The sequence below is a fragment of the Halichoerus grypus genome, chromosome X (assembly GCF_964656455.1).
Source record: "Halichoerus grypus chromosome X, mHalGry1.hap1.1, whole genome shotgun sequence".
Lineage (NCBI taxonomy): Eukaryota > Metazoa > Chordata > Mammalia > Carnivora > Phocidae > Halichoerus > Halichoerus grypus.
The window spans coordinates 93,410,157-93,482,245 of NC_135727.1; the positions used below are offsets into that span (position 1 = coordinate 93,410,157).

The following is a 72,089-nucleotide window of genomic DNA, read 5'->3' on the forward strand; positions in this document are numbered from 1 at the left end:
AATATATAAAGAACTCTCACAACTCCAGAATTCAAAACAAACACAACTGAACATTTCCCTGAGGAGGACAGACTGTGAGCTTATAAGCATATGTTTAACCATCGGAAAACTGCCATTAGCCTGCTCTTCCTGCCAATCCTTAACAAAACTCCCTGATTCTCCTGAGACCATCCCTGGCCCCCTCTTATCTGCCTTCTCCCCCCCTCTCCTATCCCAAGTCTGCCTTCCCTGGTTTGGTCCTCATATAGCCTCTCCATCCCTAAATTAGCACTCCCTTCCACTCCACTCTGTGGGCCTTATCTTGCTGTCAGGAGGATTCAGTTGTGGGACAGTAAACGCCACCAAGTCAGGCTGGCCATGGAGAAAGGAGGCAGGGTGCTGAAGGGAAGGGGGACTGGCAGGTGGTGGGAGGGGGATAGAGGAACAGACAGAGCTGGGTACAGGCAGAAGAATCTTTCTGGTGCTCCCTCGTCACATCAGAGGCCACCAGACTTTTTCCCCAGCCTGCTCAGATCTGCGAGAGGAGCTAAAACATGGACTAACTTGAGTTTTTCTACTCCCAAAACAGCCAACAGTTTTCGCCATTCAAATCAGTGTTAAATGCGCCACTTAATGGCCAGCTGACTGACTTCGAGTTATTTCACAGCCAAATAGAATCAAAGTGGGGCTGGGATGGCTAGTCAAGGGGGGGGGGGGCCTAAGTATCCACCGCAGAGGGGGGAAATTGGTGTGTGTGTGTGTGTGTGTGTGTGAGATGCGTGTAGTGTGTGTGTGTGTGTGTGTGCGCACGCGTGATCCATAGGGACAGATGTGCCCAGAACTCAAACAGTGGAGGGTGGAGGCCTTCAGGATCCTTTGAAACTCCCAGGTGGAATCCAGGTTGGACACACATCCTGAATGGACCTTTCCTGCCCAGCCAGGATATCCTGTGTTTGTTGAAAGGACCGCACAGGGAAGCCCTGACCATTGTCCTTCCCAAAATCTGCCAGTCAGCCCTTCCCCAGCCCGAGGCAGCCGCCCCAGACAGAGGAAGAGTAACTCTGGAAACGGTGTTATCAGCATCCTCCATGGACTTCCTCACCTCCTCCCCTGCCCTGTTAGCCCCAAGCTCCTTAGCATCCTCAAACAGAAATTGGGGAAGCTGGGATGGGGTCAGCGCCCTGAAGCCAGCCCCCTCTCTTTTGCCAAGACCCACCTCTGTGCAGCCCTGAGTGGGCAGCTGAAGCCTGCAGCGGGGAATCCTGAGCAGGAGATGGAGCCCCAGCTGGGGCCTAAGGCTGCCGGCCTTGGCCCAGGCCGGCCCGTGCTGCTGCTGTGGGTCTCAGCCCTGAGCTGTTCTCTTTCCTCGCTGGCTTCTCCCTCTCCTTCTCTGGTGCCCCGAAGCAGAACCAGCTACAATTTTGGAAGGACTTTCCTCGGTCTTGATAAATGCAATGCCTGCATCGGGACATCAATTTGCAAGAAGTTCTTTAAAGAAGAAATAAGGTCAGAATCTCCATTAGATAACTCGGAGGGGCAAACTCCTGTTCCCTTCATGTGATGATGTCCAGGAGTTTGTTGAAAATGAGTCAGGATGCAGTTTCTGGGTGGGAGCTGAAGCAAAGTCAAGTCATCATGGCGGCAATGGGTTGACGTTGGGCGGGGGGTTGGGGGGGTGGGTAAGGTATGAAGCTGAATTCTAGCCCTAAATGCTAAAGCCAAAGTTTTCTTTTGAAGTGGGAGCTTAAAGTGTTCTTTTCTATGAATGGAGTAGCCCGGGATTATTGAGTTTACCAAGTTCATTTCTCATAAAAAGAGGGAAATAAAATTAATAGGAGGCCTACCATGTGACGGACCTTTTAAAGCTTATTTTTATTTGCTCTGCATCACCATCCCAGAATGTTAATGTTTTGCACTCATTACTCAGAGAGTGACCATAGCAAGATTAAATGACTTGCCCAAGGTCACTCCCTAGTAAGTGGCAGATCTGGGATTTAAACCAGGGCACTTTGCTCCAAAGTTTCGGAACCAATTTTCCAATGCAGAGGAAAACCCAAGTTTAGTAAATGGTGATGCATTTGGATCTCACCAAGGATGGTATCACACTCTGGAGTTCACGCCTGTCAGCACATAGTCAATGAGTCTTGACCACAGCCAAGACCCAGCAAGGGGGGCTAATGACATCACTGTAACTCTTGGTCATTGCCCTTGAGGGGCTCAGGAGGAGGGAGCCATGTTACAAATAACAATAATAAGACGTGGCCTGAAATGTACAGGACCTCCGGGAGCTCCAAGGAGGGGAATACTAATTCCAAATGGGGGCTGGAGAAGGCATTCAGAGCAAGGCCTTTAAAGGATGAGCTGAAATTTAGGAGAAGGGCTTAAGGTAGAAGGACAAGCTAAAGCAATGGCCCGGAGTGTGGCTCCGGAGAGGCGAGAAGCACTTAGAGGCAGGAGCATGGGACCTATGTGGAGGCGTGGCAGAAGGAGGCCATTGGAAGAGGCAGATGGGCCAGGGGCCTTGAATGCCATGCCAAGGAATTGGGACCTTCTCCTGTGGGCCAGCGGTTCCCCACCTCTTTGATACTAAAGACCCTTTGTAATAGGCCTTTCTCTGCAGCCCTCCCCCAGGGACCTATCTGAGGCATGTAAAATTTAGTGACCAAAAAACAACATTAATTTACAATAATTTGATTTCCAATCTGTATTAACCGAAGACATTTGATTATTCAACTAAGTTACTAAACAAATATAATGAATAGAAAATATCAATCAAAAATGTGGAACTTTTGCGAGATGATAGATATCATATTGATGTAGACTTTCCCCCTTAGGCTTTTTTTTTAAGGCATTTCAAATGGTGAAAAGTTGAAAGACCTTCCCAACCGGGGAAGCTCTATTGCAGGCAACGGTGAAGGAGTTTAGTGGGGTAGAGACAAGATGAGACTTGTGTTTTGGAAGGATCTCCTGGAAAGAAATGTGCGTCTGCCTTCGGCTCAGGTCATGATCCCAGGGTCCTGGGATCGGGCCCCGCATCGGGCTCCCTGCTCAGCAGGAAGCCAGCTTCTCCCTCTGCCCCTCCCCCTGCCACCCTGCTCGTGCTCTCTCTCTCAAATAAATAAATAATTTTTTAAAAAATAAAAAAAATAATAATTACAAAAAGAAAGCAGTGTGCAGGATGGACTGGTTGACGCTGGCAGGGGCAGCCAGACCAGTTCTCCTAGTCCAGGAGAAAGGTCAGTGGGAACAAAGCAGGGCAGGAAGGATGCCAGGGGGTGGGTTCAGCTAGAGAAGTCATTTTGTTGACCAACTCAGTGTGACAGAAAGTAAAGATGGAAATGTTGAAAGCGAACACAAGATTTCCATCCCGTCTAAGAAATGGGATGGAGAGGACCAAGAACATGAGTAAAGTGGGGCTGATTCCTCGGAGAAAGGAGGCGGGGAGAATACAGACAGATTTTCCGACAGGAGGGAGGGCCTTTATGGGATTCAACTGAAGGAGAGTCCCAGGTTCATATCCTCCTCGAGGTAACTGAACAAGAGTATATGAATCGTACAGTTGACTCTTTGCCAAGTGGCAATAAATGAAGTTTTTCTCACCAGGCAGGTATTGGTCAAATTCAGGAAGCATTTCCCCAAATAGGTTTGTGTTCCATTCAAGTTCAGGATATTACCTCAGCTCCCTCAGAATTTATGTTCCATGTGCGCCCGAAAGGGATGTGTGCAGAGACAAGCGGGAAAGCATCAGGTGGGGTGGGTTGGAGTTTAGGGCTCTCCATGTTGAGAATGCACATTCTTCAAGCGCAAAGCCCCAGAGAGAGGCAGTGAGTGGGTCTGGGGACGCGGACTTGTTGATAGTTCTTTACAGCGTAAGCAACTGTTTCCTTATTTTAAAAGTAATAGCTGTTTATTTTAGAATTTTCAAGAAATACTGAAGAAAGCACAAAATGAAAATCATGTATAATTCCTCCACGGAGGGATCACCCCTTAGTTAACATATCCTTGCCACCTTTTTTCTAAGTATGGATTTAAAATTTTTTTCAGCAAAAATGTGATCAGACTATGTACACTTTTCTGTAAACTTTTGTTTAACAGTATGTCAGGAACACCTTTCCACATTATTAACTGTTCTTCGACGTCAGCCATAGAAACATTTTTCTAGACATGTCTCCTCTGGCAAGGAAAACAAAAGTAAAATTAAACTCTTGGGACTGCACCAAAAAAAAAATCTTCACATAGCAAAGGAAACCATCAACAAAACAAACAAACAAACAAACAAACCCACCAAATGGGAGAAGATATTTGCAAATGATACATCCACAATTTGATTTTTAATGGCTTTGTGGTATTCAACCGCATCAGTCAACCATAATTTATTTAACTAATCCACTGCTGTGAGACAACTAGTTTTTTTTTCTCTTTTCAATATTATAAACAGTGTTATGTTGAACATCCCTGCTGCTCGATTTTTGTGCACATCAATCAAAAACTCCTATGACAAATTCCCAGAAGTGGAAATTTCTGGGTCACAAAATATAGCGCATTTTTAGGAGACTTTATATATGTATATATCTCCAAATGGAGACTTCTACCTATGGAGCTCACTTCTTGCATGCTCACAAATATTTAATATTACTACTATTTTTAGTTTGTATGTCTTCTGAGTTGAGCCTTTTTTTCAGGCTTACTGGCCATTTCTTTCTTTCTTTTTTGGGGGGGGCTTTGTATAATTCTTTTATTTATTTTTTAATTTATTTCTTTTTTTATTTAAATTCAATTAGCCAACATATAGTACTGACCATTTCTATTCCTTTTTTGTTTGCTAAATTGTCTACAAGTTCATATCCTTTGCCTCTCTTTCTAAGAGTGTTTGTTCGTCTTGTTCATCTCCAAATATTTTCTCACTTTTGCAAATGACTATGATAATACCTTAGGAAAAAGCTCACCCCGAACTCTCAGCTGTTTGGCTGACATGCTATAACCAGGCAAGCGTTAGCATTCCAGGCCAGGGCCTCAGTAAGAACTGGACAAAAACTTGTTTGTTTGGCAGCAGAGAGTGAGCCTGGGAAGCTGAAGACACGTCATTGGTAGATGACTGTCATCTTTCCTTATCTTCTCTTTGGCAAGAACGCTGATGATAAATCTAATGCTTCCCATACCCAACCGTTAACCTTTGAACATTTCAATGTTCTCAGTACCAGTTTTCCCATGCGTTCCGTTTGGACTTTCAAATCCTGAATGAAAAAAAAACTTAAGGGAAGCCAGAAAACAAGAGGAAACCTGATTGACATAGTCTTCCCGCTGAAAACATACCTATCTGTGAAATCCTAAGCAATCACGCCAGCTGGTGCGATCTAGCAGGAACTGATTGATCAGGATTCATGTATGTGCAGATCAGGTTGGGGAGAAAGGTGGAGATGGAGGACTTAGCAGGAGTATTTCTGATCAGAATTGCTCCTAGAGATTCCTGGGCTCTCACCAAGGCAGGTGCTTTCCCTGCTTTCCCTCCCCTTCCTTACTGTACTCACTTGGCCTTACATCCCTACCCCCCACTCCCAGAGTCTTAAAGAAAGTTTAAAAACTTCTAACTGAGTAGTGGAGGGCTCGCAGTATTTTTAAAATAAGTAAATCATTAGGCTTGTTTTTGCCTTCTCTTCTCCCTTGCTCTTGTCTGTCTCTTTCATCTCGGAAGATGATAGCAATTATTGCTTTAACTCACTTCCTCGAATCAATTCAGAGGTCTCGGGAGCTGCGGGGCCCCAGAGCTTATGGCAAAAGCATCCGTGTACATGTTCCGTCATCCACACATGCGCCCATCTGTCCATTTACCCATTCATTCAGGCGTCCATCTGTGCATCGTTCCACCCAACCATCCCTCTGCAGCCAGCCAGCCAGCCAGCCCTCCATGTATCCCTCCACTCACTTATCATCCATCTATACATCCAAATACCCGTCCATCCATCCATTCATCCATCCATCCATCCATCCATCCATCCAACTAAAATGCATTGGGCACTAACTTGGCGCCCAGCCGTCTGCTAGGCACTGAGCGACCAAGTTGAAGGAAGCCCAGTTCTAGCCCTGCAGGAGTTTATTCTCCATTGGGAAGATAGTGGTGGCACTGGGAAAATGGAAGAAAGTATCTCAGACAAAGGGATGGGCACATGACCAGGTGAGTGGAGGCTCAGGGGCCCAAAACGATGTGGCTTAGCCAGGGATGATCAGTGGTTTGGTGAGAACAAAGCAAGGTTGTAGGGGGAGTAGAAGGAGATGGGCCCAGAAAGAAAGCTGTGAAGTGCTCTAAGTAGTGTGAGCTGTGTCCTAAGAGCTTTTGGGAAGACGCTGGATGTTTTAAGGGTTCTGGGCAAAGCTGAGGGATGGAGAAAAGGAAAGGGAGGCAAGAAATATTTAGGAAGGCATGTCTACAGACTTAGTGTTTGACGGGTTGTAAGCATGAGGAGCATGCAAGAGGAAAGTGTTTTATTGTCATTGCAACACTGTCGCTCTGCCCCACGCCACCACGCTGTCCTCCATGTTGAGGGGCTCGGTTGGATTAGACCACATGACCTTGTTGCTTGCTTCCAGCTCTGAAACTATGATACTGCTAGATACAACCCCTAATAATGTTACCTACCAATCTGTTCCCACAAAGTCATACAAAGGATGACAGGGGACCAGGCCAGGGCAAAGCACTTGAGATTGCAAGCTCTGGGGCCTTGAATGCCGCTTCCTCCAATTTCTGGTTGTACGACTTTGGACAAATTACTTAACTTCTTTGTGCCTCAGTTTCCTCATCTGCATGGTTAAGAACAGTACTGACTTCGCAGGTTTGCTGCCAGGTTTAACTGAATTACTACTCACGAAGCATTTAGCACAGTGACTGGTGTGTTTACGTGTTTCATACATGCGTGTTGCTACGATCGATGTCTAAGAGAACCACCTATCATAAATCCTCAGTCACAGGCCTTTCAGGGGGTTGAACCCTCAGGAGCAAGAGCAGCTGCAGGGAACAAGCAGACAGGCTTGCCTCGGGGCCCTCTGCCCTTCCTTATCCTCTTAGAGGGGAGGACCATTCCCAATGGTTGTCCTGAAAATGCCGGTGAAATTGATTCACTGCTCGTTTACAACGTTTCATTTTTTTTATTTTTTATTTTTATTTTTTTTCAAGATTTTATTTTATTTTTCATTTTTTATTTTTTTAGATTTTATTTATTTATTTGACAGAGAGAGACACAGCGAGAGAGGGAACACAAGTGAGGGAGAGGGAGAAGCAGGCTCCCCGCTGAGCATGGAGCCCGATGCCGGGCTCGATCCCAGGACCCCGGGATCATGACCTGAGTCGAAGGCAGACGCTCAACCGACTGAGCCACCCAGGTGCCCCAAGATTTTATTTATTTATTTGAGGGAGAGAGCATGAGCTGAGGAGAGGCAGAAGGAGAGGGAGAAGCAGGTTCCCCACTGAGCAGGGAGCCCAATGTGGGACTCGATCCCAGGACCCAGGGATCATGACCTGAGACAAAGGCAGACGTTTAACTGACTGAACCACCCAGGCGCCCCACAATGTTTCACCTTTTTAAGTAGATTTGTGGCAATGTTCTTGAACAGAATTCTTTGGGTCTACTTCCACTGCAGTTTGGACGGCACTACTACATTATGGAAGGTGCTAAGTAACAGGTTCTGCTGGAGCACCTTCTTTGAGAAGCTTGCAGTCTCTTAGGGTGAAGCTGCGTCATGTAAGTGAGAAAACAAAGCAGTGTAGAGTTTGGGGCCAATCAAAATGCTAATTCCCCCAAAAGTCATGATCATGAGGCTGTCCAATAATGCCCAATAATAAGTTCCAGATTCTGACTTGAATTAAATATAGAACACATCTCAGAAGCTTAATTTTATTAATCATGAAAGTAAATGTTACCTTCCTAATTTTTCCTACATAAATCAGAAGAAGATTTCACATTCTCCCCTAATGGGAATGTTGGCATGTGGCCAGAAGAATGACCAGAGAAAAGGTCAAGGTGGGGCCTAGGAAACTAGCAAAGGGGTCCTAGGGAAGGATTAAGGACCAACCAGGCTTTTGTGTGGCATTACACACGTCTTGGATCCCAGATGGCTTTGAACTTGGTGACCATTTTCCAGCCACTGTTCCCTGTGACTTGCTTGGTACGGATGGCTTAAATCTTTGGATTGAAGGCAAAATTGATGGGGCCACTAAGGGTGGGATATGCAGAGGTAGTGCTCCTCTGAGTGCAGGCCCAGAAGCCTCTTCACCAACTATGGTTCCAAGACCCAGCCATTAGTCAGAGGGTGGGCTGTTTCTAGAACCAGTGTTGGGAAGGGGAAAGATCATGGGCTCTGCTGACAGATGGCCCTGGGTCTGCACGTCTGCTTGGCAATGTACTGTCTGAACTTGGGTGAGGTCCTTAGGCTCTATAAGCCTCAGTTTCCCCATCTGTAAAGTGGGGATGGGGTATCAGGAGAATCTAAGGCACCAGCATGTGTAAAGCTGCCGTCTTTACATGGAGAAGTTCAAAAAGCCATGGCTAGTCCTTCTGCGTCAGCTGCCTGAAGAGGATAAAGCATGTGTCTGGCGTGTATCTAGCTCACCTTTTCTGACATCACATATTTATATCCCTGAGTTTGAGGAAACAAAAGTAGTATTCTCGCAGGAAGAGTGGAGTGCCCCAGTCAAAGGAGGAGAAATGGATCAGACAGGATGTTGTCGCCTGTCTCCCTGTCCCCAGGTTCTGCTGGCTCTGACAATATAGCTAGTCCCTCCTTGGCCCCCGCTTCATCCCTCCAGCTCCAAGCAGATCCTAAAAGGGCTCTTCTGGGGGCACCTGGGTGGCTCGGTCGGTGAAGCGTCTGCCTTCGGCTCAGGTCATGATCCCAGGGTCCTGGGATGGAGCCCCGCGTCGGGCTCCCTGCTCAGCAGGGAGTTTGTTTCTCCCTCTCCCACTGCCTGCAGCTCCCCCTGCTTGTGCTCTCTCTCTTTCTCTCTCTCTCTAATAAATAAATTTTTTAAATTTTTAGAAAAATATATTAAAAAATAAAATAAATAAAAGGGCTCTTCTTCCAGGTTTGACAGCTGGCTGGCCTCCCCCCTTGGACTACCTCCCGACTACTTGCCTTCTTACCCTGCAAATTACTCAGATGATTCCAAAACCTGGCGCCCCGTGGAGGTCTCCAGGCTGGTCAGCAAACAGCAAAGTGACATCTCAGACAGGAGAATCTGCGCCTCTGCAGCAGCCCCGAAGACCTGCAGCATCGAGCGCGTCCTGCGGAAAACCAGGAGGTTCCAGAAATGGCTGCAGGCCAAGCGCCTCACCCCGGACCTGGTGCAGGTGAGTGTGCTGGTCGTGAGGCAGGAGACAAGGGGCCAAGCGGGAGGGAGGCATCTACTCTCATCTCACATCTCCATGTGGGGAAAAGGAGTCATGGTCTGAAGTGGGACCAAACCCATGTCACGAAGCAGAGTGGCTTGTGACAAGACGGTAACTAGACAGGTTTAGTTATAGTGACCCTTCCCATTGGCATCCTCCACTCTCGCTGATGTGACCCTCCGCAACTATTTGGGAAACAGTTTCTGGCTGCTACCTCTGGTCTGAAGAACTGATGGGATGACCCTTAGCAACCCTCCCCCCGGCCAGGGTTTAGCTCACCTACAAGCTTCTCGGGGGACCTTTGCCAACTTCCAGACTGTGCCCTTTCTTGAAAGCTCTCCTAGACACCCTGTTTCACCATCCAGAGAGCCCACTTTGGACATCAGCTTCCTCGTCCATTTCCCACCAGAAAGAAGAACCAAACCTGAGTCATGACAGAAGTAGGCTCTGATAATACAGCTCCCTCTTCCCATCTGAGAGCTCCCACTCACTTCCCCCAGTAGGCTACCTCCAGGACTTCAGCACATTGCTGGCGCCCTCATACCCTGCCTTGGTCCCCCCTCCTGCACTATCATCCCCGGGATCCTGCTTCCTCACCCAAACCAGCACAACCTTGTACCTCCCCACACACCCTGCTGGGTCCCTGATGGCAGAAGATGCCCCCTCAGAGGACTGAGGAGTGTCTCACCTTCAGCCAAGATGGGAAAGAAGAGGCTCACCCCAACCTCCCTGCCATGACAAGGCTGGAGGGCTCGAACTGGCCCCCTTGGGGGGATGCCGAGGCCACCTCTTGCACTCCCCAGGCCACAAGCCCCCTTCACGTGGACACCTGAGGCTGCTCGAGGGACTTCTGAAGCACTCAGACCTTCCCTTGGCCTCTTCAAGAGGAGGGGCACCAAGCAAAGAAGAACCACTGGTCCCTGGATATCTCATCTGTGTCACAAGACCATGTGGCTTTGCCCTTGGGTTGTGTGGACACTGCTTTACAATCAGGAGCAATCAAGCTGTGGGAAACATGGCTGCCATCTGACATCGCGCTTCCCAATGGGAGCCTTTTGTACTCTACACTTTATGAATCTCACTGCCGTGGGGTGGGGAGAGAAGGACCCAGAGGAAGTCAAGCCATGCCCAGGCCAGGGAGGTGGCGGGATCCAACATCCGGGTCTTGGAGTTTGTGCAGGAGACAGCAAGCAGAGGCTCAGGTGAGAAGAACCCCGTGCGGGGCTGCTCAACACTGAGCAGAACCCGACAACAGAGGACAGATAACAAAGCCCCCACCGTGGTCCACACCATCAGTATAATCGCCCTGCGCCTCTCCTTCTGCACTCGCAGACAGACCCTCCACGCCCTGGCCTGGGTACCTGCCACTTGCCAATTGCAGGCTGGCCACAGCAAGTACTGAGCCACAGGAAGGACCAATGTGAGACCTTTCCCGCTTTGCCTCAACTATGTGCTCAGGAACAAGTGGAAGTCCCCCAGGAAAAGCAAAACAAGATCCACAGGGAATCGTTTCAGAACCCCCTTGAAAATCCCGTCACCTCTTCCGGCCCCCATCATTGACGGGTTCCATGCCGAAGGACACAGTTCTCCTAAGGCACTGCTTCCAGACTTACCTCCACTTGGGACCTGCACAACACACCAAAGGACAGCCAGGTGCTCAGGATACACTTGAGATCCCACGGAAAGTGGCCAGACCGATGAACTAAGGAAAGCTCCCTCTTTCCCTCAGCTTCTAGAGATTTCCATAATAACAACCCAGTGGGGATTATCCCATGCCCCCACCCCGACCCCGGCAAGTCCAAAGCACCCCGCCCAGGACATCTAGTATCACCTACCATGATGAGTGTAGACACTGTGGTGTAGACAAAAGATCTCTGGAGTCTGGAAACTGTCTGAGCCCTGGCTTTGCCACTCAAACCTGGGGCCAAACGAGAAGGAGCAGAGACCCAGGAAGAGCAAAGAGCTGCCGCTTCCCGTGCCTCTGGTCAATAGGCTTCAACACTGTGCTTTATCTTGGGGACACGAAAATGAATCTGACACAAGCCCCACCTCCAGGAGCAGGTGGCCCCCCGGCGAGGACAGGTAAGAACACAAACCACCACAAAGCAATATAATGGATGATATGAGGACACTCAGTAAGGGAACAGAGGACAAACTATTGACTTGGGTCCACTCACCAACCAGGTGACGTGGCATTTAAGCGCAGGACTTCCCCACTCTGCCCCCACATCCCTCCTCCCAAAGCGGGTTGAGGGGAGGCCTGGTGGATGATCTCAAAGAGCCTCCCAGCTCTGACATTCTTTGACTTGAGATGACTCTGCTTCACTTATTATTTAACAATCCTGATGAATGACTACTATCAGCAGGTACTCTGCTGCATGCCTTGATTTCCTATTTCTTTTTATTATTATTATTTTATTTGTTCATTTGAGGGAGAGAGAGAGAGCATGAACAGAGGGGAGAGGCAGAAGCAGACTCCCCGCTGAAGGGGGAGCCCGATGATGCGGGACTCGATCTCAGGATCCGGAGATCATGACCTGAGCCGAAAGCAGATGCTTAACCGACTGAGCCCCCCAGGCGTCCCTTGATTTCTTCCTTCTCAAAGGGCAGCAAATAGTGCCTTCTCTATCCGATTCATTCATCCTAATGAGCTTTACATATGCTTTAGAAAAAGTCCATCGCCATAGAAATACATGGCAACATTATTGTACTGAGAGGATCCCTTTCTTCAGTGTGTTGTGCTAAAATTTGCTCGACCAAATTTGTCCTCTCACCTTAACATGTGGCCAAACAAACTTTCCTTCTTTCTGACAAAAACACATCCATTAACAACACCCCGTTAAGACACATCCAAAGCCACACCCATTTTCACTTCTCTGCTAACTCGTCTTTTCATCCCCACCCACCAGAGATTTTTCCTTTCCTTTTTTAAATTTAAATTCAATTAACCAATGTATATTACATGATTATTTTCCTTTCCTTATAAAAAAAAACAGAAAAATATCAGCAGCCATTTTATAAATGCTGAACAAACCCCATTTTTCCTCCATCCACCAGAGCTCAAGGTTATTGGCACCCCATTGGGCCCCACCTCCTCCCTCTCCTGTCCTCCTTTCCAGAGACCCTTTCGCCTTAGGATCCCACAGAATGCCCTAGGTGTTCTGCACCCTTTTCCTCCCAGGCCCCATTCAGGCAGCACCCAAACTGCCACACTTTTCTTCTTAGCAAAACTCACCTCCCAGATGGTTTAAAATGGATCCATCATCACCAAAGGTGGGGGTGAAGGAAACTCACTCATTTGCCCAAGACAGTCGAAAATGAGTCTTCAGACAAAAACTCGTATGTGAATGCTCACAGCAGGACTAATCACAAGAGCCAAAAGGCGGAAACAACCCACATATCCATCAACTGAGGAATGAATAAACGAAACATGTTATAGCCACATGATGGAATATTATTTGACCATAAAAAAGAATCAAGGACTGATACCTGCTACAACACGGATGAACCTTCAAAACATTACACTAAGAGAAAGAAGCCAGATGCAAAAGGACAAATATTGGAGGATTCCATGTATAGGAAATGTCCAGAATGGGCAGATCCATAGAGACAGAAAGCAGATTAGCGGTTGCCAGGAGCTGAGGGGGAGAATTAGGAGTGAATGTTTCATGGGCACAGGGTGTCTTTTGAGGGTGATGGGAAAATTCTGGAGTTAGAGTGATGATATTTGTACAACCTTGTGAGTATACTAAAAGCCATTGAATTATACACCTTAAAATGGAGAGAATGGTACACTTTATGTTATGCGAATTTCACCTCAACTAAAAACAAAAAGGAAGAATAAGCCCCATAGAAACTTCACCAATCCTGTGACTTCATTCCCTTGGAGTCCCAAGAGGTGATGGGCAGCTAATCCAATAATTTAATTCATGCCAGGATGTTAACAGCTAATAGCATTTCACTGTTAGCTCTCCAAGAAACCATTTGTGTGTAAAACCGATATGGTAATACTCGTACTTGTCCATCCCATGACTATCTCACACCTTCCTAAAACATCCCTGCATCCTTCCCCCTGCCCACAAAATTCAGATGTGTCCCCAGAATCCTTCTCGATGATCTGAGCAAGCAGCCTGTTTCAGAGTGACCATTCATCCCAGATTTGGCCGAACAGCTCTGCCGGCCCCAGGAATTCTGTCGACCATGACTTGAGTGGGTGTTCCCTGATTTTCTCAAAAGCCACTTTCCAACCGGGATCTAGGCCAGGGCCCTCCAGAGTGTGTATCTGTGTGTGTGTATGCCGGTGCGTGTTTGGGAAAGGAAAAGGGGCCGCAGGGAGCCCACAGGTTTGCTCAGAGAACTGACAAGGAAGAGAAGAGAAACAGTCAAACAAATAAAAGAAAATTGAAGGCAGGGGGGATGTGACAGGTGCAGGGCCCTCCGAACCTCGATTGTGAGTTCTGCTTATGAATAAATAAAGTCAACTTGGATGAAAAGCCCCAGGGGTCACCATTAGAGGCTGAGCCGGGGAGTCCGTGGCTCCCCACTCCTGCAGGGCCAAGCACGGCTTTGTATTAAGGACACTCTCTTGAGCCACAGGCGGTACACTGCAGCAAGAGGGTGAAGCAACACAGAGTGAGTGTGTGTGTGTGTGTGTGTGTGTGTGTGTGACTTATGCTAATAAAACCGTGACTTTTCTCCTTCTAAAAACTGCATTGTTCTGATGGGAATATCCCACAGCCTAAATTACTAGCCCACAGATAGAACCACAGCCAAGAACACCACCCAGTTTATCATGACGTGCCTGTTCGAAAAACCACAAAGAAGGCTTCCTCTGCTATTATGCCAAGTGCAAAGAGGCAACCACCCTCAGCAGTGCGTGGCTAATCGGAGGAAAACACATATCCCCCGTTGTGTCCCCCTCCCATCCCCTCAACTACCGGCTGCTTCTGACATTGTTCTAAACACAGACCCTGTTTCCCCCCCGCCAGTGGGAACGGATTCCGTGGCCGCCGAGCCTTTTCTCCCACTAGATGGCAGTATAGTGTTCAGGCGGCTTCGTCCAACACAAGGATGGCGGGCGATTTTACTTCCTCGGTCTTGGTTGGTTGTTTAAAGAGATAGAATTAGGGGCAGTAAGCAAATTCAGCAAAATGCGTCTTAACCATTTAATCAGAATATGGTTTTAGAGGTAAATACTACAATAAAATTCATTTGTGCTTAAAGTTAATTCAAAAACGGTTAAGAGGGCTTTGCTGGACCTAGGCAAGGCCCTAGGAGGGGATAAGGGTGTCGAGACAAGGTCCCTGCACTCTGGGAGACGATGCTCCGCTGGGGCGGGGACCCACTGTGATACGAGACGGGTTATGATAACGTGTTTGAATAAAGATGAAAATCTTGTATTAGAGTCGCAGCTAGTTTTCAGACCATAAAGATTTTAATCTCTCACAGGCTACCAGGTCAAGGACCCTTCCAAAAAGTTACATATGCTGTTGTTGTTGTTTTTTTTTTAAATAACATGACCAGATTGGTGCTAGAAAAAGAAAAACAGCTGATCGGTGGCCATACCATTTTCGTACTGATCTCATACGGGAGTCAAAGATGATGAGTATTAATGGAAAAGGAAATATAAGCTACTAAAAGTGCCTGGCCAGTCCCACCATAGGTCAATATTCCCAGAACATCAGCACACACCCTCTGGCTGACCCGTCTCAGGAGAGCAGAGGCCCTTCCGAGGTACACTGTGGTCATGAGACCCTGCTCCCCATGACCCTTGGGAAGTAGTCAATGGTGCTTTTTTTGTCGCCCATGGGAGTTCCAGGAGCCAACTGGGGAGAGATTACGGCATGGATCTGAGCTCCACCCGGCCCACTTTCTCCTTCCAGTCACGGAACTGTTGACAGTTGAAACAACTAAGGCTTTGGATCATGGCATTTGTTGAGAGTTACAAGCCCTGAGACGTCATCACCTTGGCATTTGTGGCCACCACGTTATTTGGAATGGGCTAGAGACTAACCTATTCATTTCCAGGCCTCCATTTTATCATAGGCTCATAGAAAAGGGACTAACAGATCACTCAGCCTGTCTGCTCAACTGAGTCCTAAATTACTCCTGATGGAACTCGTGAGTGAAAAGAAGATAGTGAAAGGTGTTCCCCACCTTGACACAAACAAGTTGGGCAATCGAAGAGAGGCAAGAGAAGACTCAGGGAAGGTAGACGTGAGATGAGTCACCAGGGGTTCCTTTCCCAAAGAGCTCAAAAGCAGAATAGAGGCAGTCCACAGTCAAGGCAAAACTGAAGGCTGGAAAAACATCAAGATGTTTGCAGGCTCTGCCTTCACGGGGCTCTCAGCTTTCCTTGAACTTGGGTGTTAGCCAACCAAACCCGTTCTTAAATAAATCAAGCCATCCTTTGTTCTTGCCATGATTTCTTCCTCTGCTATCTCAATACCCCTATTTTGATATATGCTGGAACAAATTCTTTTTTTTTTTTTAAAGATTTTATTTATTTATTTGAGAGAGAGAGAGAGTGAGAGAGAGAGTGCAAGAGGGGGTAGGGTTAGAGGGAGAAGCAGACTCCCCGCCGAGCAGAGAGCCTGATGTGGGACTTGATCCCGGGACTCCAGGATCATGACCTGAGCCGAAGGCAGTCGCTTAACCAACTGAGCCACCCAGGCGCCCTGGAACAAATTCTTTTGCTTGGCTCAGAGGCCTGAGAATTGGCTGTGCCTCTACATATGTCCACATAATATGAAGTAAACAGAGGTGAAACTATATAACCTATAACAGATATCTATAAAGACATTCACTCGAAAAAATTAATGACGAAACTAATTGATAAGTTGGTTGTGTTCTAAAAACAGTTTATTCGGCCACAAAACCTCTCAATAAATTTTAAAAAGTAGAAATAACATGGACCACTTTCTCTGATTAAAAGGCAAGAGCAGGGGCACCTGGGTGGCTCAGATGGTTAAGTGTCTGCCTTCAGCTCAGCTCATGATCTCAGGGTCCTGGGATCGAGTCTGCTTCTCCCTCTGCCTCTCCCCGTGCTTGTGCTCTCTCTGTCTCTGTCTCTCAAATGAATAAATAAAATCTTTAAAAAAATAATAAAATAAATAAAAGGCAATAGCATCAGACATTAACAATAATAAAAAGGAGGAGAAAAAAGAACCCTACCAAATCTGGAATTTTAAAACATTATCTACAAACATTCTTATATATGTCAGTTGGTGAACATGAGTATACTTATGGAAGTAAAACTGCTGGATGATGGCACATACATAGGGACTCATTTAGTAGATACTACCAGTTTTCCAAAGTGGTTGTACTGATTTCCTCTTATAAGCAATGGAAGAGAGAGTTCCATTGTTCCACATCTCCATCGACACTTGATATTGTGAGTTTTTCATTTTTGTCATCTTGGTGGGTGTCTAGCAGTATCTCATTGTGTGGTTTGAAGTTGTATTTTTCTCATAACTAATAATATAGAGACCCTTTCCGCATATTTTTTCACTGTTTTGATTTCGTCTTTTGTAAAACCCTGGGGTTAAGTTGTCCCTTTTTTATTGGGTCATCTGCCTTTCTTACTGATTCCTGAAATTTACATTTATATTCTAAAATACGAGCTCTTTGTTGGATATATGTATTACAAATATCTTCTCCCACTCCACAGCTGGCCTTTCTGCTCTCTTAATAAGTATCCTTTGATGAAATGAAATTCTTCATTTCAAGGTAGTCCAATTTATTCACTGCTTATTTTAAGGTTAATGCTTTTAGCATCCTGATTATCCCATGGTCATAAAAGTATTCCCCTGTTTACTTCTAGAAGCTTCCATGAGTTATCTCTCATATATAGCTCACTAATCATATGTCCTGCTGTGCCCAGTTTGGTATCAAATCCAGTCAATAAGTTCTTAATTTCAGATATTGCATTTTGTATTTCTAATGTCATGTGGGTTTTTTTAAATAAATTCTAATTCTCTGTTGAAATTCTCTCCTCTTTATCAATTTTGTCTGTCTTTTCCTCTTTTCTCTTAAAATCTTAATCATAGTTGCTTTGAATTCCATACTTGCTAACTCTGGATTATCTCTGCTTCTCCTTCTGCTTCTGCTGGTTGTTTTCCTTTTTCTTGATTGCCAATTGGTTTTTCTTGCTTCTTCACATTTTTTGGCAATTTTTTTATTGTATGCTGGGTTTTAAGGATAATACATTGTAGAGGTTCTGATTTATATTATCTTCTTTCAAAGACTGTTGACTTTTGTTCTAGCAGCCAATTACATTGCTCCCAGATCACCAAAATCCAGGGTTTCTCAATCCCAGAGCTATGGACATTTGGGGCCAGATTATTCTTTGTTGGGAGGATGAAGGCGACGCTGTCCTGTGCATCGTAAGATGTTTAGCAGCATCCTTGGCCCCCACCCACTAGATGCCAATAGCATCACAACATCCAGTCGGGACAACCCAAAATGTTTCCAGATGTTGCAAAACAACTCGGAGGGAGCAAAATTGCCCCCCCCCCCCAGTTGAGAATCACTGCCTTAATCATGTTGAGGCTGGGGTTAGACTTTGTTCGTGTAGATCTTCTTCAGTGTTGCTCTTGCTCCTGGGACATGGTCCTTGCTGGTAGGACATGATCCTTACTACTGGAGTGTGGACTTCCTGAGGTCCAATTCAAAGCCCAGGGTGCTAAGATGTCTGGCTCAAACTCCAGCCTCCATCTTGCCGGAAGTATGCAGCCTCTGAAATCTCTGTTCAGGGATACAGCCTTCTGTGGTTCTGTGCTATGCCTGGAGACCCACCTGCTCATATGCAGCTTAGGAGTTGGCCAGAGACCTGGCAGGAACTTTTACACGTATTTGGGGGGCTCCTTCTCTATGGCTTTCTCCTTGATAAGACCCTACCCCCAAATCCCAGCGACTCTGGAAGCCCCAAACTGTTTTCTTTACCCAGCAAGACAGCACGGCAGCTTGGAAAATGCCCTCAGGGCAAAAGATAGCGTGACTATGGAGCTTGGTTCATGTGTATTCTTTTTCTCAAGAACCATGGACCTGGGGTGCCTGGGTGGCTCAGTCGGTGAAGCGTCTGCCTTCCGCTCAGGTCGTGATCCTGGGGTCCTGGGATCGAGTCCCATGCCGGGCTCCCTGCTCAGCGGGGAGTCTGCTTCTCCCTCTGTCCCTCCCCTCTGCTCATGTGCTCACTCGCTCTCTCTCTCTCTCTCCCTTTCTCTCTCACACAAAAATAAATAAAATATTTATTAAATATTTAAAAAAAGGAACCAAGCCTAGCATGGGAGTCGGAGGAGAACCCGACTTAATAACACACTTACAGCAGATCAGAATACATGGCATTGGTTTTCGTTCTTTTGGCTTTTGCCAAAGCAGACAGGGTGCTGCTTGAGGGCAGGGACTGCTTCTTAGTCATCTATGTCTTCCCTCATCCATGTCTGCCATGGAGTAGACACCTCACAAATGTTTGGGAGATGAAGGAGTGATAGAATGAGCGAATGGATGGGACATCATTCACCACTCACTGTTCATGGCTTCCGGGTGACTCTCAATCCCCACCAGGGCTGACTCCCTGGGCTAACTCCAGAGGCCATGGGATTTCAGAGTCTCCGAAAGTCCTGACTTTCCCCAAGAGAACATCTTTACTGGCTTGACTCAGTATCATGGTTTCTACTCTTTGGAATAGGACTCTTGATACCAGAAATGTCTAACGGATTCAAGTGAGGAGGGATGGTGACATGGTAATCCATTAACACTCTCCAAGGCTTGATCTCAACACCGTTATCTTGGAAAAGAGACAACTAAGGCATTTTGACCCAGGGCAGCAAGGGAGAAGTTGATGGGGAGCCTCTTGCTCAGGAGAATAAAAAGTGGTTCCTCCAGGGGGTCCCCTGATAAGTTGGGCCAAGCACTTTTGAGGACTGTACTTCAAAGGGAAGGTGAGACACCAAAAGATCAATTGGCCTTCCATCACTGTTTCTCCTAGGGTCCGCAGTGCCTCCCTACCAAGAGGTTCCAGGAAGGTCAGTGGTCCAGGGTGACCATGCATCTAGGGCCCCCAAAATGGCACTGGATGTGGTGGAGACCTGCACACCATCCTTGAGATTCAGCAGGTGCTCGTTTACAAGCGGCACTTTCCAGTTCTGGGGACAAGACAGCGGATAACACGTATGCTTTTGGTAGGGAAGGGAGTTCCGAAAACATAAGTGACTTTTTTGCTTTAACCAACAGATATAGCTACCTTCTAGTATTTTGAGATCAGCTTCTTCTTTTCAGCCTAAAATGACTGTCCTTTCCTAGGGTTCTGGGTCTAAGGGACTCTGTATGTGAAGCTACCTGATTTTTATATGGCCAGATGGCTAGAGTGATGTGTGAACAGTCACGGGGCTCACCCCGTTCTTAACACTCATTGTTCTTGGGTCCATCTGATCTTTCTGTCCTCCCTGAAGTCCTGCCCTTGGCCCAGTGGCCAATCATCTACGGCCTCCCCTTTTAGTTGTCTGTTTAAACTTAATACCTCAAGTGCTTGCGGCCCTGGAGGCCATCAGATTGCCTGAGCATATTTTCCCACAGGAGGTCCCCGTGACAGATCCCCTTCCCTCTCCCTACACCTCTTGCACAGGGAGCTCTTCCAACCAAGTCCTTCTACACAGCACCCTCAGCACTTCCCCGCCCATTGGAAGGGGGCAGGGCACCACTTCTGGCATGCTTCAGAGAGCCCTGTCACCTGTATCCCTTGGCCCCACCTCTGCTTTCCCAGACACATCCTCAGCCCAGCCACCTGCCACCACCCTCCTCACCCCCCAAAACCAGGTCTTTCCCTTCCCGTTCAATTTTTAAATTTTTTTTTTTTTAAGATTTTTATTTATTTATTTGAGAGAGATAGAGACCATGCATGAGTGAAGGGAGAGGCAGAGGGAGAAACAGACTCCCCGCTCAACAGGGAGCCTGATGCGGAACTTGATCCCAGGACCCTGGGATCATGACCTGAGCCGAGGGCAGACGCTTCACCAACTGAGCCACCCAGGCACCCCTAAATTTTATTTTTAATCATCAAGGTAACATATATTCATTATAAAAATGTTTAAAGTATATATATTTTAAAATCCATAGGGAAGTGGGGGGGGAAATCACTTAGAACCCACCCCCCAGAGGCAACCACTGTGAACACATTGGAGTTCTTCCTTCTTGTCTTTTTTCTAGTCATATTAACTTAATTACAAAGAAGTCGAAGAAGTTGAATAAGTTGAAAAATGATAAGAATAATCTTTAAATATATGGAAAATGCAATATATGGAATGTTGCACGTTCTTCTGTAACAATATGGTATCACATACTCTCGCTTGTATTAATGAAGAGAAAAGTCGCCATGAGACACACAAAGAAAGACCAAGATGTTGGGGTGGCTTTGTAACGTGTCACCTTGGCCTGGCTGACTGGAATTTCCCAGAATTCCCCTCCCTGTTAGTTTCCATTTCCAGTGGGCTACAGAAAGATTTCACTGGGAGTTTTGGAAGGCAGAAGGGAAACCGTGACCACTTTGTAGCTCACACACAGTGTCCCCTCTACTGGCTCCCCTTGCTGGGGTGAGGTCAGTTGTGTGAGGTCAAATCCCTGTTTTTTAAAAAAGAAGAGAAAACAACCTAGTGTTTCTGCTTCTCTGACTGAACCCTGAGGGATAGGGTTGGTACAACCTCGACAGAAGCAGAAGCCTGGCAGCCCCTCCCCCAAGCAAGCACAAGGCTAGTTGGAAGCTTTTCCTGACAATCGGGGTTCTGTCTGAGCTTCCTGGACCACAGGACCTTTGCACAGCAGAAGCCACTGAGTTCCTACAGAAGTTTCTGCAAGCTTGCACGCACAAGTGAGTTGTCAGAAGCACTTGGCGTCCTGTCTTCTGATTTAAAAAGAAAGGTGGGGGTGGGGAACCCAGCAGCCCATAAAACGAAATGGCCCAGTGGAGAATTATGACCAGCCTTGGCATACCTGAATCAAAATGACAGACCATGAAATAATGTGTTTTCGTCTGCATCAGCTGCCCTGTCCGTCCCAACTATCAGCTGAATTGCCTGCCACAAAGATTATTTCATCTGCCACAGTGGAAAATCGTTGAGCAGCTCACAAATTCCACAGTGGCAAAGCCTGGGGCCCCAGAGTGGGGGAAGATGGAGGATGAGAGGGAAGAGAGAAAGAGAGACTCCAATGGGAGGACGAAACTAGCCACCACTCCCATAGGCAGGGTCATCCAAGATATTGGCTACCCATGGAAGAGGGGGCCACGACTGCCACCGAGCGAGCCTCTGGCTGCCGAAGGTTTGACAGCAAGGAGCATAGGGAGGCAAGGAAAGGAGGAGGCCTGACCACAGCCTCTGCACCACAGATACCAGGAGGGACACTGTGGGGAATTCAGCGACAGGGGTTACCTACAACACCACAAATGACGCACGTCTTCTAAAAGGAAACAATTGCTTGTAACTTATTCAGGGATCAGAAGTTGCAGGGATCAGAAACCACCTCGGAACAATTAAAGTGAAAAGGAGGGGTTCGTTGTGCCAGAAATACATCCATCGGGACCTCATGGAAACTAGGAAGTTCCAAGGCGCCTACTCAACCCATCTCTGCCTCCGGGGCCACATTGTTTCTCATCTCTGTTTTCTTTTGGTTGTCTGCTCCATCACCTTCTCGGCAAACTGGATCTCCCTATGTGGTCATGTTCCCTGCTCCTCCCCAACGTGACAGGACATTACCGTTCCCAGACCCACCACCGGCCGCTTGGCTCAGCCTCCCAGGAGCTGGGGGTTGGAGCAGACACCCAAAGTAAGTGCGCTCTGGCACATCCATCTATCTGTGACCAAGGATGTGCTTGCTAAGGACCTCCCGGGTGCCCACCCAGGACTGGGAGCTGAGGAGGTTACAGAAGTGTTGGTGTCCAGCGTGCCTGTCCACGAGCACGTGAGAACTGAGGCACGACGGGGCCTGAGGACCAGACTCCAGGAGAAGGAAGAAAATGAGGGCTTGCTTAGGTCAGGAAAGCCGCTTAGAGGACTTGTGATCTGACCTGGGAGGGGAAGGATGGGCTGGGGGAAATGTCCCTGGCAGATCTTCCAGAGAATAAAAGAAACTCGTGCCGGGCAAAGATGCGGAATAAGGTGTGAATGGGGAAAGTAGTTAAGTGTCAAGTCCAAGATCACGGTGTGCGTCCACAGCAGTGGGTGGCATTGCAACAGCAGGACTGGGAGGCAGCAAGTGTTGACGTTCATTCTGTAGGACAGCGGTTCTCAACCTTGAGTCTGCATCAGAATCTTCTGGAAGGCTCGTTAACACAGGCATAGCTGGGCCCCAGCTCCGGAGGTTCTGATGCAGCAGGTCTGGCGCAGGGACCGAGAATTTGCGTTTCTAAAAGACAAGTGACTTGAGGACAGGGGATCTTTCCACAAATGGGTCAAAAAGTAGTAGGTAGGGTGCATGGACAAGGGTCCATAGTGGGGTCGGGGAGGCTGGGTAGCAAAAGTAAGGCAGGGCCATACACACACAACAGCAGCTGGGGAAGAAAGTAGCCGGGGGCGGGGGGGGAGTGAAGGGCAGGGTAGGGCACATCCAAGGGGTACAGCAACCACTACAGGCCAGACGATGCCCAGGGTTCCTGGGGAAGCGAGGACGCCTGGCACCCAGGTCCTGCCCATGAGGCCCGGGACTACGGGGGAGAGAAAACCAACAGAATCCCTGCCCGAGGACGGGATGTCACCCAGAGTCGGAGGCCCTGTTTTACATGGAAACCAGAGCTCTGTCAGAGGCTGGCCGTCCTGTGCCAGGGAAACATTCTGCAGCCCGCGCCCTGCCCCGTGCCACCAAACCTGTTTCGTTTTTTCAATTGAATGTTGTGTTCACGTCAACACAACCTTCCGGGGGAGGTTATCCACTCGGAGGGGATCCAAAGCAAACTCCAAATTCTGCACCTGCTCTCGGCTCATTTTCGGTCTCTGCTTCTACTCTTCCAAGCCCAACTCGCCATCAGTGACTGACCTGTAAGGAACCAGAGTTGACAAGCCCAGGCAAACAGTAGCAGAGAGAAACTTCCTAAGGGGGGAGGGGGTCGATGACAAATCCACCGTATCATGGATGATGAGGGCACCAGCTACTGTACCAAGTTCCCTCCCTTCTCCAGTGCCAGTAACAGTGGCTGAGGATGCACTGTGCCTGTAAAGGGACGTGACTGAGAATGATGAGGACATTTTTAGATGTCAAAACTTTTTATTATTTATTTATTTATTTATTTTTAAAGTAGGTTCCACGTGGGCCCAGCGAGGACCCCAGCGCGGGGCTTGAACTCCCGCCCCTGAGATCAAGACCTGAGCTGAGATCAAGAGTCGGACGCTTAACTGACTTGAGCCACCCAGGCGCCCCTAGATGTCTAAACTTTTTGAATCATCCAAACGGTTTCTCTCCAATAGTCGCTGTGGCGGCCAGCACTTGCAGAACGAAAAGTTAACAAACCAAGAACCTTCGCGTGGTGTCCGGGTTCCAGATGAGAAAAACAATCAGAAAGCATCTCAGTAAAAGTGGGGGGGGGGGATTCTGTCTACTGGAGTAGGAAAGAACTGTGAGCTATTTCTCATAATAACAAAAACCAAATAGGTTTTCCTGGTTTTGAATACAATGCAGCTTGAGGAAACATTCTGTAACTTTCGGCTTCATTACCCAGAACAACCGGTACAGTGAATCATCATTGTCTTAATTACGACACACTGATTAACACTGATACATAATTAACCTAAACCCTGAGTCGCAAGCATATTTAACAACCAAATCATGTAAAAGGTGTTCGGGTGTGTAACCAGAAAGTCAACTCAGAGGTTTATTAGCACTCGAACTTTCTCTTTTTTCTCCCTGGGTGCTAGGAGAGCTTGGTAACAGTAAATTCACTAAGAGTAAAAACTCATTTGTTGGCGATTTCCCTCAGCCCTCCAAATTGAGCCAGTCAGGGCAATCTTTTTGCTGGAAAAGCTGACTTCCCATCTTTTTTTTTTTTTTTTTTTTTTCCTGGTATCACTGCATCCCCACATATAACGATGGTAGCCTCTGGGGGCGGTAACAGGAACTCTTAGTCACTTTCACACCGTACAGTTCCATATCGTTTGAATGTCTGACAATGAACGTGCACGGGATGGCTGACTTTGGAAGCCTCCTTCCTCCCAGTGCGTGGAAAAAAGTGCCCCGGTGACATTCTATATAGACAGTGCGGGCACTGTCTGAGGCCTAATCCACTGATGGGGAAGATGGTGGTGACCCTAGAAAAGGTTAAAAGGGGAAATAAATGGGGGCGCCTGGGTGGCTCAGTCGGTGAAGCGTGTGCCTTCGGCTCAGGTCGTGATCTCAGGGTCCTGGGATCGAGCCCCGCATCGGGCTCCCTGCTCAGCGGGGAGTCTGCTTCTCCCTCTCTCTCTGCCCTCCCACCCCTCCCTCGTGCTCTCTCTCTCGCTCATGAATAAATAAAATCTTAAAAGGTGGGGTGAGGAATAAGTAAATAAATTAATTAATTTTTAAAAAGGGGGTAAAATGACTTGAGTTAGCACATCTGCTGTCTTTAGCATGTGTGTCATAATTTGTGAACATGAAATAATGTCCGTTTGCCTTATTTTTATGTTCTGTAAAGCCTTAGAAGAACAGATTCTGAGAAGTGAAAACTAATTCTCATTTCAACGTGAAGCTCTCCACTGGTCAGTTGACCATGTCCTTGGAAAGAGAGGTCAGAGTCCTGAATCCAGCTGTGCCTTTAGCCATCTTTATGACCTCCGATCGCTGACTTCCAATCTTTAAAAAGGAAAGCCATCCTTCTTGCCTTAGATTTTCTTCCTGAGAGTAGTTAGTGTTCTTTCTTCTACACATTTGTTTCCATCAGAGCAAGTGTTCAGATATGTTCAGTCATGGTAAATCTTTGTCTTCCGAGTCATATTTGCTTTTGGGAAACAGCCCAAAGTCATCCAGACCCAGGTGGGACGATTAATATGGGAAATGAGCTTGGGGCTAGGATGGCTATAAGGCACACACCATCTTCCTGAGTCCTCCTGCCATTCCTGTGAGGTAGAAGAGGCGCCATAATCTCCTCTTACAGAGAAGGAGACTGAGTCTCAGTCGGGCCAAGATTCCAATCCAAACCCATTGCCCTTCCCTCGTGCCTCAGTGAGGACGCTTTTCTGTGGGTTGGTGGGCTGCTTGGCTTCCCCGGGGGCAAGGAGCAAAGATTCAGCGAACCCACTCTCTGGAAAAGGAGTTTGTGGTAAGGCCATCCCTGGCCTAAAACTGGGTCTGGAAGCTCGTGGGACCTGAGGCAACTCACATCCAGCAGCCATGCATCTAGCACTTCAGCCAGTGTCTCGTGGGCTCCCAATCACCCTGGCTCATGGCACCCATGCTTCTTTCCACAGCTCTGCCCCATTCCCCCCTTTCTCAGATGGATCCCAAATCTAAATTCCAAAAGGAAGTCAGAAAAATTGGCTTAACTCTTCACTGATACCCCATTCGCACCAGGCACCCCCAATCCCATCAAAGATGGCCTCACCCTGTTTGCCTAAGCATGCGGCCATGGAAGGGGAGGCTTCAGCTAGACAGGGACATAGGGCCTGGAGAGTACCATGGCTGTTTAGAAAGTGCATCTATAATGTGGCAGTGATGACGCTTATACTGAGGACAACGATGGTGACAATGATTTGTGCCATTTATCGAATGCAAAACACGCACCTCTCGCCATGCCAAGCCTTTTGCATGCGTGTTCTGTGAGGCTTGTAAACTGGCTCGGCACTTAGTTCTCAAAGACATAGTGGGACAGGCAGTAGTACAGAATCTAAACAACTTCTCTAGTCTTTCTGCTGTGTGAAAATGGACAACTCAGCAGCGTGACTTCTGGCACTGTTTCCTGGCCAAAATAACCAAAGGGGCAATCCTAGTAACTTCCTGACCCAACATCATAAGGAGTATAAAAATAGAGGCATCTAGGGGCACCTGGGTGGCTCAGTGGGTTAAGCGTCTGCCTTTAGCTCAGGTCATGATCCGGGGGTCCTGAGATCAAGTCCCGCATCAGGTTCCCTGCTAAGTGGGGAGCCTGCTTCTCCCTCTCCCTCTGCCTGTTGTTCCCCCCGCTTGTGCTTTGTCTCTGTCTCTCTCTCTCTCTTAAATAAATAAACAAAATCTTTTTTAAAAAATGGAAGCATCTAGGAGTCCAATTCTCCTTCTGGTCCTGTCGCCCTGGGTTACAGCTTGAGGCTAATGGCCAGTCTGAGTCAGTATACAGCCCTTGGACACTCGATGCCTTTCCAGCTGCAGTGTGGCACCCTGGCAGCCCCGATTCCTCCTCCAGCTCAGGCTCTCCTGGTTCTCTGGAAGAGGAAAGCAGAGCAGGTCTGAGATGGGACTGCAGGGCTCAGCAACCCATCCCTCCTCCAAGCATCCGATTCCCTCCTGAGAGATTGATTCAGTTGGGTTTTGAAGGTTGTTCGAGCTTCCAGAGCACCCTTATTACAGCGCGCACAGCCCCCTTTGAAGGGTAGCTCTTTGGGCTTTTATCAACCAAAACCTTCTGGGCAAAGGTCCCAACTATCTGAGGAGTAACAAGGAAGTGCTTGTCTACCAGATGTCCACATTCTGCCATCAAGAGTGCGAGATCGTTTTTATCTGTATCCCAAATAAAGAAAGAACTCTGCCTTGGAACTTCTTCCAAAGCTCCCAAGATAAGAACGCTGAAACACAGTTGGTCCCCTCATCCCACACTCCCACCTACCTGATAACAGAACGACCCAGGACACTTGTCAAAAATGCAGAGCCCTAGGCCCTCACTGGACCTATCTATTCAGAATTTCTAGATGGGGCCTAGGGCTCTGTATTTTTATAGCACTCTGAAGCCTTCGTTTGTTGATCAAGTTTAGGACATGCTACCCTACTCTGAAATCACCAATGTCATTTCTGATGTCCTACTGAGATTTGGGTATGAAAGCAGGCTTGGGTATCAATAAGCATCATGATCTTTAACGAGTCACTTCCCTTTCCTAGTTCTTACCTTAGTATGGCTTATCTGGAAAATGGGAGCATTTTGCCAGATGGTGTGATGGTACAGTCTACCATTTGCATTAGCCAGCATGGGCTATGAAAATTAATGTCATTGCATTTTCCACAAATTTTTAAAAAGAATTTATTTATTTATTTATTTATTTATTTGAGAGAGAGAGAGCACAAGCGGGGAGGGGCAAGGGCAGAGGGAGAGGGAGAAGCAGACTTCCCGCTGAGCAGGGAGCCCAACACGGGGTTGGATCCCAGGATCCTGAGATCATGACCTGAGCCTGAGCTGAAGGCAGATGCTTAACTGACTGAGCCACCCAGGAGCCCCAATTTTCCAAAAATTTTTGAAGCCCTTTTTTAGGCAATCACTAAATTTCTAGGATAGTCACCAGGCCAAGAGAGAAGTAAAGGCTCAGAGTCCCTGTGTATGTCAAGATAATGTCCGTGAAAAGGCTTGCCATGGGGCCTGACATTTAAAACTTTTATTTTTTTAATTTTTTAGATTTTATTTATTTATTTGAGAGAGAGAGACAGAGCATGAGCAAGGTGAGGGACAGAGGGAGAAGCAGCTGAGCAGGGAACCCGATGTGGGGCTCGATCCTGGGACTTCGGGATCATGACCTAAGCCAAAGGCAGACACCTAACCAACTGAGCCACTCAGGTGCCCCCAGTTAAAACTTATAGCAAGTGTTACTCTCCTTTCCCCAGCCATGTCATGCCAACCATGTTTTCCGATAGCGATCACTACAGAGGCTTCTGCAGCAAGCAGCTCCCCATGCCGTTGTCCCGAATTCACCGGGAATGGGCAGCGGGTGCACGACATTCTCTCATGGTGGCGGTCAAACCCCAACTGAGACATGGTCCCCCTGCTGCCATCTTTCACTTCCGGTGGGAACCCTCAGGCTGGGCAGATCTCACCCATGGGATAGAACTTGAGAAGGAGCTGGGGCACTTCTGGCATGGTGCCTGGAGATCCATATAACTTTCAGTTGTGGTCTGCCTATGGATGAACTCTCTTATCTCTAGCTTCTAGAAAGGAATAACAAGCATAGCTCTTCTACTTCTTAAGTACCTCCAACAGAGTCATGAAATCGTTTGTCTAGACAATTTACCCCTGATGCTTCTGTTCTGGTAAGAACCCTTTACATGAGGACACTCTTGGTGGCTGATGATGTTTTTTTGAGCCAACACACTTGAAAATGTGGGTAAAAGCCAACCGAAGGTCAAACAACTCATCAGGGAAGTTACATCTTGCGTAGTCCGATTTCACTAGAAGCTTCAAAAGTGAAAGCAAACCTAGATTTTGATCTCGGTTGCTGTCATTTCCACAATAAACAAGTGTTTTCCTTTAGTTCCCATGTATAATGTGTGTGTAACATATCATATATTATATTAATATATTAAATACAATATTAATAATTTATTAATTAATATTAATGTGATGTGTATTATTAACTAATATGATATAAATATTTTGTATAATCTATAATTATATATAACATAATATTTTATATGTGTGTATATATATACATACATATAAGCATATGTATGCTTAAGCATAAGCATACATATAAGCAGATTTATGTCAAGGAATTGGCTGATGCAATTATGGGGGCTGGCAAGTCCCAGATCCACAGGGCGGGCCAGTAAGTCGAGTCCCCTGGGCAGGAACTGATGCTACAATCCACAGGCAGAATTTCTTCCTCAGGGAAACCTTCATTTTGCTCTTAAGGTCCTTCAACTGATTGGATCAGGCCCACCCACTTTATCGAGGACAATCTCCCTTCCTTTAAGTCAACTGACTGTAGACGTTAACCGCATCTACAGAATATTGTCATGGCAACCCCTGGATTGGTGTTTGATGGAATAACTGGGCACCATAGTTAACTCATGAAACACCATCACAGGGACATACCCAGTAAATTTTATTGACTGATGTACAGACATTAAGGATTGTGGAAGAGAAGTGTGACTATCAATCTCTGTACCCCGCTGCACAGAAGGCCCCTGTTAGGTGACCATAGAGCAGAGCAAAAGCTCAGTCACTAGCCCCACACTGTGAAGACTTTGACGGGCTGGCTCGTTCCCTAAGGGATGGCACCAGACCAGAAAGAGAAGGATGAGGAATCCAGGCAAGAATGGGAGGGGAAGGGCAACAGTGGACCAAGGTTTGGTTGTCCTTTTGCCTCTCATTGGAAGGTGCTGATTTAGCCTTGTGGCCCATGTATGTGGAAGGGAGGAGTGATTTGGAAACTCCAGAGCAGTGGCGCATCCCCAAAAATGCTGTATTTTGCTTTGGAATGAGTCTTGATTTTATTGAAAAATGTTTGATTTCCCAATTCTGTTTGCCATTAGCCAATATAATTGTGGGCTTGCGCGTGGCCAGCACACACTAAACAGAACTAGATGGAGCCCCACTCTCTGAGGGGGACTCTGAGCAGCAGCTGCCGCCACTGTAAAGGGAGTTGGGGTACAAGACAGTTTTCAAGCCTTTTCTGGCTGTAGTTCAAGAGGTGGCCCAGAATCTTCTCTGCAAATATATCAGTTACTCATTGCTGTGTAACAAACCACTTCAAAACTTGGTGGCTTAAAACAACAACAATCATCAGTTTTGCTCATAAATATGCAATTTGGGCAGGGCTTAGAAGGGAAGGCTCACCAAGCTCCACGTGGCATCTGCTGACGTGGCTCAATCCAGCACAAGAGGAGCCATTTCCAAGATGGCTCATTCACGTGGCTGGCAAGTCGGGGCTGGCTGTCAGCTAGGCACTCCCCTGGGGTGAAGGCTGGGGATCTTGTTTTCTCTCCATGTGGCCTGGGCTTCCTTACCGCATGGTGGCTGGGGACAGGAGAGAGCCAAGGAGAAGCTGAGTCACCTTTCATGGCCAAGGCTCAGAAGTCATGTAGCATCACTCCTATAAGTGTGCCAGTCACTAGACTTGAGTCACCAAGGCCAGTCCATATTCCAGGTAGGGGAATTAGACTTCACCCCTTGATGGGAGGAGTGTCAAAGACTTTGTGAACATGTTTTAAAACCACCTTATGGGGCATCTGGGTGGCTCAGTTGGTTAAGCGTCTGCCTTCAGCTCAGGTCATGATCTCAGGGTCCTGGGATCAAACCCTGAGTCGGGCTTCCTGCTCAGCAGGGAGTCTGCTTCTCTCTCTCCCTCTGCCCTTCCACCCCCCCCCACTTTGCTGGTGCTTGCTCTCTCTCTCAAATAAATAAATAAAATCTTTAAAAATTTTTTTAAAAATAAAACCACCTTAGCAAATGATACCTCTGGTGGTACTTCCTCTGACACCTCCCTCTTTCTTGCCCCTCCTCCCCCATCCAGCCAGTCACCAAGGTTTATAAATTCTACCACCAACAAATATCTTCAAATCTTTTCATTCTCTCATCTCACACCTGGAGCCCTGCATCTTCCTGACTTTCCTGCCTCCACTCTTTCTTCCTGTGATATTTAGGATTAGGTTCATTTGCGTATGACAAAAAATCCAAATAACAGTGGCTTAAACAAGATCAAAATATTCTTCTCTTTTACATAAAAGAAACTAATACATAGCTATCCAGGGCTGATGTAGTGGCTCTGTGATTCTCAGGGATCTGGGCTACTTTCATTTTGCTCCTCTACAAAGCCCTGATCCAAGATGGCTGCCTAAGCACCAGCCATCACTTCCACATTCCAGCCAGGGGAAAAAAAAAAAAAAGAATGAAGAAGGATACACCCTCTCCCTTAAAAGATCCTTCCCAGAAATTTCTACTTATATTTCATTGACCAGTACCTAGTCACACTACCACACTTAGCTGCAAAAGAAGCTGAGAATGTAATCTTCATTCTGGGCAGCCGTATGCCTCACTAACATCCAGGAGTCCATAAATAGCAGTCTTGGACACCTCTGAATCCACACTTCATGCTACACCCAGAATCTTTTCCCTAAAATGCATATCTGAGTATATCCCTCCCCTGCTCAAGGCCTTCAGTGGCTCCCCATCGCTTCTGGATAAAATTAAAATTCCTTAAAATGACTCCAATGTTCCTGCTATCTGGGCTTCTTTTCTGTCAACCGTTACTAGCGATACTTCACCTTCAAAGATACTAACCTACTTGCAGTCCAGCATATTCTTTCTTATCTCAAGGTAATGCAAGGTGTTCCCTCTGCATAGAATCCTCTCCCACCCTCTCTACAGGTTCACTCTACCCACACTTCAGGCCTCAGCCTGGACGTCACTGTCCTCCAAGAAGATTCGGAGGGGCCCATGGACATGTTTTCATTTCTTTTAGAATCAGAAGGAAAAAATGAACTCTTAGGTCCAAGGAAATGTTTGAATTCATCAATATTAATAGTACCTCCCTCACTAGGGTCTTGTAAGGAGTAAATGAAAGAATACACTACATGTGAGGGGCTTAGAACATCCTGTCGTATAGAAAGCTCTCAATAATGATCACCTATTATTATTGCTGTCGTTATGGCCAATTAGTGTCCTACCTCTCCCAGAGGTTTTTTCACTTGAGAGCTGGCTCTCGCAGGAGAGAAGAGATTACTTACCTCCCCCAGTCCCCAACGATTATCTGTAATGGTGGAATTTCAGGCTGCCTTGGAAAGACTATCAGAAGCAAAGAGATGGGGGTGCCTGGGTGGCTCAGTCAGTTAAGCGTCTGCCTTCAGCTTGGGTCGTGATCCCGGGGTCCTTGGATCAAGCCTGCATGGGGTTCCCTGCCAGAGGGGAGTCCCTCTCCCTCTGCTGCTCCCCCTGCTTGTGCTGTCTCTCTCTCTCTCTCTCTGTCAAATAAATAAATAAAATCTTTAAAAAGAAAAGAGAAAAAAGAAAAGCAAAGAGATGTTCTCCTAGCTTTAAATCATCTTCTCTGGTCTCCACCTGGGTAGCTTATGGGGCTGGAGGGAGGGGGGGGTTGGGGGCAGGTCCTATTACAGGGGAAACTGCATGGACATTGAAGTCGAAACAACTGGGTCCTATCTTGGCTCGGGCTACTATAACAGAGTACCATAGACTAGGTGGGTTAAAGAACAGAAGACTATTTCTCACACTTCTGGAGGCTGGGAAGTTCAAGATCAAGGTGCCAGCCAATTGGCTCCCAGGGGAAGCTCTCTTCCGGGTTTTCAGACAGCTGCCTTCTCATTGTATCCTCACATGGTGCTCTCACGGCTCTTCTTAAAAGGGCACTAATCCCATCAGGAGGGCTCTGCCCTCCTGGCCTAGTTAATTCCCAAAGGCCCCACCTCCTGATGCCATCGCACTGGGGATTAGGGTTTCAATATATGAATTGCGTTGGAGGGGGTGAGGTGTTGAGGAGGGGCAGGGGAGCAAACATGCGGTCCACACCAGGTTCAAATCCTGAATCCACCCCTTACCTACAATCGGCAGACTTCCAATTCCTCGGTTGCAAAAGGAGGCTCATAATGGCACCTGCCTCGTGGGTGCCTGGGAGGATTAAATGAGAAATCACATGGGAAATCCGCAGCCCGCTGCCTGGCATGTGGTGGGTTTGTCCCCTCTCCTCCCATCTATACACGTTCCCGAAGGCTGGAGTGCACATGAATTGGACACTCACAGACTCAGAGGTGCCAACATGGAATGTTCTTTAATTTTCTCTCCCTGAGCTCAACTCCTGTGCTCTCACCCCCCCCCCCCCCAGGCAGTAGGAAGTGGCATCTAAACACTGTCGGGTAACCCCAGTCACATTTCATCATGCCCAGTCACTTCAGGATTTGGACCAGCCCCCTCCGTCCCTGGGGAGCCCAGGGGTTCACTGGGTACCCAGATCATGGTAGTTCAACAAGTATCCACGCTGGCTTCTGCCAGTCGGTTCCGGTCCTTGTCTGGGAGCAGAAGCCACAGTCCAGCTGGGACCCTGTGGTAGAGTGAGCAAGCAACTGTCTCGGGTTCCTAGTTTTAGCTCTGAAAGCTCCACGTTCCAGGAAACCCTCAGTCCCAAGCAGACAGGGATGGTTGAGCATCCTACCCTGTGAGCCTGCCCATGCCCTCATCAACCTCCAAGACTCTCAAGACTTCTCCCGGCTCCCAGTGGTGCTTCCAACCCTCCTGGGTTCTGGCTGGGGAGAGGGAGGGCTCCAGGCTCCTGGCCCTGCCAAGTGCCCGGGTGTCCAGGGCTCTGGAGACTGCCCCTCGCCACCTACCCCCACGGCTCACTCGGTCAGCACCTCCACTAGGCAGGCAGCCTGCAAACACCATCTACAGACACCTGGGGGCACACTTTTCTGCCCTCGATCTTTCATCTTGGAAGCCAGGCTCTTAGAACTTGAAAATCCTCTTACCCGCAAAGCCGGACTCTTGCTATCACTGCTATCATTGGCTATCACCGCTATTCTCTGTGCTGGGAGTTTAAACTTTCTTTTTAAATTCAATTAGCCAAGGTATAGTACATCATTAGTTTTTGATATAATGTTCGATGATTTAAACTTTTTTTAAGATTTATTTATTTATTTGACAAAGAGAGAGACAGCGAGAGAGGGAACACAAGCAGGGTGAGTGGGAGAGGGAAATGCAGGCTCCCCACTGATCAGGGAGCCCGATGCGGGGCTCGATCCCAGGACCCCGGGATCATGACCTGAGCCGAAGGCAGACACTTAACCAAATGAGCCACCCAGGAGCCCCGAGTTTAAACTTTTTCCATTTAATAAGAGCAGATAGCATTTATTGAGTGCTTACTGCTGGCCAGGCACTGTTCTAGTATTTTACACCTGTTAGCTTTTTTTTGATCCTCACGATCTCTTAGTGTGCTGTTACCGGCACCCTCTCCTTACACTGTAACCCATAGTACAGAGAGACGTGTAAGGAACTTGTCCAAGGTCACACAGCTAGCTGCTTGGTGTGGCCCCGGAGCTGATTTCTGGCCAACTGGGCCCCGGGCCCCTAGTTTTAACTGTTTGTTTCCTTTTATTCATAGGTTGGGTTCATTGTGTTTGTTCAATGTGAAGAAAAAGGTACAGGGGTGGGGTGGAAGGTCGTGGAAAATAAACAGAGGTCCGTGCCTCCCAATTTTAGCCCAAGAAGAACAAAGTAGGGGCACTTGGGTGGCTCAGTCTGTTGAGAGGCTGCCTTTGGCTCAGGTCATGATTCTGGAGGCCCGGGATTGAGCCCCACGTCGGGCTCCCTGCTCAGTAGGGAGTCTGCTTCTCCCTCTCCCTCTGCCCTTCCTCCCACTGGTCGTGCTCTCTCTCTCACTCTCTCGCTCTCGCTCTCTCTCTCAGGTGGGTAAATAAAATCTTAAAAAAAAAATCTGGAATGACACAAGTATGACCTCTACCACCACAAAAAAAAAAAAAAAAAAGAACAAAGTGGCACATGGGAAGACGCTCAGGTGTGTTAGTGTCACAACTGTGGTGACATCGTCATGAAATGGTGGAAGGAATCTAAAGGTCATTGGCAGAGGGCTGATCTGATTAATCCAGCCTGAGACTGGCTCTGTGGAGAGGCGGAGTGGGGGTGCGATGGTGGTGGAGCTGCAGGTGCTCCAACGTGTTGAGTGCGTGCTGGGGTGTGCCACCTGCCCAGTGCCCGCCTGCCCTGCCCCTAGGATGGCTCAGTCCGTTCTCCTTGGCCCTCGGGGTCTCTCCCCAGGACCCCAGCCCGCGCCCGCACAGCCCCTTACACCCCACCCTCCAATAGTGTTCAGACGCCCCCTTCCTGACCTGGGGTCTCTCCCCGACAAGGCCCATCTTGTCCCCCAACCCTGGTGTCTCCCCCACCAGCAGAGCCTGCTTATGTCCCATCCTGATGGCTCTCCACGAGAGCTCAGCACCTTTTCCCCCCCCTCCTGGGGTCTCTCCCACCCACCCCCTGCAGGGCCTGCCCAGCCCCTTCCTGCGCTGCCCGTCGCAGCGACTCCTGGACCGTGTGGTCCGGCGCTATGCTGAGGTGGCCGACGCCGGCAGCATCTTCATGGACCACTTCACTGACCGCGACAAGCTGCGTCTGCTCTACACCCTGGCTGTCAATGCTCATCCCATCCTCCTGCAGGTATGCAGTGACCCCCGCCCAGGGAGGGGCTTCATGTCGGGCTCCAAGGGGGCCAGCCCTGGGTTGAGCTCTCTTCCCCTTTACCCAGAGCCTTGGGGCCACCACCGGGAGATATGCCCTGCAGCCATACCTGGAAAGGAGAGAAAAATGGAAGTAGGGTAGATGCCCATCAGTAGGGGAATGGTCAAGTAAATGAGGGTGCACTAGAACCCGGGGATACACTGGTCAACGAGGCAGTCATGGTGGCCCCGATTTCCTTGCAGTTTCCAGTCCAGAGGTGGAGACAGACACTTAGCAAGTCAGCAAGCATCCGCAGAGCATGTGGAGCCCAATCATACCGATTTCCCCCAAATCCCAAGGGTCAGGACGCTCACGGTGTGGGCACAAAGGAAACTAGGAAGTGGGAGGAAGGAACGGAAAAAGGAGGAGGGCTAGAGAGAGGAGGGAGAAAGAGGAGGGAGAGGAGGAGCAGAAGGAGGAAGAAGAATGAGGGAAGGAGGAGAGAAAGGAGAGGGAGGGAAAAGAAAAGAGAAGGAAAGGAGAGGGAGAAGGTGCAAGTAGAGAAGGAAGATGCCACAACAAAAACACTTAATGTTTATTATCACATAATATTACATAATTATTAATTTCATCATTTCAATTTAATTTTAAATATAATTATATATAGTTATTAATTATACATAATCAGTAATCATTGTTATATTGTTATATTACATATTTTAGTCTATATTAACTAATGGATATAAATATATTTATATATAATTATTTCATTTATTATTTATGATACATCTAATTATATGATGTTTATTATTATATATTATTTGTTATATATAATTATATATATAACTAATATATAATCATTATTATATATAGCATAATATGTAATATATAATAATCATATAAGTTATAATATATATAATATATGACGTATATTCTATAATAATCATATACATTATATATGATTAATAGGATTAATATAATATATTATTAATATAATTATATAATATTATATATATTATAATATAGATTATATAATGCATAATATATAATAATTATATAATATATTATCATATATAACATATGTGATAATATATTAATAATCTATATGGTTATTAATAATCTATATGATTATTAATATATTATATAGTTTATATATTATATATAGTTTATATAATTATATATGATTATATAATAACAGACAATATAATATATTAATAATCATAATATAATGTGATATATAATTATTAATATATTAATATATAACTTACTGTCTAATGCATATTTATTAATATATGAATAATTAATATATATTGATATATAATCAATGAGGTGCTCTTAGTTATTAAGCACCTACTGTGTACAGGGTTTTGTGTTGAATGTTTTACATCACAACTCCACAACCCCACTGAAATATTATTATTGTCCCCTTTTCCAGATGAGGTAGGGGGTGCTCAGAGATGTGAGGTGACTTAACCACAGTCACTTAGCTAATGTCAGCAATGGGACCCAAACCCAGAGCTGTCTGACTGCAAGGTCCATATGCTAAAACCTGCCTAGTAACATTGGCATTTTAAATCCTAGAGAAGGAGAAGGAACTGCTGGTTGTCCCTCTTGGGGGTCTCCTTTTCCCAGCATCCTAACCTCAGTGGTGGCAGCGGACTCCTGAGAGGCCTGGGCCAGGTCCCTCCATCCACCCCTGGCCCCACCTGGGAAGAGCCTGGATCTTGTCACCCTTGTCCAACCCCAGGATGACCCCGCAGCTGCATAGTTAGACTTCGCCAGGGGGCCCGGGACCTCCCTCCACAGCACTTAGTGGGAGAGGTCCCGGGTGGGCAGGGGAAGCAAGAAAAGGTTCTTCACAACCAGCGGGTGGGTTAAAATGGACAGAAGACTACAGAAAATTGTCCGAGAGGGGGATAACTTCTTTTTTTTTTTTTTAAAGAAGGAAAAGAAGAAAAAAAAAGTGGTATTTATAGTTTCTGTCATTTCTCCCTCGTTTAAAGAAACACCATTCCAGATACAGCTGCTTCAATAAATAGTCAAGAAAAGAGCAGCCAGGATTCCCTCCTTCCTTTTTCATCTCAGAAATCCACGAATGTGGTGCTCTTACCAGGACACCAAGGAGACCCACCAGGGCTGTGTGCTTCCGGAGATCAGTGTTAAGCAGTCAGAAGGTTCCAGTCAGTCGGGGGACGGGGGCAGGTGCAGCATCTGTGAGTAGGTAGTTACCCCGGCCAGGCAGATTCACCCAGAGCCAGCACCATGGTTCCCCGGACTCGAGCCACCAAGGGCCACTGTCGTGATTTTTGTTCTTTCCCAGAACGTGTGCCTGCACTGCTATTTTTGAAAATATTTTCCTTTACATCGGCCTGAACTTGACCCTCTTGTTTCACCCCATGGCCTCTTCCTAGGCAGGGCTGCCCGTGAAATCCCAAAAACGAGTCGCATTTTTTTCGACTCTTCAGCTCTTAAAATAAACATAGTCCCCTGAATCTGGAAGCCCATGGAAAATCGGCCCTCGCTTGGGGAACCTGTTGAAATGCATCCGCTGCATGGACATAGGGACTGACTTTTCTGAATGCCTTCATCCATTGACAATGGAACGAAAGGGTGGGGGGGTCCCTGGTCCAAGAGGTCAGAATAGGCTGAGGGACACACGGCCGAGGCATCCGGAGACGGAGGGGGCCCGGTGAGGCTCATCCCTCTGGAGGCTCCTGGTGAGAGGCGGGGGCGAGTTGTTGTCTCTCATCCTCGAATACCTCCCCCTTCCCGCTCGGCAGATCTTCCCGGGCGCCGAGGGCTGGCCGCTGCCCAAGTACCTGGGCTCCTGCGGCCGACTGGCGGTCAGCACCAGCACCAGCCCGCTGCGGGACTTCTACGGCGCGGCCCCGGACCAGGCGGCCGACCTGGCCTACCAGCTCCTCGGTGTCCTCGAGTCCCTGAGGAGCAATGACTTGAACTACTTCTTCTACTTCACCCACGTCGACGCGGGCACGTTTGGCATCTTTAACAACGGGCATCTGTTCATCCGGGATGCCAGCGCCTTGGGCGTCATCGACAAGCAGGAAGGTACCCAGCATGGGCCTCACTGAGCAGCTGGTAGAGGGGAAGTCAGGGTGACAGGGGCCAGGGAGGGGTGACTGGGGTGGAGGCGGTCGCACCCTGGGGCCGTTCCGGTCTCCGTGTGTCACCGTAAGAGCAGCCCCAGTTCGTAAAATGTCCCTCTTCTCCTTTTGAGTCTGGGCTCCAACTCCCTCTCCAAAGGGGAACCGGACTTGACCTTGTCCACGGGGGCCTTCTGCCCCGCGGCCCCGCCTACACCCTCAGGGCGCTGCTGGTGTCCCAGGCCATCTGTGTGGCACACGGGCCGCCTGCACTGCCCGCCTTCACACAGGCCGCACCTCCGGATCCGCCTCCTCGGAGCCTCTCTCTCTGATGCTTCTAGCCTTTATCTGAAACGTCCCTATCCGGCTGATGCCCTGGTCCACGGTGCCATCCATCTGGGCACCTTTGCTTTTTCTAAACTTTCCCAATGAAAGAGCATGGCATCAAATGTGGTATATGAGTGAATCGGGTTTCTCCCCGCCGGCACAGGCTCAGCGAGCGTTCTAGAACTCTTTGAACATCCCAGTCCTGAGCGGTGACCACATTTTCTGAGCCCAGTCACAGGACGGAGGCTTTTCTTCTCTGATCTCTGATTTTGCTGATATGAGAAGGCCTCCGAAGACTGACCAGTGAAACCGCACTGACTCATTTCCTGAGTTGCCTTTCTTAAGAAGAATCGAGTCAGAAGAAATGAGGCTGATGGCAGAATATTGGGGCGACGGAAACCACTGTGCTGGGCAGTCCCACCGGCCCCCACTGCATGCGTATTCTTCATCACCTGCTCTTCCTGCTCTTTCTCCCAACGTTGTACTCCACACGGGCGGATGAGACGGGTCCTAGGCATTTCCTGCATTCACTCCTTCCACAATAATAACGGGAGAATCACAGTGTGGGGGTGAGCCCTACAATTAGAAGCCCAAACTCTGGCGGGGATCAGCGCATTTTCCATGCCGTGGCCTCCTCCTGCCATAGCACAGAGAGTCCCTCCCGTGTTGTCCTCAGCAGGGACCACTGTGTCCCCAAGCTCTAAATCTCCTGGTGACAGGAGATGCTAGGACACTAAACATTCTAATTAGTGGCGCTCCCCCCACTCCCGCCCCGCTCCACTCCCCTGCAAGGAGCGCAGGTCGTAGGGTGTGTAATATTGTGCATCTCTCTTCTAGGCAGCCCGGCAGCCGCCGGGGCAGGAGAGAGTAAAGACATCTTCAGCTGCCTGCTTTCGGGCTGCCAGGCCGAGCTGCCCTCCTGCTACGCCATCCCGGAGAAGCAGAGCTTGGTGCTCGTGTGTCGGCAGCTGCTACCTCGACTCCTCCTGGGGAAGTTCCCCTCCCCGGTGCAGGAGGAGATAGACAGGGCACTTGCCCAGTGTGGGGAGGGTGCCCACCCCGACCCCGAAGTGCTCGGGGCCGCCAGCCGGCTGAAGGACATCTTGAGGCCCCTGAGAACCTGTGACCCCAGATTTGCCTACCGCTACCCAGACTGCAAGTATAATGATAAGTTCTGAGCGGCTGGAGCCTTGCCGGCCTCCGGGGACAACGTCCCTGGTCCTCCCTTGCCCAGGTGGGTCGCTGCAAGGTTGAAAGAAGCAGCTCCGTCCTGGGACATTCAGAGAGAGGCACCTTCATTTCCCGGGAACGAAGGAACACTCTGACGACCAGAGGGGAGTCGTGCCGCACAGCACGGTTGCCCCTGCTGGCTACAGCGTCACGGAGAAGCCCCGGGCTGGGCCGGAGAAGACCCGACCGCAGACACTCACTGGATCTCGCTGAGCCTCAGTGTCCTCTGTTCTCCACCAGACTCTTGAGTTACTGAAAGAAGACAGGGATGTGAAGGGCCAGGGACACGGGCAGGTGGTTACAGAGAGTGTTCCGGAAACATGCGCAGGCAGGACACATGGGACAGAGCCGTGGAGGTGGAGGCTGACATGGAGGGAAGGCAGGGGGAAGGTGAGGCCCCTGGCCAGGACCGTGTCAGGCTCAAACATGAGGGGCCCCCTTCTTGCTCCCCGGGCGCTCGCACTAGCCCTCCCGCCGTGCTGCCCACACTGCCATGGAGTGAGGAGACGACAGGCCAAGGAAACGCATGGACAGGTGCACAGTCTGGGTGCCTAGGGTCCCAGGTGCTCCTGTGAGGCACCTCGTGGCGTGAGAAGGAGACCCGGCTGAGAACAGATGAGCGGTGGGTGGGGGGCCAATGTGTTCATCCGGGACCTCTGAGAAGCAGGTGTCAGGACGAGGGTGATTCGGGCAAGGATCGTATTAAAGAAGATCGCTGCATAGGAGGGAAGAAGGCGGTGTTGCCAGTCTGAGCCCAAGTGAGGCAGAGAAGGTCAGCAGAGGCATTCTAAGAGTGGCATTGGTGCTATATCTAAAGGAAGGTTCCACAGGGCCCTGCTGCCCTCAGTCGTTGGCAGGGAAGAGCCTGTGGGAAGCGTGACCTTGGCCTCCCCGCAGAGATGGCGTTGAGAGCACGGTGCAGGGCCGGCGGCCAGTTCTGCTCCCTGGAGCCGGAGGCCTGAGCAGGACACGCCAGCCACAGCCGGGGCCCCAGGCCAGCTCTGTCCTCACTGCAGCCTCCAGTGTAGCAGTCGAAGGAGTCTGAGAATTTTTCTTGAACTCGGCCTTATGGGTCGTTGCAACAGTATTTTTTCAAGGTCAGCCAACAGAACGTATTCTATTCAATAGTGTGTTAGTTTGCTTTATACCTTTGAAATATTTAGTCACATGGTATGTGGGCTTCCATGTGGATTCTTACTCTGGCCCCTCAAGCCTTAGTGGAGGGCTCTTTGACCCTTTGTCCAGCCTCCCTGTCAGCCCTCTACCCTTAGGGACCTCCCAGTCGGCCTCCTCTCGTCTCCCTCTAAATCACCACCTTTAGGTCAGAATGCCTGACTTAATAGGTATCATAATACAGACGGGGCAACTGAGGCCCAGGAGGAAGAGCAACTTGTTGAGATGGTCCATGCTCCTCTTGCCTTCCCCTTCGGCTGCTGATTCGCACCCTGTCCTACCCAGTTTTGGCCCCTTCACTCACATTTAAAGATGGGCCAAGAAACGTCTTATTTCATTGTCCACCAGATTGCTTGCCTTGGGGGGGTTTGCCTTTTGACAGCTCCAGGCACTAATCCCCGGGGCAACCATGATAGCGAGGATGGCAGGCCAAGCTTCTGGAAGGGCAGGCCTGGGCTGCCTGAGAGTGTTGGAGACGGTGGCCTTCTGGCTCGGTCTGGAGGGGAGAGGATTGACCCAACCTGCAATATTCCCCAAGTCCAGTCTACAGTGATGGGTTCAAAGGCCAGGCCCGACCATGAGGGAGTGGGTCGTGTGCATCTGTACCCAGGGCTGAGGTTCAGACGGTTCCATTTCTCCACTTACCAAGTCCCACACATCATGTAAGATCCTGTCTGAGTCCTACCTTGACCCAGTGCTTTTCCTGACAGCCCGGCCCCCAGGAAGCCCTTTTTGAATCCCCTCTCTGTACCCCTGAACCATAGGTCTGTGCCCATGTGAAGCTAATCCGAAGGGTATTCCGGAGAGATCTGTGTCCCACCCTCCCATCCGGCTGAGAGCAGCCTCCGGATGGCGGATGGCGGATGGCGGTGGTGAGGGCGCTTTGTGTTCTCCGTAGCAAGCCGGCCGGGCACAGAGCAGGTGCTCGAAAAACAGTACACTCTTTAGGCCCTTTTGCTTGGCGTTTGTCACATACTATGTTCTCTAGACTCATGTGTCTCCCCAGAATTCCTCTCTAGAAATCCTAACCCCCAGTGTGATGGTATTAGGTGCTGGGGCCTTGGGGAGGTGATTGGCTCATGAGGGTGGAACCCTCATGGATGGGATCAGTGCCCTTCTAAAAGAGACCCCACGGAGCCCCCTTGCCCCTCCTGCCACATGAGGACGCAGGAAGGAGATGGCCATCTATGCACCAGCAAGAGGGCTCTCTCCAGACACAGAACCTGCCAGCGCCTTGATCTCAGACTTCCCAGCCCTCCAGAACTGTGAGAAATAAATGTCTGTTGCTTGTCAGCCCCCCCGCCCCCGGGTCTATGGTATTTTGTTAAAGCCACCCAAACAGACGGAGACACGTTGCCGGCCATACGCAGGACAGAGCGGCTTCCCTGAGAGTTTTTAGCTACTGCCTTTTTGGCCTGCAGGACCAGCTCCCTAATTTGCGGGGCCTCATGCAAAATGAAAAAGTGGGGCCTCCTGTTATTAAGACTGGCCAGACAACAGAGCATGAAACCAAGCGCAGGCCCCATGAGACTGCAGAGCTTGCGTGCCCGTGAAGCTGGCCCTGGGTGCCTGAGAATATGAACCGTTCACCTCGGCAGAGAACGTCCCTGGGGTTCACTGGCATCTCCTTTGACCTCCACCACCAAGGGAACTAGGTGTGGGACCAGAGGCCATATATGAAATACAGAACAACCACCATGGCAAAGGAACTGAGCTACGAGAATGCATTCCACCTGCCGCAGCCTGACGTGGGCAGAACCACAGCCTGGCGGGCAAGTCCGACTCTTCGAAGGAGGAAACGGGTTCAAGCGATTCATTCAAAGTGACCATTTTTCCAGTCCTCTCCTGTAGCATCTGACTTCTGCCCGCCAGTGATTCCGTGAGCCTGAAAGTTTCCTCTAGGGTTAAAAGATAAAGAGTTTGCTAAATAAATCAATACTTTGCTCGACTTGTATTCTTTGGGGAAAGATCTACAGCCCTGGAATCAGACAGAGCTGGTTTCAAGTAATGATTCGGCTGGTTCCTGTGTAACCTTGGACAAGTTGTTTAACCTCTCTGAGCCTGCATAAGATGGGGAGGAAAGGCTCTGCCCTCGCAGGGTTACTGTCCTATTTCAATAATACAGTGTCTCTCAAGAGCCTGGCACATATAGGCATTCTGTATCTGAAGGCAGATGTAGGGCAAGAACAGAGGGTCTCCCAGCACAAAAGGGCTCCTCACAGAGCCAAGGAGAGTGTGGCAGGCTCTGGGAGGCCCCCTGATCCCAGCCCCAAGGCTCTGCTCCAGCCCAGAGGACCCGTAAGGAAGCCAGGATGCCGCAGGCTGGTAGACAGTCTGACTGGGGCCATTGTTATGGCTTCCTGCTAACCAGACTCTGGCTTGATCATGAATGACAGCTGGGCAGCCACTGTCCTCACCTCCTCAGCCCAGCCCTCCCCCAGGCTCAGAAGGGAATTCTCCTCAAGCAGGTAATGTTGGGAGCCTTGGGAAGTCCATCCGCGCTCAGTACTGAAGAGAAATGCGGAAGCCATCTTGGCCAGTTGAAAGCCTGGCTGCGGAGATGTGGCTTTTCTGCCCACCCCAGGCCTGTTGGCCGCGTATACTGGTGCAGCTGGGCTCACGTGTGCACAGGTGTGCTCCTGGTCTGTCTGCAGCGCTTCAGGGCACTGTTTAAGAACAGTTGCAGTTGCAAGACATGTGGGAGGGTCAACGCCCAGGCAAAGGGGAACAGGCAAAGGGGAGCTGGGCAACCAGTTCAAGTGGCCTGCCCTGTGTAGCTCTTTGTAGGAGCAGACAAGGAGAGAGAGCAACCCCGTCCCACTAGGGTGTCAGATCCTGCACCAGCCCCTCTTGCAAAAGTCAGCACGTCAAAGTTATTTATTGTGGTGTTGCTTATAATCGAAAATACTGGAAACAACCTAAGTGCCCGTACATGGGAGAGTACTTGAATAAACCATGATACCTCCACACCATGGAGTGCCATGCAGCTTTGAAAACGAATGCGGATGATCTCTATGAACTGATACGGAAAGATCTGCAAGATACACAGCTAAACGAGAACAACATAAAAGCAAAGCACCAAGAGTATTTAGAGGATGCAACCTTTCATGTAAGAAAGAAAGAGTATAAGCAAACATTTATGTATCAGCTCACTTGTGATACAAATATATATTATATGAAAATATATATTATATATAAGATATTATATAATACATATACACACACAGATATATATAGATATATAGATATATAGATATATAGATATATATATAGAGAGAGAGAATAAACCAGAAGCTAACGAGATTGGTTACCTACAGGGGGTGGTGGGAATGGGGTGGAAAGAAGGGAGGAATGGGAATGGAGGTAGGGACGAAGAGAGAGTCAACCTTCTCTGAGTATAACTTTTTGTATAAATCTGACTCTTAGAACCACGGGAATGCCTCACACAACCCACAAATAAATAATTAAGATCCCCCAGGGTGTGGGTTGCACTAAGATGTAATACAAACCATAGCCAGTGGACCTAACTGTGTTACACATGACTAGGATAACAACACCGAAGAACTAGCCTAAGTAACTTGAAAAGTAAGCATTTTGACTACAACAGTATAAGGCTAAAGACAAAAAGAACCACGCACACAATTTAAAATGGTTCATTTTGTGTTATGTGAATTTCACCTCGATTTAGAAGAAAGAGAAAGGAGACAAAGAACCATGCACAAAAAATTGTGCTCTAGTTAGTAAAATTTTTCCCATGGGGATGTGGGTTGGCTGTTCCAAAATTATTTTGTGTTGAGCAGGTAAGTAAATATATTGTGGGTAATGAGAGACAGGCTTCTTACCATTGGAGAAAGGAGTTATAAGCAAGGAAGGAGGGAAGGCAAACTTCAACCCTCTAAGGTTGGACTGGAATTGGAAGTATCACTAAAAACACAGGATTTTTGCTGTAGATACATGGATGGATAGATACAGAAATACAGATGTGAGTGTTAGAACTCTATTTCCCAGCTCTGTCTCTGAGAAGGCCTATAAGCAGCGACACCCCACTACCTGGTCTTGGTTTCTCCAGTAAAAGAAATCAGAGCTCTTTGGAGAAATGGCTGATTCCAAGACTAGGAAAGCAGAAGATGATTCTGGAATAATCTTGTGCTGCCAGAAAGAAAGGAAATGCTCAGAAAATTGGGGGCATGTCAAAAGGACACAGAAGCCAACTTGAAGGGACTCCCAGTTGCCAAATCTGGGACAATCTGAGCTACAAAATAGTGATAGTCATAGATTATAATCCATAATTAAAGTCAATTCTTAGGAGACCATACTGATATAAATAAATACTTGAATAAGTAAGTAAGGGGGGGAGGCAAGAGCTCTTGGTTATGGTAGAATTCCAATTCATAAGTGTAGAAGAAACGATGGGAGTGAAAAGTCACCACTTGGCAAACACCACACTAATAATTATTGCAGGCAAGAATCCTCAGTGGGAGCTCAAACCAGATGAAAGTAGGAGACACAGGACATTTGCATCAACTCAAAGTTGTCTTGAGTTGAGTCTACTCATTAAGAACGAAGGGAAAAATAGTAACTTGATGGTGAGGGAACCTGGCAGACACAACCTTAGCCAAGCCATCAGGGTCCACCTTAGCAGTGATAAGTGACATAGACATCATGTGCCCCCCGAGATGATGCCCTGAGAAGGGCACAGCATCACTTCTGAAGTTTTCTTGCCCCAAATGCAAAACCTCAATCGAATCATGAGGTAACACCCAACAAATCAAGGGACATCCTACAATTGGCCATGAAAGGGAAGGAAGGACTATAGAATTAGCACAGAGTGGGGGTGAGAGAATTACACGCAATGTGGGGTCCTCGATGGGATCCTGGCCCAGAAAAGGGACATCAGTGGTGTCAATACCCACCGGCCAAAACTTACCAGGAACACACCCCCAAGTGGAACAGGTTGGGTTTATTGCTCATGGCAACGGGGGAAATGCACACCACGGAGCGCCATAAGGTGTCTCAGTGAGTGGGGGGCAGAAAGGATGTCATAGAGGATTAGAGCTTGTTAGGTGAGTTTGGGGAGGGTTCAAGGGAGTGGGGCTTTGCTCTGGATTGGATGCTGTCAAGAAGTGGGGGTAAATCCATGACTGTACACCTCCATAAATCTTACCTCTAGGACAGGGGGGATGAAGCAAGCTAACACTGTTGTTAGGAAAGCAGCAGTCACTCATAGTAGCCAGGATAAGGGGAAATTCGGTTATTTTTGGTTCCACAATGTTCGTGCTGTTGTTTGTGTTCAGACATGAGTACAGCGTGGCCTTGTTTTGTCTTGATTCTTTGTGGTCACAGAGTGGACTTGTTTGATGTTCGTGACCTGAGCGATTGTTTATGTTCGAGAAGAACACGGAGGCCCCGAGGTGTGGGCCAGGCCAGCCCTGAACTCCACCAAGGGGCCAGTTCCCAGCTATTGTGGGCTGCTTCTCTTTTTCTCCGTGGGACGAGGGGTGAAATCCCAGTTAAGGTCTATTCGATTAGTACATCGGATTTCATCAATGTTAATTTCTTAGTTTTAATAATTGTCCTATGGTTGGTAAGATGTTCACATTAGGGGAAATCGGATGGGAATTCTGTATACTGGTGTGGAACATTTGGGTCCGTCTAAAATTATTCCAAAATAAAAAGTAAAAAAAAAAAAACAACTTGGGGAATGAGGCAGAAATTGGCTGGGCACCAGGTGAGGAAGCTGGCTTGCGTATTGGAGCTGTGCTGTATACAACAAAAGACATCGCCCAAAACGTGAAAGCTTTACCGGTGTGATAAGATGGTCCTGACTATGAAAAAAACATGGAAACTGAGTTGGATTAAAAGGACAACTCACGGGGCGCATGGGTGGCTCAGTAGGTTAAGTGTCTACCTTTGGCTCGGGTCATGATCTCAGGGTCCTGGGATCGAGCCCCGCATCGGGCTCTCTGCTCACTGGGGCATCTGCTTCTCCCTCTCATTCTCCCTCTGTGCTCTCCCTCCCTGTCTCTCTCTCTCTCTCCCAAATAAATAAATAAAATCTTTAAAAAAAAAAAAAAAGAAGACTCAGGTCTCCCATTTGGGGCTTACTCTAGGGTGAAGCTCACTGACTACAAGCCTTTTCATTGCTACTGCTCTTTCTCTGCTCCTCTCTTACTCAATTGGCTTAAGTGAATGTGCCCATACTCGAGCCAGGGCCACCCCTACCACACTGGAAAGCAGTAGAGACCTGGGGCTCACATACTCACTTCTGCTTCCTTCCCCTCTACACACAAACCATGGTACCTCATGTAGAGAGAGCATATAGCACAAGTTAAAATCCCCCTTCACACCTTTGCACTCCCCCTATTTAGCTGAATCCACCTTTCTGCCTCAAGCCCCTATCTGGAGCTTCTCTCTGAAAAATCATTCCCGAGGGGGGAATATGTGCCAAAAGTGAGTTCACATTCCCCTGGTTAAAGTAACGCATATTTTCGTATTTTATTTTTGTAATGATTCTACCCAAGGCAGGGAAAATATTCAGGAAAAGAGGCAAGTCATGGAAATTTGGTGAAAATATAATCCTAATGAAAATTAATTTGGCAAAGTTCATCAAGAGCCTCAAAAAGGATTGCATACTCTACCCAATAATTTCATTTCTGGGATGCTACCCAAAGGAAGTAATCAAGAATGCAGAGAGATTTAGGCACAGACTGACTGTTAAAAATCACAACTGAACACTTGTAACCTCTACAAAAATGAGAGTAAGTGGAATTTTTAATAGGCATTGACTAGCACACAGGAGGAAATGAGAGGAGAAAAATAGAAACAAAACTCTGAACGCTGGAAAGCAAATAACTTAGCAGGACCAAAAGAACGGAATCTGAAGCTGGCAGCAAAGAATACCGAGAACCATCACAATTTACACCACAGAATCTCTCAAAAAGTTGAGGAGTTGGTGGCACCAGATCCTTCAGGAAGTAAGGGGGAAGACTGAAATAAGGATAAGTCTTAAAAGGCCATTTTAAGAAGCAAATGGTCAGTCAGGGAAAGACAAATACCCTATGATCTCATTCATATGTGGAATTTAAGAAACAAAACAGATGAACATAAGGGGAAGGGAAGGAAAACTAAAATAAGATGAAATCAGAGAGGGAGACAAACCATAAGAGACTCTTAAGTCTAGGGAACAAACTGAGGGTTGCGGGAGGGGCGGGGGGTGGGGGGATGGGGTGACTGGGGGATGGGCATAAGGAATGAGCACTGGGTGTTCTATGCAACTGGTGAATCACTAAATTCTACCTCTGAAACGAATAATACACTATATGTTAATTAAATTGAATTTAAATTTAAAAAAAGAAGTAGCAAATGGAACCCGGATCTCCCACCCCCTGCCCCCCAACCCCCGCCCCAACCTTCACAGCCAGGTAATGGCCAGGTGATGGCCCTCCAAGAGCCAACAAAAGATCAGAAACTCCTTCCCTGGGGAGAGTGAGTCCAAGGGTCTTTAGGGACAGCACAGAGATTAGAAGAGTAGGTCACACTGAAAACTGGGAGATCGAGGGCATGTGTGCACAGCAGATGCTCCATGCCTTCCCCTGCGCTGGCAGGCTCCCTGTCCTTCCACCCCCCACCCCAGGCAGGAGAACTGGCCAAGAAGCCCCCAGGGAAAAGGCTAAAAACTCCTGCCATCGCAAGCCCCCCAACCACCCCACTCATGTCTCTACAGGGAAGATCACAGCTGACAATCCCCACAGGCTGGCCAGAGCACCTCGTTGTCTTTTTAGATCCCCCCTCCTTTTCTTTTTCGTTTTTTTTTTTTTTTTTTTTTTTTCTAATATTGGTTTGAAATAATTTCAGGCTTTCAGGAAAGTTGAAAGAAGAGTACACATAATTTCCATAGACCCTGTATCGGTATTCTCAGTTGTTTACTTCTTTCCATGTTTGCTTTCTCATTTTCTTCCTCTTCATTTCTCTTTCTTTCCCTCCCTACCTGTCTCTCCTCCTCTATCTTTCTCTCTCTCTCTCTCTCCCCCCTCCCACATCCCCCCCGCCCACAACCATCATTTTCTGAACCATCTTAGAATAAGTTGCAGATGTGCTCCTAAAAACTTCAGGGTTTATGTCCTAAAAATAAAATAAAGGCTTACATAACCACAGCACAATTCTCAAAATCAGGAGATTAACATGGATGCAACATTGTTATCTGACCACAGGTGTTATTCAAATTTTTCTAATTTCTCCAGTAATATTCTTCATAGAAATTTTTTTCTGGCCCAGGATACAATTCAGGATCATATACTGCATTTAGTTGGCATGTCTCCTTTAATCTGGAACATTTTCTCAGCCTGCGTGTGTGTGTGTGTATGTGTTTCATCAGCTTGACATCTTTGAAGAAGAGAGGCTTGTTATTTTGTAGAATTTCCCTCAGTTTGGGTTAGTCTGTTGTTCCTTATCAGAAAACATACGAGGTCAGTTTGTCGCATTATTCATGATCTTCACTTGGCTAACTTGAGGTCTACCAGGTCCCAGCACTGTAAATTTAATCTGTAATTGGAGAAGAAATCCTTTGAGATTATGCAAGTATCCTCTATTCATCAAAATTCCTCCCATTTGTTTTAGCATCCATTGACAATTTTGCCTGAATCAGTTGTTACTATGGTGGTTGCCAAATGATGATTTTTTTAAATTTTATTATTCCTTTTACATGTATTAGTTGGCATTCTATTGTAAAGCAAAAGAACTTTTCTTCCTCCCTACTTACTTATTAATACATTTATGTAAATATGGACTCGTGGATTCTTATTTTCTTTTTGCTTTCATATCTCTTTTATGTCCAGAATAATAATGCGAAGATTATTTTTTTCAATGGGTTGTAATTTATTATTATCACATATTTTGATGCCCCAAATTTCCCCAGGGTTGAGCAGTAGAAAAATTCCTAGGAAGCAGAGCAAAAAGTCAGACTAAAAATGAGAAAAAAAACTTAATTACAGAATTAGTCCAGGAGGTCCCATATCCAATAACAGGAGTTCCAAAGAACACACGCACAGATGCATACATAAACATAGACACCACACAGTGACATAAACACACACACAAAGACACATACAGAAACACAGACACACATACTCAAACACAGATACTGACACAGACATGGAGACACACAAACAGAAACACACACAGACAAATAGACACACACACACAGGAGGAGATCATCAACAAGAAAATTAGATTTTCCAGAATGAAACATCATTAGTGTTGACATTGGAAGGACTTTGGAGTGCCCATTACAATGCATGAGTGTTGAGAGCCCTAGGGACAAAGGAAAGACCCTACAAGTTTCAGGAGGCTGGGGGTGGGGCAAGTGGTCATCTAAAAAGGGTCAGAAGTTAGAATAGCCTCAAACTCCTCACAACACTAGAAGCCAGAAGACAACAACTTCAAAATTCTGAAAGAAAATTATTTCCCACCTTCACTTTTCTACCCCAAATAAACTATCAATCAGTCCTATATCCAAACTATCAAGTCCAGACATCCAAATTCTAGAAGTTTCCATTCTCAAGCATCCTGTCTTAGGAAGCTATGGGAGGATGTGTTCTACCAAAGAGTGCAATAGACCAAGATAAAGGAGGCCCGAGGTGTAGGAAACAAGGGCTTGGGCATGGGACAAAGGAGTCCCTGGTGGCAGGAGACAGCCATGCACCACGTATGGGGCCACCCAGTGCCCAGGGGAGCAGGTCAGAAGGCTTCAACCATTCTGTCGGGAAGATGCAACTCATGCAAACCTGAAGCATCTGAATGTTTTGAGAGAAGATTTAGATCATTGGTGAAGTCTTTGAATTTGAATTAACAGTAAGTACAGAGAGAAACAAGCAAAAGAATTAACACAGTTAAGAACTTCTGAGAAAATTAGAAGTTTCTCAGGAAAGGAAGAGTGAGCATTCTATACTACAGGGCTCAGCTCTAAATGGCATTTACATAGATAGAGTTATCCAAACACTGTTAAAGGCACCAGATTAGACCCAAGATGGAGTCACTCATGCTAAGCCCTGTGGCAGCAAACCAAAACTTAACCAAGTTTCTATGCTCGGCTCTCCTGGAAAAGGAAGGCCTAGATCAACAAATCAGCACTTAGCCTGCTCAGCACAAGCTTCAAGACTTCCCTTTTTTGGGGCTCCTGGGTGGCTCAGTTGGTTAAGCATCCGACTCTTGATTTTGGCTCAGGTCGTGATCTCAGTGTTATGGGATAGAGCCCTGTGATGGGCTGCACACTGGGTGTGGAGACTGCTTAAGATTCTCTCTCCCGAGGTGCCTGGGTGGCTCAGTTGGTTAAAGGTCTGACTCTTGGTTTCAGCTCAGGTCATGATCTCGGGGTCCTGGGATCAAGCCCCATGTCGGGCTTTGTGCTCAGCAGGGAATCTGCTTCTCTCCCTCTCCCTCTGTCCCTCCCCCAGCTTGTGTTCTCTATCTAAAATAAATAAATAAATCTTAAAAAAAAAAGATTCTCTCTCTCCCTCTATCCCTACCCCACCTTGCGTGCTCTCTCTCTCTCTCTAAAAAAACAAAACAAAAACAGAAAAACAACTTCCCTTTTCACCATATAACCAAGCAGTAAATGCCCAGTATAACTCCCTTACTCCTGCTCACTTTGTTCTATAAAAATCTCTTGCCTTGCACAGCTCTTTGGAGTTCCTTTCTATCTGCTAGATGGAGGCTGCCTAATTCATGATTCACTGAATAAAAGCTTATCAGATCAGTAAATTGTGGAAAATTTTCTTTTAACAACACTAAATATTGATTTAATCAGAATGATGACGTATCTACATTGGGAGTATGGGAAGAGCGTGCATGGGAAGAGGGAGCCAGGGAGAAGAAAACGAAAGCTAAAAAAAATCTTCATCTTCCACAGTGGAGATTCAATGACGCTAACAACAGAAAAGTCAAGAGCATCCATTCAAACCTGTTATTTAGAGAAGTGATAGCAGGTAAAAGAATTAGCTAAAAGATGTTTTTGCCCAGGGGCAAGGCAAATAGAGGGGGAAGGGTGGGGGCAGCTGGTTTTTGTAACAAACCCTGCAGCACTATATGACTCTCCAAACTATATAAATCTATAACTTCTTCAAAAGTTTTTTTTTAAGATTTTATTTATTTATTGGAGAGAGAGAGAGAGCATGAGTGGGGAGACAGAGGGAGGGGGAGAGAGAGAATCCTAAGCAGACTCTATGCTGAGCGCAGAGCCCAACACGGGGCTCGAGCTCAAGACCCTGAGATCATGACCTGAGCTGAAACCAAGAGTCAGACGCTTAACCAACTGAGCCACCCAAGCGCCCTCAAAAGTTTTTTTTTTTTAATGCAACACCACAAAATGTTAAATAAAAGAAAGAGAAGATTTATGCACTGAAACTATAATCACGCCATTATTTTAAATAGCAAAGAATTGTGTATAATTTAAATTCCCGAGAGCAGAGAAATGACTAAGTAATTTGGGTTGCACTCACACAATTATATATGTAACTAAATTAAAATACTGTTTATGGAGGAGTTACAACACCATGAGAAAATGCCTATGAACCAATGCTTAGTGAAACTAACAGATCACCAAATATTCTGTATGTGTTGAGCTGTTTCTGGTTTTGTGTGTTTTTTCTTTTTCTTTTTTTTTTTAATAAATGAAGTTTTGCATAGAAATAAGACTGGAAGTAAAGATACCGAAATATTAGCAGTGGTTGGATTTAGATAATGGGGCTTTGGATTCTTAAAAAATCATTTTTACTTTTCTGTATTTAACAAATATTCTTTGGGAACTTAAAAAAATAGTCTAATGAAAATACCAAATATGTGTTCGTTATAGAAAAATTGGAAATATTAATACGGACCAAGAAGAAAATAGAAATCATCTAGATGTATTGCTTTTATTATGAAAAAAAATGCAGACATTTTTAAAGAGCAGGGATTTTTCTCGCCTTCCACAGTCTGGCCAGCAAACTGGGACCTGACCAAGCTTCCGAGTCTTGGCCTTAACTTTGAGACAGACTTCATCTGAGGCACCAAGATTTGCTATTTTCTTGAACCGAGATAAAAACTTATTTTTAAAAAGTCTGAACCCGTTTTGATGAGTATTTTCAAGTTAAGTCCCAGGAATTAAAAGCAAATCAACACCAAGTTTCAGAAGAATTCCGGAAACTGGATGACTAACAATGGAAGTTGGAAAAAAACTAATTTCCACATGTATCATTCCTTTTGTTTCATTCGCTACAGCCCTAGCCTGCTTTCTCTCAGGTCCCATTTGAGTTGTGTGCTGCCCCTGAGAGTCCTGAGTGATGCGGGAGAACCATAGTTCCTATGGCCTTCGTGGGCTCAGAGAAAAAGAGGGTATTAATACATAAATAATTTTTGTCTAGGTTGCACGTGCATAATTTTTGGCTACAGTTACAGTAAGAGTATTGTCCATCCAAGTGCCCATAACAGAGCTTTCCGTGGACCGGTGCATGAAAGCTATACGTTGGAAGTCAGAGGAGCCAGCCCTCTGAGATTAGGAGGAGACTGAGCCCAACACAGAACTCCGCTCTGAGTTTGGGATGCACCCTGGCCCTTCAGTGAAAAGCAGTCTTGGCCTCCAACTATTCTACTATTTCTTTGCCTTTTTTTTTTTTTTTTTTTTAAGTCGCCATTTCTCTTCCTGTTTGGCAGCAAAACTGTGGGATTAATGCCCACTCTGTTGCACTCTGGAAACTGTCTCAACTGGCTCTGTGACGTTCCTTGAAGCAGCTGCCAAAAGGTTAAGAGGCTGAATGGAGTTGGCAAAAGCCACTGTAATTTTTACAAAAATTATCCGTCTTCCCAGAAAGAGTGTGCGATAACCATTTCTGGAGGCTGAGGAACGCTGGCCCGGTGGAGCCAGATCCTGGCCCCGAGGTCAAATCCAGCCTGGGCCCTTGGGCCAACTTCACAGCAGGCCCCCTTGGGAAGCAGATCAGAACATTGGCTCCATATACAGGCCACCACACTGCAACTCCCCTCTGCCGAGGACGCGCCAACATGGCACTTCCGGCTAGTCTCGTTTTGTGCTTTGCTGGGTGCATTGATGACTTCATTTCCAGATTCTCACCCGTGTTCTTTCTTTTCTTCTTCCCATTTTTTTTTTTAAGTAGGCTCCGCACCCAGCACGGGCTCGAACTCAGAACCCTGAGATCAAGAGTCGCATGCTCTACGGACTGAGCAACCCAGGCGCCCCCATTTCTTCCTATTTTAACTGAGGTAAAACTTAGACACCAAAAAGGCACACAACTTCAGTGTACAGTGTGATGCGTTTTTCAGATATATACACTCATGTGAGCGGCATCAAGATACAGAATATTTTCATTCCCAGTTCAATACTGAACCCCCACCCACCCACAGGGAAGGGAACCATGATGCTGGATTCATTCACCATGGATTTGTTTTGCCTGTTTTTGAACTTCCCATAAATGGAATCACACAGTGTTTACTCCTTTGCCTCCAGCTTCTGTCACTCAGCATGTTTTTGAGATTTATCCATATTGTGTGTATCTGTACTTTGTTCCTTGTTATTGCTGAGTAGTCTTCCATCATGTGGCAGTGCTGTGTATGGTTTATCCATTCATCCATCCAGGGACATTGGGTTGTTGCTAGTTTGGAGCTATTACAAATAAAGCTGTTATGAATGTTCTCATACATGTCTTCATGTGACATATCTACACTCCTATTTTACTGAAGAATCCATTTCTCTGGGGAAAGACCAAGACAATTAAGCATGGGGTCCGAAGCCTTCATCAAAAGCAACAGGAGTTTGGAGGGATGACCTCATCTCCAGAGGCCTGGCTCACAGATAGATTTAAAGCATCAAAGAAGCTGCCCCAATTTTGCCCAATCGAGGAAGCTGTCCAATCCTTTGAACGGTCCAAAGGGGGCTGTATCTGATGGCAATGAAACGCAATAGCAATGGGAGCCATGACTGGACTTGAGTTTCTATTTTTAATTAAAATTTTGTGCTTGGCTGAGTTTCTTCAGACTCTGGCCTGACAGATCTAATGTAAATGACTTGGACACCATCTGTGTGGTTTGACCCAACCTCGTCATGAATGACTCTGTCATATCCATTCATCCCTTAGCTGTCCTCCAACCCCAGGAGGGGTTGTTAGTGATGGGTCTAGAATAAAGACTACTGATTCCACCCCATGGAGACCAAGGAAACTAATCTGGTCTCCTTTGCAGAATCTATGATGCTAAAGAGGGTCCCTGCAGTTATGATGATGTGTTAGCCCTGCCCCTATTTCCATTTCCTAAGGGTAACTCCACCTTGCCTCCCGTAGCAGATTTATTGAGTGTTTACTGTGTGCCAGGAACCAGTCTGACTTTTAGAATGGGGTTTGCTTGTTTGTTTTTTGCTTGCATTTACTTCTCGCAGAAACCCTGGGATGTAATTCTTTTCATGGGTGAGGAAAGCATGGCTTAAAGAAGACAGGTGTCATAGTCAGCTCAAGCTGCTATAACAAAACACCACAGAGCAGGTGGCTTAAACAACAGAAATTTATTTCTCACCCTTCTGGAGGCTGGAAAGTCAGAGATCAGGGCACCAGCATGATCGGGTTCTGGTGAGAGTTCTCTTCCTTGCTTGTAGACAACCACCTTCTGGCTGTGTCCTCACATGGCCAGGAGCAAGCTCTCTGGTGTCTCTTCTTATAAGGGAACTAATTCCATCATGATGCCCCATCCTCTTGACCTTATCTAAATCTAATTACCCCCCAAAGGCCCCACCTCCAAATAACATCACATTAGAGGTTAGGACTCCAACATTTGAATTTGCGGCAGGGAACACAGCTCAGTGCACCATAGTAACTTGTTCATGGACACACTCTAGTTAAGCAGTGAACCTGGGATTTGAGCCTAGGTCTGACTCTAGCTAGAGTCAATGCACTTAACCACAATGCTCTACTTCTTTGATGACATCAGGACTTTTGCTCACTCTCATGTCCTGCCACCAACCCTCAGGATAGGCTCCAGCCAGGCAGATCCTGTGTGCCACATAAGGTCAGATTGCAGGGGCAATAACCACCTACCCGAATGTCCCACCAGACTCTAAGCTCAAGCCCACCACTGCATCTGCTTTTCCCCCTGGTTGGGATTCCTTAGGCCTAACCATCCTTCAAAATCCAGCTGAGGCCTACCTCTTCCTGGAGGCTTTTCTTTTTGACATTGCCACTCAGTAGTCCCACTCTTAGTAAGCACTTCTTGTCTTTATTATCCAGATTGTTCAATCAGCCTCATGTTCACTATCTTATTCATAGTCTCTATAAAACATTTTGCTATGTCATATATGACTACTAGCAATTTACTGTTTTATCTCTCCAAGGACCAGATCCCACAACTACATGAGATAGGCAAATCATAGTAACTTTACTATGGTAAGGCTTACTTTGGTATGTTAGATACCAAAATGAATAAGTACAGAGATGGTCACTCATTCATTAAGCCAACATTTATTCGTAACTTATGATGTGCCACTGACCAGAACACATAGTTTGTGTGGGGTGGATTAAATTGTATTTTAACAGACAATTGTTGAGTATCTACTAAGTGTTAAGCACCAGGAATTCAAAGATGAATAGAAGAGAAGCAAGGTCAAAGTCATTGGATAGAATAGAAAGATCAGAGTTTGTAAAGAGAAAGAGGGGAAGATAGGGCAAGAAATGTGGAAGGAGCACAGCCTGCCAAGATATTTGATGACACACCAGTGTGCTAAAATTCTATTCTTAAAGCCATGGAAAATGTAAGCAGAATTGGAAAGGGGGATACTATAATAGATTCAGAATTTTAGGAAGAGGTGAGTGGTGTTATCCCGTATGTATGAGGGGTCTTAGAGTGAGGCAGGGAAATCTCCATTCCAAGTATGAGAAAGGGAAGATGTGAACTATGTTGATTTAATGAGAATGCAGGAGAGGAGGAGAAGTGCCAGAGAGTGCTCGACTGAGGGCCTTGATTAGAATGTGGGGGAGATAATAAAAGACCACTGCTCATGCAAGGACATTTGGCAACTTGAAAGAGGCCAATAACCTGGATCCCTACCTCACACCTTAGATACACACTCTGGTGGATTATAAAACTGAATGTGGGCAAAAGTTTGAAGCCTCTAGAATATAATATAGGAGAGTATCTTCATGACATGAGACCAAGGAAAGTTTTCTTAAACAAGACACAAAAAGCAGTAACCATAAAGCAAAAAATTGATTCATTTGACTACATTAAAATTAAGAATTTTTATTCACCAGAGGACTCCATAAAGAGATGAGCCACAGAGTGGGAGAAGATATTTGCAACACATTCATTGACAAAGGACTCACATTCAGAATATGTAAAGAATACTTACATATAAATGAAGGGGAAAAAGACAACTCATTATAAAAATGGGCAAAACATTGAAATAGCCATTTCAAAAAAGGGGAAATCTAAGTAAACAATAAACATAAGAAAAACTGTTAACCTCATTGTTAAAGAGGGAATACAAATGAATACCATGATGATATACCACTATACACATATCATATTGGCAAACGTTTAAGTCTGATAATACCAAATATTGGGGAGGATGTGCAGCAAAGGTAACTTATAACTGATGATGGATATGCAAACTTGTACCAACTTTCTGGAAAATGGTTTAGCATATTCTGATAAAGATGATGATACACCTACCTTATGATCCACTAGTTTTACTCTTGAGTATATCCTAAAGAAACTCATGCATATAGTCACCCCAACTCATGACAAGTTCCTCATGGTTTCCATCATTGTGTTTTGCTCTATGCTTTGAAGTGTTTCTTCTGCTTGAGTTTGCAGACCACCAAGTTGTATCTCAATAATGACCTTTCTTATCTTCTAATTGGCTTCTGAATCAAGCGCTTGGGAACTCACATGGACTCAGAAAATATTTTGCACTACAGGTGACTTCCTGTGTTCATACTTTTTGACTCAAGTGGTTATCTTGAACAAGTTTTTTTGGACATGTGTTATCCTTGTTCTGATTGATCTCCTTTCTCTACTTTCTTGGACCCCCTCAGATGTGCTAGTACTACTTGGAGCTGAGGTCTAGTTATTAAAGTACAAGGGAAGTAGGCCCCAAAGTGTTGGAAGACAAAGTGGTCTCACCCTGCAGGAGCTCCCCATAGCAACAGGCAGGCTACCAGTACCCTACTGAAGGCCAGGAGAAAACCTTCCTGCTCTCAGGCCTCCTAACACCTCCTCAGACTCAGGCATGGGAGTAGTCACAGTCCACCCTTTTAGCTCCTGTTGGTCTCTTCAAGGAAGCCCAGACAATGAAACTCACCTGAGGGGATCCAACATCAGTCGCCCTTCCCCCAACCTTGAGTTCCATGCCTTGGGGCCTGAATGTTTTCCTGTAACTGCTTCATTCTAATCCCCTCCCTGGGGCTCTCCCACTCTGGTTTCCAAGGTTTAACCAGTTCACCTCGGAGAAAGCTACATCCAAGTTTTTCCAGCTGAGACTCCCATGAAGATTACAACCTCACTTACCCCCAACTATCAGCTCTAGAAGCAGACTAAATTTGGGTTGCTACCCACATCAAGTTTGTCATCTTTACAGAATTCTAACTTCATGTATTTCTCAAAAGAAGCAAAATCCTTATACTAAAACCTGCCCAAAGACAGCAAAGAAAAACAGAAAGACAAAAGAAAGCCATAAACTAATCTCACTAATATCTAGAAATGCACAAATGCCAAATGAAATGTTTTCAGTTGAAGTCAGTGGCTTGTAAGAAAAACGATATACCTATTTGATTGCCCATTGCAAAGTCTCTATTCAAAAGTATAGATGTCCTCTCTGGTCTCTCACAGGGCTGCTTGAAAATTAAGTCATGAGGTCATGTTCTTTAATAATAATAATAGATTTCCTCCCCACCAGAATGCATGAGTAGACTTCTCATCTTTATGGCTTTTCAGGAAAAAAACAAAACAAAACATGTAATTCAAGCCATTTGCTACTTAAACAAGTGTAATATAGCATATGAAAAAGACAAAGGTCCAACTGAAGGTTCCGGACCTTCTTTTGTTTCTTCTGGGAGTTGTTGCAGGCTTCTCATTCAGCCTCTAGAGGGCAGCCAGAAAGAAGAAATCATATTTTTCTGTTCTCTTGTACCCCAGTTGTCACTCATCTCAGCAGTTTCAGCGTTATGGTTTCTTCAGACTTGGAAACCAGCCCTTCAAAATGGCCCTGGCCTGGGAGAGGAGTGGGGGAGTGGGGAGAAAATAAAGGAAAAATTTTAGGGTGATTGAACTGTCTCGAGGTGGCAGATACATGACTCTACCCATACAGAGTGAACTTTACTGTATGCAAATTTTTAAAAATCAGTAAAGGTGTCAGGGGAGCTCTGTGGTGAAGGATTCAAGTCACAAATGGCTGGAATACCAACTGTGACAAGAGAATCTAACTGTATTACAAATGTATGACAAAACCTCAGAGGGGTGAGGATAAAAGGAGCAAGAGTTCTCATCACGAGGAGAAAAGTTGTTTTCTTCTCCTTTCTTTTCTTTTTATTGCATCTGTATGAGAAGAGAAACCTATTACAGTAATATTTTCACAACATATGTAAACCAAACCATCATATTTTACACCTTAAACTTATACAATGGTGTATGTCAATTATTTCTCAATAAAACTGGAAAAATAAAACAAAGGAGCTGACCAAAGTAACTTCAGAAAACAGTGTTTTAATTACTCAGACTACAGACAAAGAGAACTATATGAAAATATTGTATTCTAGTTTATAAGGTTTTTTTTTTTTTCTCACAGGGCTATAGGATAGTAATTCTGAAACTATTTTACATGTATTATAGCACTGAACAAATAAGTAAATAAATTGTAGATAATAGGAGCCTCTGGTACCATGTACCACAGTAAGTAGTTACAAATACACAAAGGGGGAGGGCAGAAAGCTAAATTGAACTCTGCAGTGCTGGACTCAAGTCACAGATATCAGAATGAACTCACATTTATGTATGTATGTGTGTATATATGTATGTATGTAATTACATATTTATTTTTGTTATAGATGAAAAAATTGTGGAAGACTGGGATGGCAAGGCATGATTTTAATTTTTTTAAAGTTTTTATTTATTTATTTGAGAGAGAGAGTGAGCACAAGTGGGGGGAGGGGTAAAGGCAGAGGGAGAAGCAGGCTCCCTGCTGAGCAGGATGCCCAGCATGGGGCTCAATCCTAGGATTCTGTAATCATGACCTGAGCCAAAGGCAGATGTTTAACCGACCGAGCCATCCAGGTGCCCCTTGATTTTAATTTTTTGCATCAATTTCCTTGTATCTTTTTTATGTGAGTGAACTCATGTTTAACATATAATACAGATAGAATTATGGATATATATGTATTCGTGTATTACGACACATACATATATTTTCTAGTTCTTTTTAGAGGGCCTAGAAACAGTGACATCCCAGTAGCAATGAGCACACCCATCATCCAGATCTTGGTTTCTAACACCATTCTTCAATCAAAGGAATCAGGGCTCTTTGGAGTCTAGGACAGAGTAAATACAAGATGAGCCTGGAGCCTTTTGTGGTGCCAAAAAACTCAGAAGTGCTAAAAAAAAATGCAAGGGGAGTTGTCAAAAGTACACAAGAGCCAACTTGAATGGGATCCCAGTGGCCAAAGCTGGAACAATTTGAGCAACAAAATAAATAATAATAGTATTGGATTATAACTCCAAAATTAAGATAAATATTCATGAGTTAATACCAATATAAATGACCGAATAAATAAATAAATAAATGGGGGAGAAGGGACAAATATTCCTTACAGAAGAATTAATCCTTACAGAAGAATTCCAAGTAATATACACATTGAGACTATTTCCTCTGGGAGGTGGAGATTAATTCCCTCCTCTTTAGTGTTGTCTGGCTTTAGTGACTCACCTGGAAAGAATAGAGTATGGGAAGAGAAAATAGTAACTTTACAGTAGAAAAAACATGTGGACACCACCTTAACCAAATGATTAAGGTCAAAACCACCATTAACCACAAAACCACGTTATGTGATATCATGGCCCCCCCAACATGATATGGTAAAAAGGGCACTTTACCTCTATATGTCCTTCCCCCAAACCCATAATTCAAATCTAATTATGAGAAAATATCAGATAAATTCTAATTGAGATTCTATAACATACATGAACAGTACTCTTCAAAATTATGTTTTAGTAAATGATTTAAATTTTTAAAAATAAGCAGTGTGATGGTTAATTTTATGTGCCAACTTGGCTGGGCCACACTGTCCAGATATTTGGTCAAACATAATTCTGGATGTTTTCTGTGAGGGTGTTTCTTGGATGAGATTAACATTTAAATTGATGGACTTTGAGTAGATTACCCTCCATGATGTGAGTAGACCTTATCCAATCAGTTGAAGGTCTTAATAGAACATTGACCTCCCCAAGCAAGAAGGAATTCTGTGAGCCAAGTACATGAACTACAACTCTCCCTGGGTCTCCAGCTTGCTGGCCTGTGGATTTAAGACTTGCCAAGCCTCCATAATAGTGTGCGCTAATGCTTTAAAATAAATCAATCCCCCCCTTCTCTCTCTTCCCCCCTTCTCTCTCTTCCCCCCCCCCTCTCTCTCCATATATATATACTTATTCTGTTTTATTCTGTTCTTATCAACAATTCTGGTAATACATCAGCATCTTCATGGTTATTAAAAATACAAAATTCAAAAGGCACACAACTAAAGGGTAGACGGAGAAAAGTCTTCCTCCCACCCCTGGCCCCAAACTGCCTAGTTTACTATCCCTGGAGGCTCTTTATGTAGCCACTTTCTTATCTTTCTAGAGCTTCACAGTAGATTCTAAACTTTTAAGGTCATAAAAGAAAAAGCAAGGAAAGACTGAAAAATTGTCACAGATCAGAAGAGACTAAGGAGACATGATGACTAAATATAATGTAGTATCTTGGATTGGCTCCTAGAACAGCAAAAGGATATTAGTGGAAAAACTGGCGAAATCTGAATAGTCTAGGGTTTAGTTAGTAGAACTGTACCAATGTTAATTTCTTAGTTTTAAAAAGATACCATGGTTATGTAAGATGTTAGCATTAGGGAAAACTGGGTGAAGGGTATAAAAGAACTATACTGTACTACCTTTGCAACTTTTCTTAAAAAATCTAAAATTATTCCAAAATAAAAATTTTAATAAAAGATAAATAGTCCAGACTTTCAGTTACAGACCAAGATGGAATAGATTCACTTCTTTCTATTCCTCCCACTGAGTGAAGACTGAAACTCTAAATATTATATTAAAAAAACAAATATAAGATGACTTTAAAAGGTCGATAAAAGGTAGCTGATCAGCCAGAAGCCTAGGGCCCTAAAGAATGACATGGCAGTGAGCTCCATGGGTTTCCTTTTTGCCTCATATATCCTGGACTATGTATTGTAGAAGCTGGCACCCCAGAAATGCCAATGGGCACAGACAAAAGACCACATACCCCATTTAAAAAAAAAACCTGCTGGGCGCTTTTTCTTTTCCTCGCCTTATGGAAATGACCCAAATCTTAACTACAGTTATGGAATAAAAGTGGTGAGAGTGGATGTACTTGTCTTTTCCCTGATCTTGGGAAAGCATTCAGTCTTTCGTCATTCAGTGTGATGGTAGCTGTGGGCTTTTCATAGATGCCCTTTAACAGGTTGAAGATTTCCTTCTATCCAAGTTTGTTGAGATTTTTTTCTCCCATGAATAGTTGTTTGTCAGATGCTATGTTGGCTACTATATTGAGATGATCCTGTGGTTTTTTACTTCTATTAATAAGGTACATTACATTAGTTGATTTTTGAATGTTAAATTAACTTTGCATTCCTGGGATAAATCCCACTTGGCCATGATGCATAGTCTTTTTTGTATGTTGCTGGATTCAGTTTGCTAATATTTTCTTAAACATTTTTGCATCTATGTTCATGGGATATTGGTCTGTGATCTTTCTTTCTTCTGATATCTTTGTCTGGCTTTGGTGTTAGGGTAATATTGTTCTCATAGAATTAGTTAAGAAGTGTCCCCTCCTCTTTTATTGTATGAAAGAGTTTGTGAAAGAATGACATTATTTCTTTAAATATTTGAGAAAACTTGCCAATGAAGCCATCTGGACTGATGCTTTTCTTTGTGGGAAGTATTTTAATTACGACTTTAATCTCTTTACTTGTTATAGGTCTATTTAGCTTTTCTATTCTTTTTCTTTGGTAAGAACTTTATTGATATGTATTCACAAGCCATAAAATTTACCAATTTGAAGTGTACAATTTAGTATATTCACAGAGGTGTGCAACCATTACCACTATCAATTTTAGAATATTTGCATCACCTCCAAAAGAAACCCTGAACCCTTCAGCCTTTACCCTCCGCCCCAATTCTCCCCCTGCCTTAGGCAACCACTAATCTACTTTCTGTCTCTATGTATTTGCCTATTTCGGGCATTTTATATAAATGGACTCATACAATATGAGGTCTTTTGTGACTGGCTTCTTACACTTAGTATAATGTTTTCAAGGTTCATCCACGTTGTACGATATATTAGTACCTCATTCCTTTTTATGGTCAAATACTATTCCAGTGTATAGATATACCACTTCGATTTATCCATTCATGCACTGATGGACATTTGGTTGTTTCCACTTTTTGGCTATTATGAATAATGCTACTATAAATAATTGTATACAAGTCTTTGTGTGGACATAGTTTCATTTCTTTTGAGTACATTCCAAGATTGGATTCTACCTCTACTTGAGTTCGTTCTGGTAATTTGTACCTAAGACACCTAAGTTGTTTAATTCATTAGCATAAAGTTGTTTATAACATTCTCTTATGATCACTTCAATTTTTGTAAGGTCAATAGAATACCTTCTCTTTTATCTCTGATTTTCATCATTTATATCTTCTTTTTTCTTGATTAGTCTAAGTAAAAGTTTATCAATTTTGTTGATCTTTTAAAGAAACTATTTTTTATTTCACTGGTTTATTCTATTTTTTTTTTTTGTTTAGTTTCAAATGACTCAGAAAGGCAAAAAAGAAAATACACCAATAACACACCTTCCACACACATATATGCAAAGAGAGATAATGACAAAGCAACTGTGGTAAAGTATAAGCAACTGGTGAATCTGAATAAGACCTTTGTTCTAATCTTTTAACTTTTCTGTAAGTTGAAAATTATATCAAAATAATATTACATAGTATAACATTAAAATAAAAAAGTTACAAAAAATGAATATTTTTCCTGCCCCAGATCAAACTGCACTGTGGCAGCTCTAAGAGGAGGGAGGGAGGTAGGCAGGACAGGGCAGAGGTGTGGGGGACTCAAGGAAGACATGCCCAAGGCAGGCTTCCAGAGTCTTCTCACATGCCAACACAGCACAAAGAGTCCCAGAAGTGGTTTTCATGAAGCTGAGAGCAGTGTGGATGGGACCCTGAGGGCTGGCAGTGGTGGAGAGAGAGGCCTGGTATCCAAGGTGAAGAACAAGTCTGTGTGGTCCAAGGACAGGAGCTAGAGGGGAACGAGTCATATCGGCAGATGTTTGCATTGACAGAGCGATCCCCCCTTGCTCAAGCCACATAAGCCCCATGCAGAACTGAGATGCAACTCTGGGGAGGGGTTCAAACCTCGAATTGACTGTAATTTCCTGTCAGTCAGTGAATGGAGGCGCCAAATAGAAATTACAGAAAAAAAGTTATATTTCTTATGCACACCTTTCCTGGCCTGAGAAATGCATACCTGCTATACACACATACACACACACACACACACACACACACACACAATAACCCTAATCAAAAAAATATGTGGAGTAGCTATATTAATATCATGCAGAGTGGATTTCAGAACAAGGAGAATTATCAGCAATTAAGAGGAACATTACATAATGATAAAAGATCAGTTCTCCAGCTAACCATCCTGAACATTTATGTACCTAAATATAGAGCCCCAAAATACATGCAACAAAACACAACAGAATTTAAAGGAAAAATGGATAAAATTCACTTCTACTTGGAGACATCAACATTCCTCTCTTTGTAATCATAGAGCAAGTAGACAAAATCTCCAAACATATGGAAGATCTGAACAATACTACCAACCAACATAACCTGATTGGTATTTAAAGACCACTCCATCCAATAACAGCAGAATAGGCATCAGAAAGATCTTAATGGTTTGGGTCGGGGACCACCTGTGTGGCTCAGTTGGTTGAGGATCCAAACTCTTGATTTTGGCTCAGGTCATAGTCTCATGGTTGTGAGATCCAGCCCCGTGGAGGGCTCCCTGCTCAGTGGAGAGTCTGCTTGAGATTCTTTCCCCTTCCCTCTTCCTCCTCGTCCCCCTCTGCTCCTCATCCCTGCTACAGCACTCTCTCACTCTCTCTAAAATAAATAAATAAAGTCTTAAAAAGAAAAAGAAAGATCTTAATGGGAAACTAAGAAACTTAGAACAAAATGGATCAGAACACTCATTTATCCATACATGTTGAACATCACCACTTGAATGTTCAGAATGCATTGTTAGACATTCTGGAGACAATCCATTTTTGGATCCTGGAGTCTCTCAATTTAACCCCACTTCGAAAAGATACTTCATTGGCCACCAGACTGTCCCCTAACTTAACATCATCTGAGGCCTTAAAAATAAACCTAGCTGATGCAAGTTGAGGTTAGTTATCAATACTATGTTTGAAATAGAAGAGTGTGAATATTTAGCACTGTATGGGGGTATTAACCAGTACAATCAAATAAAACAGAGGCAGGAGCACCTGGGTGGCTCAGTCAGTGAAGCATCTGCCTTGACTTGGTCATGATCTCAGGGTCCTGGGATCGAGTCCCACGTTGGGCTCTCTGCTCAGTGGGGAGTCTGCTTCTCTTCCCTCTGCTCTTCTCCACCCCCCTCCCCTCTGGTTCGTTCTCTCTCTCAAATAAATAAATAAAATGCTTAAAAAAATTTTTTTAAAAAGAGGCATAAAATAGGAAGGGAGGAGGTAAAACTATATTTATTGTTGATAAGATATCTGAAAAACTCTAGAGAATCAATGCTAAAACCAATATAAATAATAAGTTTAGGATGGTAACAATATAAAAGTAACGTACAAAAATCAATAGCCTTTATATATCAAACAATTATCGCTTCTAAAATACAGTGGAAGAGAAAATTCCATTTGCAACAGCAGTGAAAAAGGAAAGATGTTCAATAATCATAAAAATCAAAAGGAAGAGTTCTATATTAAAAAGCAGAGGCTTCTAATAAAGATGGAGTAACAAGACTGCTTATCCTCTGGCCTTAAACAAGTAAATACCTGGACAAAATATTTGAAATAATGGTTTTCAGGACATTAGAAATCAGGCATCAACACAACACTAACCACTGATGAAAGGGAAATGAAGGAAGTGATCCCTCCAATTGTCCCAGCTTCTTGCTTGGAGTTTCCAGGCTGCAGCCCATAGAGAGGAAACCCAGAGCCCAGTGCTTTCCCTGAGTTGAAGTGACAGAGTTGAGAACTCAAGGAGGCCAAGACAGCTAAAGATTCAGAGTCACATAGTAGATAGAAATGCACAGAAGAGGGGTGCCTGGGTGGCTCAGTCGTTAAGCGTCTGCCTTCGGCTCAGGTCACGATCCCAGGGTCCTGGGATCGAGCCCCACATCGGGCTCCCTGCTCTGTGGGAAGCCTGCTTCTCCCTCTCCCACTCCCCCTGCTTGTGTTCCCTCTCTTGCTGTGTCTGTCTGTCAAATAAATAAATAAAATCTTAAAAAAAAAAAAAAAAAAAGAAATGCACAGAACAATACCTTTGGAGATTTGCCTAGGATTCCTTTCAAGTCTTCAAGAAGCAGCACAGCTGTGAAGAAACATACCCAAAAAGATGAGAGGGAAGAGTCTCTGGAACTAACTTTGCCAATATTCATCCCTGCTCCCACTAACTGGCTGGGAAAACCCTCATGATAATCACATGGCATCGGGTAGAGTACTCTGAATGGTTCTGCTTCAGTAGGAGGGCAAAAGGAGAGCTTACTGGAACACTGCTCTAGTTTCACCTAACAAAGCTTAAAAGACCTGAAAGCTTCAAACTGTTTTCAAGTAACTTAAATGCATCCCAGAACAAGCCCAAGAATATTTATAGAAATAAAATAATATCCAGAACCAAATAAAATTCACCTTGTCTGGCATTAAATAAAGACTTATCAGGCATGCAAAGAAACAGGAGAATATGATCCATAATTAAAAGAAAAATCAATCAAAATAAGCCTAGACGTGACACAGATAATAGAATGAGTAGACAAAGACATTCAAAGAGTTATTAAACTATATTACATATGTTCAAGCAGGGAGAAGAAAGCAAGAGGCACAGAAGATATCAACAAGATCCATATCAAACTTCTAGTGATAAAAATTACAATTTCTGAAATGTAAAAAAAATTAGATGGGATTAAGAGCAAATTAGACACTGTGGAAGTGAAGTTTAGTGAAATCAAAGACAGCAATAAAAACAATTGAATAGGAAACCCAGAAATAAAAAAAAATTTTTAAAAACTGAGCTGCGGGACAATTTCAAGCAGCCTAACCTATTCATAATTGGAGGACTCAAAAAACAATATTTGAAGCAATAATGGCCCAAATCTTCCAAATTTGATGAAAACCGTAATTCTACGGATTTAGGATACTCAAGGAACACCAAGCCAAAGATACACGAAGAAAATTACACCAAGACATTCATAATCAAATTACTTAAAAAAAAGTAAAATCTTAAAAGCAGCCAGAAAAAAATTATGGCAATGTATATATGTAGATTGAAAATATGTGATAAAAATAGAAGTATGCTGTTGTGAGGTTATTAAACTATATGTAAAGTGGTAGAATATCATGTGAAGGTAGACTGTGAGAAGTTAAAGATCTGTAACACCAACACTAAAGGAACTATTAAAATAACACAACAAAGAGCTATAACTAATAAGCCAAGAAAGGTGATAAAATAGAATCCCAAAAAATACTCAGTCTAAAAGAAGACAGAAGAAGGAAAAAGAGAACAAAACACAGATGGTACAAATGAAAAACAAAGAGCAAGGTGGTAAATTTAAACCAAACCTTACCAATAAGCATACTAAATAAAATACAGAAGAATGGTTCCCCCCGCCCAACGTATGCAAACCCCAGACCCTTTGAATATATTATCTTACATGGCAAAAAGGATTTTGCAGATGTGATTAAGGGCATGGATTTGAGATAGGACATTATCCTGGAATACCCAGGTGGGCCTAATCTCAGAGTCCTTAAAAGTAGAGAATAACAACGGAGTCAATTCATCAAGAGAACATAACAGTGCTAAATGCTTGTGCACTGAATAACTGAGCCTCAAAATACATGAAGTAAAATCTGAGAGAAATATATGGAATAATAGACAAATCCACAATTTTGGTTGTAGATATCAGCACCACTCTCTCAATAATTGATAGAACAGACAGACAGTCAGTATACAAATAGACTTGAATAACATGTCCTATCTATCAGCCAACTTGTCCTGTCACAGAAAATTCCATTCAACAGCAGAATACACATTCTTTTTAAGTACACATAATTCATTTACCAAAGGCCATAGTCCAGACCCTAAAACAGTCTCAATAAGTTTAAAAGGATCCAAGACATACAAAATATAGTCTCTGACTACAATGGAATCAAATTAGAAACCAACAAGAAAAATATCTTGAAGAGCCCCAAACAGTTGGAAGAGCACACTTTAAAAAAATCCATGTGTGAAAGAAGAAATCAAAGGGGAAATCAGAAAGTATTTCGAAATGAAGATGAAAATACATTCTATCCAAGTTTAGAGAAGGCACCTTGTACAGGAAAAGTTTAAGTCAGTAGGCCTGGGTTGATCAAATCCTGCACATTACCAAGAAAAACTCTTGGCTAGTCCCTGGGAACTGAATACTGAGCTCTTGGAATGTTCTGTCTGTTAAGATTATTTTTGTATGTCTGAGGTATTTGGCCATTCTGTACCAGTTTGGCCAGATAGTTCATGCTGATAATGTGATTTGTAGTGAACACCTGCATTTGCTCTAGAGTTCTGGAGTCTGACTAGCTGAGGTCAGTCATGCAGGTGCTAGCCCCCAATAAAAATCCTGGAGCTGCCCTGTTTGGCAATACTTCACATGTCACACATTGTTTCTGGAAGAATTAAGCATGTCTGGGGAAACTCCACTGGTTGTGGGGGGGACACCCGGAAGCTTGAGCCTAGTTTCCCCCATACTTCCCCCATGTGCCTTTTCCCTTTGCTGATTTTAATCTGTATCTTTCATTGTAATAAGCTGTAACCATGCATAAAACAGTTTCTGAGCCCTGTGACTCTTGGTAGTGAATCAGCAAGCCTGAGGTTGGTCTTGGGGGACCCCTGACACACAGTGAAAGCATTAATTAGATGGAAATTTATAGGACTAAATGCCTATACTAGAATGTCTCAAATCAATGACCTCAGCTTCCCCCTAAAGAAACTAGAATGAAAACAGCTCAAGAAACCCAGCATAAGCAGAAGGAAGGAAAATAATGAGAGAGAAAATCAATGACAAAAAAACAGAAATACAGTAAGGAAAAATCAATGAAATCAAAGGTTAGTTATTTGAGAAGATCAAGAAAATTTGTAAACCTCTGGCCAGACTGATGGGGGTGGGGGGAGAGACACAATTTACCAATATCAGGAATGACACAGACCTATAGATTTCACAAATGTTAAAAGGATAAATGACTTGAAAGACACAAACTACCAAAGCTCACTCCAGAAGAAATAGATATCTGGGCAGCCTATATATACTAAAGAAATTGATTTTGTAGCTAAAAACTTTTCCACAAAGAAAACTCCAGGCCCAGATGGCTTTATTGATGAATTCTATCAAACATTTTTAGGAAGAATTAATACCAATTCTACTCAAACTCTTCAAAAAAACTGAAGAGAGAGAATATTTCCCAACTCATTCTCTGAGGCCAATGTTACACTGATAATAAACCCAGACAAAAGTATTACTGGAAAATAAAACCATTGACCACTATCCCTCATGAACACAGAGGCAAGAATTCTCAGCCAACTTTTGGCAACAACATATAATCCAACGATACATAAAATAATAAAACATGAGCAAGTGCGCTTTATCTCAGAAGTATAAAATTAGTTTAACATTTAAAAATTGATCAATGTAATTCATCATATTAGCAGACTAAAAAAGAAAAAAACATATAATCATCTCAGTCAATGCAGAAAACTCATTTTATAAAATTCAACACACATTCCTGATAAAAAAATCTCAGCAAACTAGCAATAGTAGGGGACATCCTCAACCTGATAGAGGGCATCTATGAAAAACCTTCAGTTAACATCATACCTACTTTCCCCTAACTGGGAACAGGCAAGGTTGTCTGTTCTGACCACTTCAATTCAACATTGTACTAGAGGTTCAAGCCAGTGCAAAAAATGGGGAGAAAAAAAAAAAAGGCACCCGTATTGGGAAGAAAGCAGTAAGACTCTTCACAGGTAACATAAATTATTTATGTAGAAAACCCCAAGGAATTTACAGAAAACTACTAGAACTAATAAATGAGCTTAGCAAGGTTGCAGGACACAGTCAGTGTTCAGTAATTGATTTAGTTCTATAAACTAGCCATACACACAAAAAAGAAATTAAAATTTTAAAAACATGCAATTCACAATAGCATCAAAAATATCAAATTCTTTGGGATATGAAGGCCTGTTTACCAAAAACTACAAAGTGGTGAGAAAAATTACAGATCTGAATCAATGGCAAAATATGCCTTTTTCATGGGTCAGAAAACTCAATACTGTCAAAATGCCAATTCTTCACAAATGGATCTGGAGATTCAATGTAATCTCAGTCAAAATTCCAGCAGGATTTTCTGGTAGAAATTGGCAAGCTAATTCTAAAATTAATCTAGAATACAAAAGACCTAGAATAGCCAAATCAACTTTGAGAAAGAATAACAAAGTTGGAAAACTTACACTACCTGATTGAAAGACTTCATAGAACATCTCAACATAAGTTGAGATGATTTACCGACCTAAATGTAAAACTATAAGGCCCCTAGGAGAAAACACAGGAGAGTATCTTTGAGACCAAGGTTAGGCAAAGATTTCCTAGACAGTACACAAAAAACACTAACCATACAAAAATGGATAAACTAGACTTTATCAAAATTAAGACTGTCTACTCATCAAGACACCATTAAGAAAATGAAAAGGCAAATCACAGGCTGGGAAAAATATTTGTAATATGAATATCTGACAAATGGCTTATAAGCAGATCATATAAGGAATCCTCTACAAATCAATAACAAAAAGACAACCCATTTAAAATGAGCAAAACATCTGCATACTTCATAATCGAAGATATACAAATGGTCAGTATACACATGCAAAGACATTCAACATTAGTCATCACAGAAACGCAAATTTATAACCACAGTCAGATACCACACACTGACTAGAATGGTTAAGCTTGTGAAAACTAACAACACTAAATATCTCTGAGGATGCAGGACAACCAGAGCTCCCAGATATTGCTGCTGGAAGTATAAACTGGTACCACCAGTTTGGAAAAATGTCCAATTGCTTATAAAGTTAAATAGAGAACTACCTTATGATCCAGCCATATTTATTCTTAGTAGCAAAAATTGGAAACCCAAATGTCAATCAGCAGGAGAATGGATAAAACATATTGTTATAGTCATATAATAAAATACTGTTCAACAGGGGCGCCTGGATGGCTCAGTTGTTAAACGTCTGCCTTCGGCT

The 72,089-nt window shown here is 45.1% G+C and overlaps 1 protein-coding gene across 2 annotated transcripts; it reads left to right on the forward strand.

Annotated features, from left to right (window-relative positions):
• The first annotated feature begins 1,115 nt into the window (after positions 1-1,115).
• Positions 1,116-43,176, forward strand: DIPK2B (divergent protein kinase domain 2B). 2 transcript variants are annotated; one of them, XM_036106315.2, is made up of 5 exons: positions 1,116-1,485; positions 9,053-9,317; positions 35,233-35,406; positions 38,187-38,475; positions 39,675-43,176. In XM_036106315.2, the coding sequence occupies exons 1-5, from the start codon at positions 1,253-1,255 to the stop codon at positions 40,013-40,015; spliced, it is 1,302 nt and encodes a 433-aa protein (XP_035962208.1). In that variant the 5' UTR covers positions 1,116-1,252; the 3' UTR covers positions 40,016-43,176. The 2 variants fall into 2 exon arrangements, with proteins under 2 accessions (XP_035962208.1, XP_035962209.1); XM_036106316.2 differs by having other exon boundaries at positions 39,679-40,000.
• Positions 43,177-72,089: the final 28,913 nt, after the last annotated feature.

Excerpts from the sequence above, each read along its gene's own strand:
- DIPK2B (XM_036106315.2), top strand. The coding sequence starts at position 1,253 with ATGGAGCCCCAGCTGGGGCCTAAGGCTGCCGGCCTTGGCCCAGGCCGG. Across the intron at positions 9,318-35,232 it reads TCACCCCGGACCTGGTGCAG|GGCCTGCCCAGCCCCTTCCT; the intron begins GTGAGTGTGCTG and ends CACCCCCTGCAG. Across the intron at positions 35,407-38,186 it reads CTCATCCCATCCTCCTGCAG|ATCTTCCCGGGCGCCGAGGG; the intron begins GTATGCAGTGAC and ends CCCGCTCGGCAG.